Below are 72089 nucleotides of genomic sequence, written 5' to 3'. Positions count from 1 at the left end.
AAGATTTTATTTATCTCATTTGTTTAGTGAAATTTTTTGAGAAAAGTTAATAGAAGAGTTAAACTTCTAATTTTATGTTTTCAAAACATATGCTTTTCCTAAGCTAATTAACTTTATTCCTTAATTAATTTATCTCATGCGTGTGCGACATGGACATTAATTAAGAAATATGTGAAGTAAATAATTGTTAAGATTTGACCTGTTATAATATAAGGTTCTTCAACAGGTCGTTTACCAATTCACGTTAGTAAGCATACAACAACTACTATAATTCAGAATAAAATTTGATTAATAGGGTAAAATTGAATGCCTCGGAATGGTGTTTTATTATAAAATGGTAAAATTATTAAGATTCTAATTGATAAAAATAATGCAATAACACCTCCTAACTTATTAGGGATAGATCGTAGAATTGCATATGCAAGTAGGAAATATCATTTTGGTTGAATGTGAACTGGTGTTACTAATGGGTTGGCAGGTACAAAATTATCTGGATCTCCTAATAGGTAAGGATTAATTAAACATAGTATAATTAATAATGATGTTATTATTACAAATGTAATAGAATCCTTAAAGGTAAAGTATGGATGGAATGGAATTTTTTCAATATCTCCATTTAGTCCAAGAGGATTATTAGATCCTGTTTGGTGAAGAAAAAATAAATGAATTGCTGCTATAGCAGCAATAATAAATGGTAATACAAAATGGAATGTGAAGAATCGATTTAATGTTGCATTATCAACAGCGAATCCTCCTCATACTCATTGGACTAAATCTGTTCCTAAGTATGGGATTGCTGATAATAAATTAGTAATTACTGTTGCACCTCAAAAAGATATTTGGCCTCAGGGTAAGACATATCCTATAAATGCAGTTGCTATAACTAAAAATAAAATCACTGTACCAATTATTCAGGTATGTATATATATATAAGATCCATAGTAAATTCCCCGTCCTACATGTAAGTAAATACAAATAAAAAATATAGATGCTCCATTTGCGTGTAAGGTTCGGATAATTCAACCATTATTTACGTCTCGGCAGATGTGTACTACACTACTGAATGCTATTTCAATATTTGATGTATAATGTATAGCTAAAAATAGTCCAGTTACGATTTGAGTCACCAAACATAACCCTAATAGGGATCCAAAATTTCATCAAAATGAAATATTTGTTGGGGCAGGTAAGTCAATTAAAGAGTTATTAATAATTTTAATTAAAGGATGTCTTAATCGTAAGGGTTTATTCATTAGTAATTATCTTATTTTACGAATAGGTCCCTGATTAATATTGGTGATTTTAACAACTGCTAGTAGTGCTAAAAATAAATAAATTATTATTATTATTGTAATAATGAATGTTGGTCTATTATATAATTTTTCTAAAGATATTGTTATTTCTTGATAATTGATTGAATTATCAATATTTATAGTTTCGGTGTTTTTGAAAAAGTCTATAAATATAGATATATCTAGAATAATTAATATTAATATGATAAATACTCACATTATTAATGTAATAATTATAGTGATTGATTTAGGCTGAAATATTTCGTTTGATGCAATTCTTGTAATGTAAATAAATAATACTAGTATACCACCAAGAAATGTTAAAAATAAAATATATGATAATCAATATCTTTCTATTATTGTTCCTGTTATTAATCCAACTAGGAAGGTTTGAAGGATAATAAAAAGCATAATTGATATTGGGTGTCTTAATTTAATAAAATTAATATTTATTACATTTGATAATGATATAATTATTATTTTGATCATTTCAGGGGTTAGTTTATTTAAAATACCGGTTTTGGGGACCGATGATGGAAGCTTTTCCACCTCTGAAGATTTAAAAGTGGGGGCTGGACTTATTTCCGGTTTACAAGACCGGCGTTTTTTTTAAACTATTAAAACTAATGTTTATATTCTCTATTTTTACTTCTTTATTGATTTATTTTGCTGGTGTTTATGTTTTTTCTTCTAAACGTAAACATTTATTAATGGTTCTTTTGAGATTAGAATATATTGTTCTTTCTTTATTTATGTTAGTTATTGTCTTTCTTATTGAGTTTGATTATGATTATTTTTTTCCTGTTATTTTTTTAGTTTTTTCTGTTTGTGAGGGTGCTTTAGGTCTTTCTATTTTAGTTTCAATAATTCGTTCTCATGGTAATGATTTTTTTAATTCTTTTGGTTTATCTTTATGTTAAAGTATTTATTTATAACTATTTTTTTGATCCCTCTTTGTTTATTAAATAATTGTTGATGGTTGGTTCATTCTTTAATGTTTCTGTCGGGTTTTGTTTTTATAATTTGTGTTTATTCATATGCTGATTTGAATATAAGTAGATATTATTTTGGTATTGATTATTTTTCTTTTAGTTTAATTTTACTTAGTTTTTGGATTTGTTCTTTAATAATCACTGCTAGAGGTTCAGTTTATTTAAGTTCATATCATTCTAATTTTTTTGTTTTTATGGTTTTGATTTTAATAATTATGCTTTATTGTTCATTTGGTAGATTAAGTCTTCTTTCTTTTTATATTTTTTTTGAGGCTAGATTAGTTCCTACTTTACTTTTAATTTTGGGTTGGGGTTATCAACCTGAGCGTTTGCAGGCTGGTGTTTATTTAATTTTTTATACTTTGGTTGCTAGATTACCTTTATTATTAGTTTTATTTAAGGTTTATGATTTTTCTAATACTTTATATTTTCCTTTATTGGTTGATTTTGGTTCTTATTATTTTATGTTTTATGTATTTATAATTTTGGCTTTTTTAGTTAAGATACCTATGTTTTTGGTTCATTTATGACTTCCTAAGGCTCATGTAGAGGCCCCTATTTCAGGTAGAATAATTCTTGCTGGTGTTTTATTAAAGTTAGGTGGTTATGGTATTTTTCGTGTTATAAAGGTTATTTCTTATTTGGGTTTAAAGTTTAATTATTTTTGATTGTCTTTAGGTTTATCTGGGGGTGTTATTGTAAGATTTATTTGTTTTCGTCAGGTTGATTTAAAGTCTTTAATTGCATATTCTTCTGTTGCTCATATAAGAATGGTTATTGGTGGATTGATGACTATGAATTGATGAGGTTGTGTAGGTTCTCTTTCTCTAATGGTTGGTCATGGTTTATGTTCTTCTGGTTTATTTTGTTTATCTAATATTATTTATGAACGTTTAGGTAGACGAAGATTATTAATTAACAAGGGTATAATTAATTTGATGCCAAGAATGGCTTTATGATGATTTCTTTTAAGATCATCAAATATGGCTGCTCCTCCTTCTTTAAATTTGGTAGGTGAAATTAGATTATTAAATAGAATTATATCTTGATCTTCTTTTAGATTCTTTGCTTTGATTTTTTTATCTTTTTTTAGAGCTGTTTATACTTTGTATATATATTCTTATTCTCAGCATGGGAATTATTATTCTGGTGTTTATACTTGTTCTCTTGGTTATTTTTGTGAATATCATCTTTTACTTTTACATTGATTGCCTTTAAATATTCTCTGTTTAAAGGGTGAATATTTCTTTGTTTAGTTTGCTTAAGTATTTTAATTAAAAATATTGTTTTGTGGAATCAATGATATGAAGTTTTTCATCTTAGGCCGTGAATTTATTTTCTATTTGTTCTTTGAGTTTTTTTTCTTTGTTTATTTCGAGAACTATAATTTTTATTTTAGGTATTTATTATTTAATAATTGATTATAGAGTTTTTGTTGAGTGAGAGCTTTTCAATTTAAATGGTTCTATAGTTGTTATAACTTTAATTTTGGATTGAATATCTCTTATTTTTATATCTTTTGTTATATATATTTCTTCTTTGGTTATTTATTATAGAGAGGATTATATATCTGGTGAAAAGAATATAAATCGTTTTATTATTATTGTTTTAATATTTATTCTTTCTATAGGTTTTTTAATTATTAGTCCTAATTTAATTAGAATTTTATTAGGTTGAGATGGTTTAGGTTTAGTTTCTTATTGTTTAGTTATTTATTATCAAAATGTAAAATCTTATAGTGCTGGTATATTAACTGCACTTTCTAATCGTATTGGTGATGTTGGTATTTTAATTTCTATTGCATGAATGTGAAATTTTGGTGGTTGAAATTATATTTATTATTATGATTTTATTTCTAATTCTTTTGAAATAAAGCTCATTACTATATTAATTGTTTTAGCAGCTACAATAAGAGAGCTCAGATTCCTTTCTCTTCATGACTTCCTGCTGCTATAGCAGCTCCTACTCCTGTTTCTGCTTTAGTTCATTCTTCTACTCTTGTTACTGCTGGTGTTTATTTATTAATTCGTTTTAGACCAATATTGGATACTTATAATTGTGGTTGATTTTTACTTTTAATTGGTTGTATAACTATATTTATGGCTGGATTGGGCGCTAATTTTGAGTTTGATTTAAAGAAGATTATTGCTCTTTCTACTTTAAGACAACTTGGTTTAATAATAAGAATTTTGGCTATAGGTTATCCAAAGCTTGCATTTTTTCATTTATTGGCTCATGCTTTATTTAAGGCATTATTATTTATATGTGCAGGTTCAATAATTCATAATTTGAAGGATTCTCAGGATATTCGTTTTATAGGATCAATTGTTAATTTCATACCTTTAACTTCAGTTTGTTTTAATGTTTCTAGTTTATCTTTGTGTGGAATACCTTTTTTAGCGGGATTTTATTCAAAGGATTTAATTCTTGAGATGGTTTGTTTAAGATGAATTAATTGTTTAATTTTTTTTCTTTATTTTTTTCTACTGGTTTAACTGCTTCTTATTCTTTTCGTTTGTTTTATTATTCAATATCTGGTGATAATAATTTTTATTCTAGATTTTCTTTTGATGATAAGGGTTATTATATTTCATTTGGAATAATTGGTCTATTGTTTGTTGCTGTTTTTGGTGGTAGTCTTTTATCTTGATTAATTTTTCCTATTCCTCATGTGATTGCTTTACCTTATTATTTAAAGTTTTTAACTATTACAGTTGTTATTTTAGGAGCTTATTTAGGTTATCTTATTTCTAATTTTGATTTTTCTCATAATTTATTTTCTTTAAGTATACTTTCTTTTGTTAGATTTGCTGGTTCTATATGATTTATACCTTTTCTTTCAACTAAGTTTATTAGATATATTCCTTTAAAAATAGGTTATTATTCATCTAAGTCATTTGATTATGGTTGAGGTGAATTATTTGGTGGTCAAGGTTTATATAGATTATTTATTTATTTAATTGGTTATATTCAAGGTTGATATGATTCTAATTTCAAGATTTATCTTTTAACTTTTATTTTTTGAATATTTATTTTGGTAATATTGTTTTTCGTTTACTTAAATAGCTTATAATTAGAGCGTGACACTGAAGATGTTAAGGAAGTATTTTTAATTTTAAGTATTTATAAATATAGATATATTATTTTTACAGTGAAAATGTAATGTTTTATTTAAACTATATAAATTTTAGAAATGTTAACGGAGTTTAACCGCTAATATAAAAAGTTAGCAGCTTTCATATTGGCTTTACATTTCCTTAAGTGGAACTATTATAGTTCAATTATATTATTAACAGTAATACGCCTCTTTTTGGCTTCAATTAATAAGAATAAGGGTAGTACATACCAATCTTCCAGGTCGAAACTGACTGCAATATTTCGCTTCTTATTCTATTTAAGGTTGATTGATAATATCAATACTTTTTGAATGCAACCCAAATGTTATATTTAACTACAACCCTTTATTCTGCTCATTGTAATGCTCCTTGGTTTCATTCATGGTATAGTCCTCCTAATAGAACTAGAATAAAAAGTATTGTTGATACTGTTCAGATTATAATGTCTGAAGTTTTAAAAATAATTACAATTGGTAGAATTAGTGCAATTTCTACATCAAAAATTAAAAAGATTACTGCGATTAGGAAGAATCGTATTGAGAATGGTATTCGTGCTGATCTTTTTGGATCAAACCCACATTCAAATGGTGATCTTTTTTCTCGATCATTAATTAATTTTTTTGATAGTGTTGTTGCCAGGATTATAACAATTATTGGAATAATAAATCTAATGAAAACTCTTGTTGATAGAATTAGAATTGTTTTTCTTGATTTATATCAAGCTTTCTGATTGGAAGTCAAATGTACTATTTATACTAGAAAAACAATTATCTACCTCATCAATAAATAGAGATATATAAGAATAATCATACTACATCTACGAAGTGTCAGTATCATGCTGCAGCTTCAAATCCAAAGTGATGTCTTGGTGAAAATTGATTTATTGAGTGTCGAAGTAGACATGTTGATAAAAAGATTGTTCCAATAATTACGTGTAAACCATGGAATCCTGTTGCAACAAAGAATGTTGATCCATAAACTGCATCTGCAATGGTAAAAGGTGCTTCTCAATATTCATATGCTTGAAGTATTGTAAAGTATAGTCCTAATAACACTGTGAAGAATAATCCTTGTAGTGCTTGAGTATGATTAGATTCCAATAAACTATGATGTGCTCATGTTACTGTTACTCCTGATGCTAAAAGAATAGCTGTATTAAGTAATGGAATTTGTATAGGGTTAAAGGGTTGAATTCCTATTGGTTATAAATAATTATATTAATTATAATATTTTATATTTAAATTAATAATTTTATTTATTATATCCAATTATAATAATATTAAATATTAAATTACATATTATTATATATTATATTATAATAACCTATTTTAAGCTAAAAACATAAGTAGCTATAATCCTAGGTAAATAATTGCATTAAAATAATCAATTGATAATGGTAAGATGAACTTATAATACTTTAATTTCAATTAAATGTAATATATTAATATAAATTATTTATTATATATATATAAAAAATAAAATGAGCAGGATAAATTAATCCTAATTAAACAAAATAATACATAAAAGAATTTCAAAAAAAAACTTTCGATTTATATATTAAATAAATGAAGTGCCTGATTAAAGGGTTACCTTGATAGGGTAAATAAAGTAAATAAAATTACCTTCATTAAAATTACATAAGATGGAATTAAACTACCTCCTTTAGTATCAAAAACTAACGTGCATCATACACCTTAATGTAAAAAGGTAAGCTAAACAAGCTAATGGGTTCATACCCCATTTATAGAGGTATCAATCCTCTCCTTTTTAATGACCAACAACTCTACAAAACTTCTCTTCCTATCAACATTAATGATAGGGACGATCCTGTCCATTTCATCAAATTCCTGATTTGGGGTTTGAATAGGACTTGAGATCAACTTACTTTCATTTATTCCGCTCCTAACAAGAAATAAAAATATAATAATAAATGAATCATCAATTAAATATTTTATTGTCCAAGCAATAGCATCGACAATATTATTATTTTCAATTTTGCTGATTCAAATAAAATATCCCATGGGATGGGAAACAGAATTTATCCCATCAATAATAATTAGATCTAGACTATTATTAAAGATTGGAGCTGCACCTTTCCATTTCTGATTTCCAGAAGTTATATGAGCATCAAGATGAAATAATTGTTTAACATTAATAACATGACAAAAAATCGCCCCAATAATGGTCTTATCTTATTGTATTCAATTAAGAACTTTTATTTGAACAATTATTATCTTAAGAATTATTATTGGGGCAATAGGAGGTTTAAATCAAACATCCTTACGACAACTTTTAGCATATTCATCAATCAGACATCTAGGTTGAATAATTAGATCATTAACAGTCAGAGAAAACATCTGAGAACTATACTTCATTATTTACTCACTATTAAGATTAATTATAGTTTTATTATTTAAGCAAATAAATTTATTTTTCATAAATCAAATTTATTCAGCCAGAAATATAAAAACCGAAATTAAATTCATAATATTCTTATCTTTATTATCTTTAGGTGGACTACCACCATTCCTTGGATTCTTACCAAAATGAATTGTAATACAATCATTAATAGAAAACAATATAACAACTATTATAACTATTGTAGTTGTATTAACTACAATTACACTCTACTACTATATACGTATTAGATTCTCAGCTCTAATTATATCATACACAGAAAATTTGTGATCTATAAAGATAAAGTCCCAAAAATCAAGAAACATTCTTCCTATAACAGTAATAATTTCAACAATAGGATTGATTTCAACATCAACCTTAATTTCATTATACTAAGGACTTAAGTTAATCAAACTAATAACCTTCAAAGTTATAATTAAAAGAATAATCTTTTAGGCCTTAGTAAAATTTTACACCTCTAGAATTGCAGTCTAGAATCATAATTGAATATAAGACCTAAATATGATAAGAGAGAAAACATCTCATAAGTAGATTTACAGTCTACCACCTAAAATTCAGCCATCTTACCGCAAAAATGATTATTCTCACAAACCATAAGGACATTGGTACTTTATACTTCATATTTGGAGCATGAGCAGGAATAGTAGGAACATCAATAAGAATACTTATTCGTGCTGAACTTGGCCAACCCGGATCTCTAATTGGGGATGACCAGATTTATAATGTTATTATTACAGCTCACGCATTCGTAATAATTTTCTTTATAGTAATACCTATTATAATTGGTGGATTTGGTAATTGACTTGTTCCACTAATAATTGGTGCACCAGATATAGCATTTCCACGAATAAATAATATAAGTTTTTGATTACTACCACCTTCACTAACCCTTCTTCTTACATCTTCTATAGTAGATAATGGTGCTGGTACAGGATGAACAGTTTACCCTCCTCTAGCAGGAGCTATTGCACATGGGGGTGCATCTGTAGATCTAGCTATTTTTTCACTGCACTTAGCAGGTGTATCATCTATTCTTGGTGCAGTGAATTTCATTACAACAGCAATTAATATACGATCAGAAAGTATAACTTTAGATCAAACACCTTTATTTGTATGATCTGTAGCTATTACAGCATTACTTCTCCTTCTTTCACTTCCAGTTTTAGCAGGAGCTATTACTATATTATTAACAGATCGAAATTTAAATACATCATTCTTTGACCCTGCAGGAGGGGGTGACCCAATTCTATATCAACATCTATTTTGATTCTTTGGACACCCAGAAGTTTATATTTTAATTCTACTGGGGTTCGGAATTATTTCACATATTGTATGTCAAGAAAGAGGAAAAATTGAATCATTTGGAACATTAGGTATAATTTATGCTATACTATCAATTGGACTAATAGGATTTATTGTATGAGCACATCATATATTTACAGTAGGAATGGATGTTGACACACGAGCATATTTTACATCAGCAACAATAATTATTGCTGTACCTACAGGAATTAAGGTATTTAGATGATTAGCTACATTATATGGAACTAAATTCAAGTTCAATCCACCATTATTATGAGCTCTAGGATTTATTTTCCTATTTACAATTGGTGGATTAACAGGATTAGTATTAGCAAATTCATCACTTGATATTGTATTACATGATACATATTATGTAGTAGCCCACTTTCATTATGTATTATCTATAGGAGCAGTATTTGCAATTATAGGAGGTGTCATTCAATGATATCCACTATTTACAGGATTAACTATAAATAATACATGATTAAAAATCCAATTTACAATTATATTTATTGGAGTAAATTTAACATTCTTTCCTCAACACTTCCTAGGATTAGCAGGAATACCTCGACGATACTCTGACTACCCAGACGCATATACATCATGAAACGTAGTATCAAGAATTGGGTCTACAATTTCTATTGTAGGAATCATTATATTCATTGTAATTATATGAGAAAGAATGATTACAAACCGAGCAATTATATTTAGAGCTAACATAAGAAGATCAACAGAATGACTACAAAATAACCCTCCTGCAGAACATAGTTACTCAGAATAACCATTAATCTCTAGATTCTAATATGGCAGATTAGTGCAGTAGATTTAAGCTCTACAAATAAAGGTTTGACCTTTTATTAGAAAATATTTATTAATGGCAACATGATCAAATTTATCTCTTCAAGATGGAGCTTCACCATTAATGGAGCAATTATCATTCTTTCATGATCATACTATGGTTGTATTATTATTAATTACAGTAATTGTAGGTTATGCCCTAAGTTATATATTATTTATTGCCTATACTAACCGTAATATACTTCATGGACATTTAATTGAAACAATCTGAACAGCTTTACCAGCAATTACATTAATTTTTATTGCCCTTCCATCATTACGACTATTATATTTACTTGATGATTCAGTAGATGCAATAATTACAATTAAAACCATTGGACGACAATGATATTGAAGATATGAATATTCAGACTTCATAGACGTAGAATTTGACACTTATATAACACCAGAACAAGACCTAGAAAATGATGGATTCCGACTACTAGATGTAGATAACCGAACAATCCTACCAATAAATACAGAAGTACGAGTATTAACAAGAGCATCAGATGTTCTACACTCATGAGCAGTTCCTGCATTAGGGGTTAAAATTGATGCAACGCCAGGTCGGTTAAATCAAGGAACATTCACAATAAATCGACCTGGATTATTCTTTGGACAATGCTCAGAAATCTGTGGAGCAAACCACAGATTTATACCAATTGTAATTGAAAGAACTTCAGTAAATTTATTTATTAAGTGATTATCTAAGATAATAAGGAGTTAGTTAAAATAAATAACATTAGAGGGTCAATCTAAAGTAACTAAAAAAAATTAGTACACCTTGAAATTCATCAGATGACTGAAAGTAAGTAATGGTCTCTTAAACCAAATAATAGTAAATTAACGACTACTTCTGATGGGGAAATTATATCCAAATCCCTCAAATATCCCCTCTTATATGATTCTCACTATTCATTATATTTTCAGCTACATTAATCTTGTTTAATCAAATAAACTTCTTCTCATTTAAACCTAACCTTATTAAAAGAGCAGAAAAAGGAACAATTGAAATAAAAAACTTAAATTGAAAATGATAACAAATCTATTCTCAACATTTGACCCATCAACTAACATCTTTAATTTATCATTAAATTGAACTAGAACATTTCTAGGACTATTATTAATCCCATCACTATTTTGACTTACACCATCACGAATTAACATTATCTGAAATAAACTAAATTTAACCTTACATAATGAATTTAAAACACTTCTTGGACCAAAATCATTTAATGGAACAACATTCATTTTCATCTCAGTTTTTATTATAATATTATTTAACAATTTCATAGGATTATTCCCTTATAATTTTACTAGAACAAGACATTTAGCATTAACATTTGCAATTGCCCTACCTATATGGCTAAGATTTATATTATTTGGATGAATTAACCATACTAATCATATATTTACACACCTTGTACCACAAGGTACACCGCCTGCATTAATATCATTTATAGTACTAATTGAAACAATTAGTAATGTTATTCGACCAGGTACATTAGCAGTACGGTTGGCAGCAAATATAATTGCAGGACACTTATTATTAACCTTATTAGGAAACACAGGACCATCTATAGCAATAAACTTAATCTCATTACTAATTATTGGACAAATACTTCTATTAATTCTAGAATCAGCAGTAGCAATAATTCAAGCCTATGTTTTCTCAATTCTAAGAACTCTATATTCTAGAGAAGTATATTAAACCTATGTTAACAACTCACTCAAACCACCCATTCCACTTAGTAGACTATAGACCTTGACCATTAACAGGAGCAATTGGAGCAATAGTCCTAGTATCAGGACTAGCAAAATGATTCCACCTATTTAATATTAACTTATTCATAATTGGATTTGGAATTACCCTACTAACTATAATTCAATGATGACGAGATGTAGTACGAGAAGGAACATATCAAGGATTACATACAGGATTTGTATCAATTGGATTACGATGAGGAATAATTTTATTTATTGCATCAGAGGTATTATTTTTCGTTTCTTTTTTTTGAGCATTCTTTAAAAGAAGATTAGCACCAACAATTGAACTAGGAATACTATGACCTCCAATAGGAATTCAACCCTTTAACCCTATACAAATTCCATTACTTAATACAGCTATTCTTTTAGCATCAGGAGTAACAGTAACATGAGCACATCATAGTTTAATGGAATCTAATCATACTCAAGCACTACAAAGATTATTCTTCACAGTGTTATTAGGACTATACTTTACAATACTTCAAGCATATGAATATTGAGAAGCACCTTTTACCATTGCAGATGCAGTTTATGGATCAACATTCTTTGTTGCAACAGGATTCCATGGTTTACACGTAATTATTGGAACAATCTTTTTATCAACATGTCTACTTCGACACTCAATAAATCAATTTTCACCAAGACATCACTTTGGATTTGAAGCAGCAGCATGATACTGACACTTCGTAGACGTAGTATGATTATTCTTATATATCTCTATTTATTGATGAGGTAGATAATTGTTTTTCTAGTATAAATAGTACATTTGACTTCCAATCAGAAAGCTTGATATAAATCAAGAAAAACAATTCTAATTCTATCAACAAGAGTTTTCATTAGATTTATTATTCCAATAATTGTTATAATCCTGGCAACAACACTATCAAAAAAATTAATTAATGATCGAGAAAAAAGATCACCATTTGAATGTGGGTTTGATCCAAAAAGATCAGCACGAATACCATTCTCAATACGATTCTTCCTAATTGCAGTAATCTTTTTAATTTTTGATGTAGAAATTGCACTAATTCTACCAATTGTAATTATTTTTAAAACTTCAGACATTATAATCTGAACAGTATCAACAATATTTTTTATTCTAGTTCTATTAGGAGGACTATACCATGAATGAAACCAAGGAGCATTACAATGAGCAGAATAAAGGGTTGTAGTTAAATATAACATTTGGGTTGCATTCAAAAAGTATTGATATTATCAATCAACCTTAAATAGAATAAGAAGCGAAATATTGCAGTCAGTTTCGACCTGGAAGATTGGTATGTACTACCCTTATTCTTATTAATTGAAGCCAAAAAGAGGCGTATTACTGTTAATAATATAATTGAACTATAATAGTTCCAATTAAGGAAATGTAAAGCCAATATGAAAGCTGCTAACTTTTTATATTAGCGGTTAAACTCCGTTAACATTTCTAAAATTTGTATAGTTTAAATAAAACGTTACATTTTCACTGTAAAAATAAGATATATCTATATTTATAAATACTTAAAAGTAAAAATACTTCCTTAACATCTTCAGTGTCACGCTCTAATTATAAGCTATTTAAGTAAACGAAAAACAATATTACCAAAATAAATATTCAAAAAATAAAAGTTAAAAGATAAATCTTGAAATTAGAATCATATCAACCTTGAATATAACCAATTAAATAAATAAATAATCTATATAAACCTTGACCACCAAGTAATTCACCTCAACCATAATCAAATGACTTAGATGAATAATAACCTATTTTTAAAGGAATATATCTAATAAACTTAGTTGAAAGAAAAGGTATAAATCATATAGAACCAGCAAATCTAACAAAAGAAAGTATACTTAAAGAAAATAAATTATGAGAAAAATCAAAATTAGAAATAAGATAACATAAATAAGCACCTAAAATAACAACTGTAATAGTTAAAAACTTTAAATAATAAGGTAAAGCAATCACATGAGGAATAGGAAAAATTAATCAAGATAAAAGACTACCACCAAAAACAGCAACAAACAATAGACCAATTATTCCAAATGAAATATAATAACCCTTATCATCAAAAGAAAATCTAGAATAAAAATTATTATCACCAGATATTGAATAATAAAACAAACGAAAAGAATAAGAAGCAGTTAAACCAGTAGAAAAAAAATAAAGAAAAAAAATTTAACAATTAATTCATCTTAAACAAACCATCTCAAGAATTAAATCCTTTGAATAAAATCCCGCTAAAAAAGGTATTCCACACAAAGATAAACTAGAAACATTAAAACAAACTGAAGTTAAAGGTATGAAATTAACAATTGATCCTATAAAACGAATATCCTGAGAATCCTTCGAATTATGAATTATTGAACCTGCACATATAAATAATAATGCCTTAAATAAAGCATGAGCCAATAAATGAAAAAATGCAAGCTTTGGATAACCTATAGCCAAAATTCTTATTATTAAACCAAGTTGTCTTAAAGTAGAAAGAGCAATAATCTTCTTTAAATCAAACTCAAAATTAGCGCCCAATCCAGCCATAAATATAGTTATACAACCAATGAAAAGTAAAAATCAACCACAATTATAAGTATCCAATATTGGTCTAAAACGAATTAATAAATAAACACCAGCAGTAACAAGAGTAGAAGAATGAACTAAAGCAGAAACAGGAGTAGGAGCTGCTATAGCAGCAGGAAGTCATGAAGAGAAAGGAATCTGAGCTCTCTTATTGTAGCTGCTAAAACAATTAATATAGTAATGAGCTTTATTTCAAAAGAATTAGAAATAAAATCATAATAATAAATATAATTTCAACCACCAAAATTTAACATTCATGCAATAGAAATTAAAATAGCAACATCACCAATACGATTAGAAAGTGCAGTTAATATACCAGCACTATAAGATTTTACATTTTGATAATAAATAACTAAACAATAAGAAACTAAACCTAAACCATCTGTACCTAATAAAATTCTTATTAAATTAGGACTAATAATTAAAAAACCTATAGAAAGAATAAATATTAAAACAATAATAATAAAACGATTTATATTCTTTTCACCAGATATATAATCCTCTCTATAATAAATAACCAAAGAAGAAATATATATAACAAAAGATATAAAAATAAGAGATATTCAATCCAAAATTAAAGTTATAACAACTATAGAACCATTTAAATTGAAAAGCTCTCACTCAACAAAAACTCTATAATCAATTATTAAATAATAAATACCTAAAATAAAAATTATAGTTCTCGGAATAAACTAAGAAAAAAAACTCAAAGAACAAATAGAAAATAAATTCACGGCCTAAGATGAAAAACTTCATATCATTGATTCCACAAAACAATATTTTTAATTAAAATACTTAAGCAAACTAAACAAAGAAATATTCACCCTTTAAACAGAGAATATTTAAAGGCAATCAATGTAAAAGTAAAAGATGATATTCACGAAAATAACCAAGAGAACAAGTATAAACACCAGAATAATAATTCCCATGCTGAGAATAAGAATATATATACAAAGTATAAACAGCTCTAAAAAAAAGATAAAAAAATCAAAGCAAAGAATCTAAAAGAAGATCAAGATATAATTCTATTTAATAATCTAATTTCACCTACCAAATTTAAAGAAGGAGGAGCAGCCATATTTGATGATCTTAAAAGAAATCATCATAAAGCCATTCTTGGCATCATATTAATTATACCCTTGTTAATTAATAATCTTCGTCTACCTAAACGTTCATAAATAATATTAGATAAACAAAATAAACCAGAAGAACATAAACCATGACCAACCATTAGAGAAAGAGAACCTACACAACCTCATCAATTCATAGTCATCAATCCACCAATAACCATTCTTATATGAGCAACAGAAGAATATGCAATTAAAGACTTTAAATCAACCTGACGAAAACAAATAAATCTTACAATAACACCCCCAGATAAACCTAAAGACAATCAAAAATAATTAAACTTTAAACCCAAATAAGAAATAACCTTTATAACACGAAAAATACCATAACCACCTAACTTTAATAAAACACCAGCAAGAATTATTCTACCTGAAATAGGGGCCTCTACATGAGCCTTAGGAAGTCATAAATGAACCAAAAACATAGGTATCTTAACTAAAAAAGCCAAAATTATAAATACATAAAACATAAAATAATAAGAACCAAAATCAACCAATAAAGGAAAATATAAAGTATTAGAAAAATCATAAACCTTAAATAAAACTAATAATAAAGGTAATCTAGCAACCAAAGTATAAAAAATTAAATAAACACCAGCCTGCAAACGCTCAGGTTGATAACCCCAACCCAAAATTAAAAGTAAAGTAGGAACTAATCTAGCCTCAAAAAAAATATAAAAAGAAAGAAGACTTAATCTAGCAAATGAACAATAAAGCATAATTATTAAAATCAAAACCATAAAAACAAAAAAATTAGAATGATATGAACTTAAATAAACTGAACCTCTAGCAGTGATTATTAAAGAACAAATCCAAAAACTAAGTAAAATTAAACTAAAAGAAAAATAATCAATACCAAAATAATATCTAATTATATTCAAATCAGCATATGAATAAACACAAATTATAAAAACAAAACCCGACAGAAACATTAAAGAATGAACCAACCATCAACAATTATTTAATAAACAAAGAGGGATCAAAAAAATAGTTATAAATAAATACTTTAACATAAAGATAAACCAAAAGAATTAAAAAAATCATTACCATGAGAACGAATTATTGAAACTAAAATAGAAAGACCTAAAGCACCCTCACAAACAGAAAAAACTAAAAAAATAACAGGAAAAAAATAATCATAATCAAACTCAATAAGAAAAACAATAACTAACATAAATAAAGAAAGAACAATATATTCTAATCTCAAAAGAACCATTAATAAATGTTTACGTTTAGAAGAAAAAACATAAACACCAGCAAAATAAATCAATAAAGAAGTAAAAATAGAGAATATAAACATTAGTTTTAATAGTTTAAAAAAAACGCCGGTCTTGTAAATCGGAAATAAGTCCAGCCCCCACTTTTAAAACTTCAGAGGTGGAAAAGCTTCCATCATCGGTCCCCAAAACCGGTTTTTTAAATAAACTAACCCCTGAAATGATCAAAATAATAATTATATCATTATCAAATGTAATAAATATTAATTTTATTAAATTAAGACACCCAATATCAATAATGCTTTTTATTATCCTTCAAACCTTCCTAGTTGGATTAATAACAGGAACAATAATAGAAAGATATTGATTATCATATATTTTATTTTTAACATTTCTTGGTGGTATACTAGTATTATTTATTTACATTACAAGAATTGCATCAAACGAAATATTTCAGCCTAAATCAATCACTATAATTATTACATTAATAATGTGAGTATTTATCATATTAATATTAATTATTCTAGATATATCTATATTTGTAGACTTGTTCAAAAACACCGAAACTATAAATATTGATAATTCAATCAATTATCAAGAAATAACAATATCTTTAGAAAAATTATATAATAGACCAACATTCATTATTACAATAATAATAATAATTTATTTATTTTTAGCACTACTAGCAGTTGTTAAAATCACCAATATTAATCAGGGACCTATTCGTAAAATAAGATAATTACTAATGAATAAACCCTTACGATTAAGACATCCTTTAATTAAAATTATTAATAACTCTTTAATTGACTTACCTGCCCCAACAAATATTTCATTTTGATGAAATTTTGGATCCCTATTAGGGTTATGTTTGGTGATTCAAATCGTAACTGGACTATTTTTAGCTATACATTATACATCAAATATTGAAATAGCATTCAGTAGTGTAGTACACATCTGCCGAGACGTAAATAATGGTTGAATTATCCGAACCTTACACGCAAATGGAGCATCTATATTTTTTATTTGTATTTACTTACATGTAGGACGGGGAATTTACTATGGATTTTATATATATATACATACCTGAATAATTGGTACAGTGATTTTATTTTTAGTTATAGCAACTGCATTTATAGGATATGTCTTACCCTGAGGCCAAATATCTTTTTGAGGTGCAACAGTAATTACTAATTTATTATCAGCAATCCCATACTTAGGAACAGATTTAGTCCAATGAGTATGAGGAGGATTCGCTGTTGATAATGCAACATTAAATCGATTCTTCACATTCCATTTTGTATTACCATTTATTATTGCTGCTATAGCAGCAATTCATTTATTTTTTCTTCACCAAACAGGATCTAATAATCCTCTTGGACTAAATGGAGATATTGAAAAAATTCCATTCCATCCATACTTTACCTTTAAGGATTCTATTACATTTGTAATAATAACATCATTATTAATTATACTATGTTTAATTAATCCTTACCTATTAGGAGATCCAGATAACTTTGTACCTGCCAACCCATTAGTAACACCAGTTCACATTCAACCAGAATGATATTTCCTATTTGCATATGCAATTCTACGATCTATCCCTAATAAGTTAGGAGGTGTTATTGCATTATTTTTATCAATTAGAATCTTAATAATTTTACCATTTTATAATAAAACACCATTCCGAGGCATTCAATTTTACCCTATTAATCAAATTTTATTCTGAATTATAGTAGTTGTTGTATGCTTACTAACGTGAATTGGTAAACGACCTGTTGAAGAACCTTATATTATAACAGGTCAAATATTAACAATTATTTACTTCACATATTTCTTAATTAATGTCCATGTCGCAAACGCATAAGATAAATTAATTAAGGAATAAAGTTAATTAGCTTAGGAAAAGCATATGTTTTGAAAACATAAAGTTAGAAGTTTAACTCTTCTATTAACTTTTCTCAAAAAATTTCACTAAACAAATGAGATAAATAAAATCTTTAAAACAACAAAGAAAATAAAAAAATTCAAAGATAAAGGTAAAAAACTTTTTCAAGCTAAGTACATTAATTTAGCATAACGGAACCGTGGTAATGTTCCACGAACCCAAATAAAACTAAAAGATATAATAGCAAGCTTAATAAAAAATATAAAAGAATAAAAATCACCGCCCAAAAAAATTAAAGCCAATAACATTCTTATGAAGACAATTCTAGTATATTCAGCTAAAAAAATTAAAGTAAAACCACCCGCACCATACTCAATATTAAATCCTGAAACTAACTCAGATTCCCCTTCAGCAAAATCAAAAGGAGTACGATTAGTTTCAGCTAAGCAAGAAGCAAAACAAGCTAAAGCTAAAGGAAAAGAAATAATAATAAATCAACAATAAAGCTGATAGTTTATAAAATCAAACATATTAGAACTACCAATTAAAATAATTAAAGACAATAAAATTAAAGCTAAACTAACTTCATAAGAAATTGTTTGAGCAACAGAACGAAGAGAACCTAATAATGAATAATTTGAATTAGAAGATCAACCAGCAATTATAACAGTATAAACACCTAATCTAGTACAACATAAAAAAAATAAAAATCCATAAGAAAAAGAACACATATAAGTTAAATAAGGAAAAATTACTCAAACGGCTAAAGAAATCATTAAATTAAAAACAGGGGAAAAATAATAAAGTAGGTAATTAGATATAATAGGAATTGGCTGCTCCTTACAAATTAACTTAATAGCATCTCTAAATGGCTGAGGAATTCCAACAAAACCTACCTTATTTAACACGCGATCTAGTGTAATATAACCTAAAACCTTACGCTCTAATAAAGTTAAAAAGGCAACACTAATTAAAACACAAATAACCAATAAAAGAAAATTCAAAATAAATATAAATAAATCATAAAGTATCAATACTATTTGTAGAAAAAGTCTACATAAATGAATTCTAAATTCAACACATTAATCTGTCAAAATAGTAAATAAATTAATATTAATCAATATAACAAAAAATATTTTAACCATATGGTCCTTTCGTACTAATATGGATTAACAATCTTAGGATAGAAACCGACCTGGCTCACGCCGGTCTGAACTCAGATCATGTAAGAATTTAAAGGTCAAACAGACCTAATCATTGGGCTCCTGCACCAAAAATTTTTCTTAATCCAACATCGAGGTCGCAATCTGCTTTGTCGATATGAGCTCTCAAAAACAATTACGCTGTTATCCCTAAGGTAACTTAATCTTATGATCATAAATTATGGATCAAAATAACAAACATAAATAAATGATATAATAATGAAGAGTTTATCTATTCTTCATGTCACCCCAACAAAACATCATCATTAAATATAGAAAGACAAACAAAAAACTATATAAAAGTAAAATGTCAAGCTCTATAGGGTCTTCTCGTCCTAAAGAAGAATTTAAGCCTTTTGACTAAAAAGTTAAATTCAAAAATTTATTAAGAGACAGTTGATTTCTCGTCAAGCCATTCATTCCAGCCACTAATTAAGAGACTAATGATTATGCTACCTTTGCACGGTCAAAATACCGCGGCTCTTTAAAAATACGCTCAGTGAGCAGGCCAGACCTCAAAATATAAACAAGAGGACATGTTTTTGATAAACAGGCGGAAATCAATTTTGCCTAGTTCCTTATAATAAGTTCACAAGGTAAAAATTTCATACAAATAAATATACTAATTCTATCATTATTACAAAAATTTTAAAATTAAATTAATAATCTTAATAAAAAACCTAAAATATTTATAAAATCAAAATAAAAAATAATGAACTAAAACGTAATCTTAAAGATAGCTGGTTTAAAGCTTACTATTATATTTCTATAAAATAAATTATAGGTTATTAACTTCAAAGCTTATCCCTTAAAGAATAAATAAGTTAATATTTTTACTTAAAAAATTAAATAAAAACAAATAACTTTAAAAAATTAAATTTTTTCTTAAGAAACTAGATATCTTGGGAAACGATTAACATCTCATTTCTATAAATAATTTAATAATAATTATGATACATTAACTATAAATTATTTATAAATCAACCCAAATCGAGACAAGTAAAATAAATACTAAAATTTTGATAAACCCTGATACAAAAGGTACAATAAATAAAATCTACTTAAAAAAATTTAAAATAATATTTCATAAAACACTTACATTACCAATAAACTATAATTTAAAAAATCAATTCTATAAAATATACTAAGACAAAAATACAATAAAATTATTTAAATTAAATAATTAAATAAACAAAAAATAAATATAATAAAATAAATAATCAAGATATCCTGATTTGCACAGAAAAATTTTCAGTGTAAATGAAACACTTTACTAATAACATTTCACCTTACAAATTTATATTTCAACCCTAATAATATAAACAACTGTTTTAACCAATAATATTCACTTGTATCAATCGTATTACCGCAGCTGCTGGCACGAATTATGCCGATTCTAAATCAATTGCTAAATCCAAAATCACTTGATAATTAAATCAAATTACTGCAAAAAGAACATTTAGTCTAACAAAACTTACATATAATACAAAGAAAAAGTGAATAAACAAGCAAGAATAAAACTTTTAAAAGTAAAAAATAAGAAAATTTTAAATCTATTAATTCAGGAAAAAATAAAAGATTCAAATATTTAAAGAAAAAAAAGAAAAAAACCACAAACATTAACAAAAAAAAAAAGAAACGCCCCTATGTATGACCACAACAACTTCTCTATTATATATAATTAAAGATTAATATGGAACATGTATAGCAATAAATATATTATATTCTTTCTTATTTAATCTTTCTTTTCACTAATAAATAAAGAAAGATTAAATAATATAATAAATATATTTTATACAATTATGTAATTTAATATAATATGTTATTAATATGAATTCTTTTTTTATATTAAGTTAATTTTCATATATATTAGTTAAATAATCTAATTATAGATAATTTACATAATTATATTATTATAATTAATATAATTATTTATATTAATTATAATATTTTATATTTAAATTAATAATTTTATTTATTATTTCCAATTATAATAATATTAAATATTAAATTACATATTATTATATATATTATATTATAATAACCTATTTTAAGCTAAAAACATAAGTAGCTATAATCCTAGGTAAATAATTGCATTAAAATAAACAATTGATAATGGTAAGATGAACTTATAATACTTTAATTTCAATTAAATGTATTATATTAATATAAATTATTTATTATATATATATATATATATAAAATAAAATGAGCAGGATAAATTAATCCTAATTAAACAAAATAATACATAAAAGAATTTCAAAAAAAAACTTTCGATTTATATATTAAATAAATGAAGTGCCTGATTAAAGGGTTACCTTGATAGGGTAAATAAAGTAAATAAAATTACCTTCATTAAAATTACATAAGATAGAATTAAACTACCTCCTTTAGTATCAAAAACTAACGTGCATCATACACCTTAATGTAAAAAGGTAAGCTAAACAAGCTAATGTGTTCATACCCCATTTATAGACGTATCAATCCTCTCCTTTTTAATGACCAACAACTCTACAAAACTTCTCTTCCTATCAACATTAATGATAGGAACGATCCTGTCCATTTCATCAAATTCCTGATTTGGGGTTTGAATAGGACTTGAGATCAACTTACTTTCATTTATTCCGCTCCTAACAAGAAATAAAAATATAATAATAAATGAATCATCAATTAAATATTTTATTGTCCAAGCAATAGCATCGACAATATTATTATTTTCAATTTTGCTTATTCAAATAAAATATCCCATGGGATGGGAAACAGAATTTATCCCATCAATAATAATGAGATGTAGACTATTATTAAAGATTGGAGCTGCACCTTCCCATTTCTGATTTCCAGAAGTTATAGGAGCATCAAGATGAAATAATTGTTTAACATTAATAACATGACAAAAAATCGCCCCAATAATGGTCTTATCTTATTGTATTCAATTAAGAACTTTTATTTGAACAATTATTATCTTAAGAATTATTATTGGGGCAATAGGAGGTTTAAATCAAACATCCTTACGACAACTTTTAGCATATTCATCAATCAGACATCTAGGTTGAATAATTAGATCATTAACAGTCAGAGAAAACATCTGAGAACTATACTTCATTATTTACTCACTATTAAGATTAATTATAGTTTTATTATTTAAGCAAATAAATTTATTTTCATAAATCAAATTTATTCAGCCAGAAATATAAAAACCGAAATTAAATTCATAATATTCTTATCTTTATTATCTTTAGGTGGACTACCACCATTCCTTGGATTCTTACCAAAATGAATTGTAATACAATCATTAATAGAAAACAATATAACAACTATTATAACTATTGTAGTTGTATTAACTACAATTACACTCTACTACTATATACGTATTAGATTCTCAGCTCTAATTATATCATACACAGAAAATTCGTGATCTATAAAGATAAAGTCCCAAAAATCAAGAAACATTCTTCCTATAACAGTAATAATTTCAACAATAGGATTGATTTCAACATCAACCTTAATTTCATTATACTAAGGACTTAAGTTAATCAAACTAATAACCTTCAAAGTTATAATTAAAAGAATAATCTTTTAGGCCTTAGTAAAATTTTACACCTCTAGAATTGCAGTCTAGAATCATAATTGAATATAAGACCTAAATATGATAAGAGAGAAAACATCTCATAAGTAGATTTACAGTCTACCACCTAAAATTCAGCCATCTTACCGCAAAAATGATTATTTTCAACAAACCATAAGGACATTGGTACTTTATACTTCATATTTGGAGCATGAGCAGGAATAGTAGGAACATCAATAAGAATACTTATTCGTGCTGAACTTGGCCAACCCGGATCTCTAATTGGGGATGACCAGATTTATAATGTTATTATTACAGCCCACGCATTCGTAATAATTTTCTTTATAGTAATACCTATTATAATTGGTGGATTTGGTAATTGACTTGTTCCACTAATAATTGGTGCACCAGATATAGCATTTCCACGAATAAATAATATAAGTTTTTGATTACTACCACCTTCACTAACCCTTCTTCTTACATCTTCTATAGTAGATAATGGTGCTGGTACAGGATGAACAGTTTACCCTCCTCTAGCAGGAGCTATTGCACACGGGGGTGCATCTGTAGATCTAGCTATTTTTTCACTGCACTTAGCAGGTGTATCATCTATTCTTGGTGCAGTGAATTTCATTACAACAGCAATTAATATACGATCAGAAAGTATAACTTTAGATCAAACACCTTTATTTGTATGATCTGTAGCTATTACAGCATTACTTCTCCTTCTTTCACTTCCAGTTTTAGCAGGAGCTATTACTATATTATTAACAGATCGAAATTTAAATACATCATTCTTTGACCCTGCAGGAGGGGGTGACCCTATTCTATATCAACATCTATTTTGATTCTTTGGACACCCAGAAGTTTATATTTTAATTCTACCGGGGTTCGGAATTATTTCACATATTGTATGTCAAGAAAGAGGAAAAATTGAATCATTTGGAACATTAGGTATAATTTATGCTATACTATCAATTGGACTAATAGGATTTATTGTATGAGCACATCATATATTTACAGTAGGAATGGATGTTGACACACGAGCATATTTTACATCAGCAACAATAATTATTGCTGTACCTACAGGAATTAAGGTATTTAGATGATTAGCTACATTATATGGAACTAAATTCAAGTTCAATCCACCATTATTATGAGCTCTAGGATTTATTTTCCTATTTACAATTGGTGGATTAACAGGATTAGTATTAGCAAATTCATCACTTGATATTGTATTACATGATACATATTATGTAGTAGCCCACTTTCATTATGTATTATCTATAGGAGCAGTATTTGCAATTATAGGAGGTGTCATTCAATGATATCCACTATTTACAGGATTAACTATAAATAATACATGATTAAAAATCCAATTTACAATTATATTCATTGGAGTAAATTTAACATTCTTTCCTCAACACTTCCTAGGATTAGCAGGAATACCTCGACGATACTCTGACTACCCAGACGCATATACATCATGAAACGTAGTATCAAGAATTGGGTCTACAATTTCTATTGTAGGAATCATTATATTCATTGTAATTATATGAGAAAGAATGATTACAAACCGAGCAATTATATTTAGAGCTAACATAAGAAGATCAACAGAATGACTACAAAATAACCCTCCTGCAGAACATAGTTACTCAGAATAACCATTAATCTCTAGATTCTAATATGGCAGATTAGTGCAGTAGATTTAAGCTCTACAAATAAAGGTTTGACCTTTTATTAGAAAATATTTATTAATGGCAACATGATCAAATTTATCTCTTCAAGATGGAGCTTCACCATTAATGGAGCAATTATCATTCTTTCATGATCATACTATGGTCGTATTATTATTAATTACAGTAATTGTAGGTTATGCCCTAAGTTATATATTATTTATTGCCTATACTAACCGTAATATACTTCATGGACATTTAATTGAAACAATCTGAACAGCTTTACCAGCAATTACATTAATTTTTATTGCCCTTCCATCATTACGACTATTATATTTACTTGATGATTCAGTAGATGCAATAATTACAATTAAAACCATTGAACGACAATGATATTGAAGATATGAATATTCAGACTTCATAGACGTAGAATTTGACACTTATATAACACCAGAACAAGACCTAGAAAATGATGGATTCCGACTACTAGATGTAGATAACCGAACAATCCTACCAATAAATACAGAAGTACGAGTATTAACAAGAGCATCAGATGTTCTACACTCATGAGCAGTTCCTGCATTAGGGGTTAAAACTGATGCAACGCCAGGTCGGTTAAATCAAGGAACATTCACAATAAATCGACCTGGATTATTCTTTGGACAATGCTCAGAAATCTGTGGAGCAAACCACAGATTTATACCAATTGTAATTGAAAGAACTTCAGTAAATTTATTTATTAAGTGATTATCTAAGATAATTTAAGGAGTTAGTTAAAATAAATAACATTAGAGTGTCAATCTAAAGTAACTAAAAAAAATTAGTACACCTTGAAATTCATCAGATGACTGAAAGTAAGTAATGGTCTCTTAAACCAAATAATAGTAAATTGACGACTACTTCTGATGGGGAAATTATATCCAAATCCCTCAAATATCCCCTCTTATATGATTCTCACTATTCATTATATTTTCAGCTACATTAATCTTGTTTAATCAAATAAACTTCTTCTCATTTAAACCTAACCTTATTAAAAGAGCAGAAAAAGGAACAATTGAAATAAAAAACTTAAATTGAAAATGATAACAAATCTATTCTCAACATTTGACCCATCAACTAACATCTTTAATTTATCATTAAATTGAACTAGAACATTTCTAGGACTATTATTAATCCCATCACTATTTTGACTTACACCATCAAGAATTAACATTATCTGAAATAAACTAAATTTAACCTTACATAATGAATTTAAAACACTTCTTGGACCAAAATCATTTAATGGAACAACATTCATTTTCATCTCAATTTTTATTATAATATTATTTAACAATTTCATAGGATTATTCCCTTATATTTTTACTAGAACAAGACATTTAGCATTAACATTTGCAATTGCCCTACCTATATGGCTAAGATTTATATTATTTGGATGAATTAACCATACTAATCATATATTTACACACCTTGTACCACAAGGTACACCGCCTGCATTAATATCATTTATAGTACTAATTGAAACAATTAGTAATGTTATTCGACCAGGTACATTAGCAGTATGGTTGGCAGCAAATATAATTGCAGGACACTTATTATTAACCTTATTAGGAAACACAGGACCATCTATAGCAATAAACTTAATCTCATTACTAATTATTGGACAAATACTTCTATTAATTCTAGAATCAGCAGTAGCAATAATTCAAGCCTATGTTTTCTCAATTGTAAGAACTCTATATTCTAGAGAAGTATATTAAACCTATGTTAACAACTCACTCAAACCACCCATTCCACTTAGTAGACTATAGACCTTGACCATTAACAGGAGCAATTGGAGCAATAGTCCTAGTATCAGGACTAGCAAAATGATTCCACCTATTTAATATTAACTTATTCATAATTGGATTTGGAATTACCCTACTAACTATAATTCAATGATGACGAGATGTAGTACGAGAAGGAACATATCAAGGATTACATACAGGATTTGTATCAATTGGATTAGGATGAGGAATAATTTTATTTATTGCATCAGAGGTATTATTTTTCGTTTCTTTTTTTTGAGCATTCTTTAAAAGAAGATTAGCACCAACAATTGAACTAGGAATACTATGACCTCCAATAGGAATTCAACCCTTTAACCCTATACAAATTCCATTACTTAATACAGCTATTCTTTTAGCATCAGGAGTAACAGTAACATGAGCACATCATAGTTTAATGGAATCTAATCATACTCAAGCACTACAAGGATTATTCTTCACAGTGTTATTAGGACTATACTTTACAATACTTCAAGCATATGAATATTGAGAAGCACCTTTTACCATTGCAGATGCAGTTTATGGATCAACATTCTTCGTTGCAACAGGATTCCATGGTTTACACGTAATTATTGGAACAATCTTTTTATCAACATGTCTACTTCGACACTCAATAAATCAATTTTCACCAAGACATCACTTTGGATTTGAAGCAGCAGCATGATACTGACACTTCGTAGACGTAGTATGATTATTCTTATATATCTCTATTTATTGATGAGGTAGATAATTGTTTTTCTAGTATAAATAGTACATTTGACTTCCAATCAGAAAGCTTGATATAAATCAAGAAAAACAATTCTAATTCTATCAACAAGAGTTTTCATTAGATTTATTATTACAATAATTGTTATAATCCTGGCAACAACACTATCAAACAAATTAATTAATGATCGAGAAAAAAGATCACCATTCTAATGTGGGTTTGATCCAAAAAGATCAGCACGAATACCATTCTCAATACGATTCTTCCTAATCGCAGTAATCTTTTTAATTTTTGATGTAGAAATTGCACTAATTCTACCAATTGTAATTATTTTTAAAACTTCAGACATTATAATCTGAACAGTATCAACAATATTTTTTATTCTAGTTCTATTAGGAGGACTATACCATGAATGAAACCAAGGAGCATTACAATGAGCAGAATAAAGGGTTGTAGTTAAATATAACATTTGGGTTGCATTCAAAAAGTATTGATATTATCAATCAACCTTAAATAGAATAAGAAGCGAAATATTGCAGTCAGTTTCGACCTGGAAGATTGGTATGTACTACCCTTATTCTTATTAATTGAAGCCAAAAAGAGGCGTATTACTGTTAATAATATAATTGAACTATAATAGTTCCAATTAAGGAAATGTAAAGCCAATATGAAAGCTGCTAACTTTTTATATTAGCGGTTAAACTCCGTTAACATTTCTAAAATTTATATAGTTTAAATAAAACATTACATTTTCACTGTAAAAATAATATATCTATATTTATAAATACTTAAAAGTAAAAATACTTCCTTAACATCTTCAGTGTCACGCTCTAATTATAAGCTATTTAAGTAAACGAAAAACAATATTACCAAAATAAATATTCAAAAAATAAAAGTTAAAAGATAAATCTTGAAATTAGAATCATATCAACCTTGAATATAACCAATTAAATAAATAAATAATCTATATAAACCTTGACCACCAAGTAATTCACCTCAACCATAATCAAATGACTTAGATGAATAATAACCTATTTTTAAAGGAATATATCTAATAAACTTAGTTGAAAGAAAAGGTATAAATCATATAGAACCAGCAAATCTAACAAAAGAAAGTATACTTAAATAAAATAAATTATGAGAAAAATCAAAATTAGAAATAAGATAACCTAAATAAGCACCTAAAATAACAACTGTAATAGTTAAAAACTTTAAATAATTAGGTAAAGCAATCACATGAGGAATAGGAAAAATTAATCAAGATAAAAGACTACCACCAAAAACAGCAACAAACAATAGACCAATTATTCCAAATGAAATATAATAACCCTTATCATCAAAAGAAAATCTAGAATAAAAATTATTATCACCAGATATTGAATAATAAAACAAACGAAAAGAATAAGAAGCAGTTAAACCAGTAGAAAAAAAATAAAGAAAAAAAATTAAACAATTAATTCATCTTAAACAAACCATCTCAAGAATTAAATCCTTTGAATAAAATCCCGCTAAAAAAGGTATTCCACACAAAGATAAACTAGAAACATTAAAACAAACTGAAGTTAAAGGTATGAAATTAACAATTGATCCTATAAAACGAATATCCTGAGAATCCTTCAAATTATGAATTATTGAACCTGCACATATAAATAATAATGCCTTAAATAAAGCATGAGCCAATAAATGAAAAAATGCAAGCTTTGGATAACCTATAGCCAAAATTCTTATTATTAAACCAAGTTGTCTTAAAGTAGAAAGAGCAATAATCTTCTTTAAATCAAACTCAAAATTAGCGCCCAATCCAGCCATAAATATAGTTATACAACCAATTAAAAGTAAAAATCAACCACAATTATAAGTATCCAATATTGGTCTAAAACGAATTAATAAATAAACACCAGCAGTAACAAGAGTAGAAGAATGAACTAAAGCAGAAACAGGAGTAGGAGCTGCTATAGCAGCAGGAAGTCATGAAGAGAAAGGAATCTGAGCTCTCTTATTGTAGCTGCTAAAACAATTAATATAGTAATGAGCTTTATTTCAAAAGAATTAGAAATAAAATCATAATAATAAATATAATTTCAACCACCAAAATTTAACATTCATGCAATAGAAATTAAAATAGCAACATCACCAATACGATTAGAAAGTGCAGTTAATATACCAGCACTATAAGATTTTACATTTTGATAATAAATAACTAAACAATAAGAAACTAAACCTAAACCATCTGTACCTAATAAAATTCTAATTAAATTAGGACTAATAATTAAAAAACCTATAGAAAGAATAAATATTAAAACAATAATAATAAAACGATTTATATTCTTTTCACCAGATATATAATCCTCTCTATAATAAATAACCAAAGAAGAAATATATATAACAAAAGATATAAAAATAAGAGATATTCAATCCAAAATGAAAGTTATAACAACTATAGAACCATTTAAATTGAAAAGCTCTCACTCAACAAAAACTCTATAATCAATTATTAAATAATAAATACCTAAAATAAAAATTATAGTTCTCGACATAAACAAAGAAAAAAAACTCAAAGAACAAATAGAAAATAAATTCACGGCCTAAGATGAAAAACTTCATATCATTGATTCCACAAAACAATATTTTTAATTAAAATACTTAAGCAAACTAAACAAAGAAATATTCACCCTTTAAACAGAGAATATTTAAAGGCAATCAATGTAAAAGTAAAAGATGATATTCACGAAAATAACCAAGAGAACAAGTATAAACACCAGAATAATAATTCCCATGCTGAGAATAAGAATATATATACAAAGTATAAACAGCTCTAAAAAAAGATAAAAAAATCAAAGCAAAGAATCTAAAAGAAGATCAAGATATAATTCTATTTAATAATCTAATTTCACCTACCAAATTTAAAGAAGGAGGAGCAGCCATATTTGATGATCTTAAAAGAAATCATCATAAAGCCATTCTTGGCATCATATTAATTATACCCTTGTTAATTAATAATCTTCGTCTACCTAAACGTTCATAAATAATATTAGATAAACAAAATAAACCAGAAGAACATAAACCATGACCAACCATTAGAGAAAGAGAACCTACACAACCTCATCAATTCATAGTCATCAATCCACCAATAACCATTCTTATATGAGCAACAGAAGAATATGCAATTAAAGACTTTAAATCAACCTGACGAAAACAAATAAATCTTACAATAACACCCCCAGATAAACCTAAAGACAATCAAAAATAATTAAACTTTAAACCCAAATAAGAAATAACCTTTATAACACGAAAAATACCATAACCACCTAACTTTAATAAAACACCAGCAAGAATTATTCTACCTGAAATAGGGGCCTCTACATGAGCCTTAGGAAGTCATAAATGAACCAAAAACATAGGTATCTTAACTAAAAAAGCCAAAATTATAAATACATAAAACATAAAATAATAAGAACCAAAATCAACCAATAAAGGAAAATATAAAGTATTAGAAAAATCATAAACCTTAAATAAAACTAATGATAAAGGTAATCTAGCAACCAAAGTATAAAAAATTAAATAAACACCAGCCTGCAAACGCTCAGGTTGATAACCCCAACCCAAAATTAAAAGTAAAGTAGGAACTAATCTAGCCTCAAAAAAAATATAAAAAGAAAGAAGACTTAATCTAGCAAATGAACAATAAAGCATAATTATTAAAATCAAAACCATAAAAACAAAAAAATTAGAATGATATGAACTTAAATAAACTGAACCTCTAGCAGTGATTATTAAAGAACAAATCCAAAAACTAAGTAAAATTAAACTAAAAGAAAAATAATCAATACCAAAATAATATCTAATTATATTCAAATCAGCATATGAATAAACACAAATTATAAAAACAAAACCCGACAGAAACATTAAAGAATGAACCAACCATCAACAATTATTTAATAAACAAAGAGGGATCAAAAAAATAGTTATAAATAAATACTTTAACATAAAGATAAACCAAAAGAATTAAAAAAATCATTACCATGAGAACGAATTATTGAAACTAAAATAGAAAGACCTAAAGCACCCTCACAAACAGAAAAAACTAAAAAAAAAAAACAGGAAAAAAATAATCATAATCAAACTCAATAAGAAAAACAATAACTAACATAAATAAAGAAAGAACAATATATTCTAATCTCAAAAGAACCATTAATAAATGTTTACGTTTAGAAGAAAAAACATAAACACCAGCAAAATAAATCAATAAAGAAGTAAAAATAGAGAATATAAACATTAGTTTTAATAGTTTAAAAAAAACGCCGGTCTTGTAAACCGGAAATAAGTCCAGCCCCCACTTTTAAAACTTCAGAGGTGGAAAAGCTTCCATCATCGGTCCCCAAAACCGGTATTTTAAATAAACTAACCCCTGAAATGATCAAAATAATAATTATATCATTATCAAATGTAATAAATATTAATTTTATTAAATTAAGACACCCAATATCAATAATGCTTTTTATTATCCTTCAAACCTTCCTAGTTGGATTAATAACAGGAACAATAATAGAAAGATATTGATTATCATATATTTTATTTTTAACATTTCTTGGTGGTATACTAGTATTATTTATTTACATTACAAGAATTGCATCAAACGAAATATTTCAGCCTAAATCAATCACTATAATTATTACATTAATAATGTGAGTATTTATCATATTAATATTATTTATTCTAGGTATATCTATATTTATAGACTTTTTCAAAAACACCGAAACTATAAATATTGATGAAATTTTGGATCCCTATTAGGGTTATGTTTGGTAATTCAAATCGTAACTGGACTATTTTTAGCTATACATTATACATCAAATATTGAAATAGCATTCAGTAGTGTAGTACACATCTGCCGAGACGTAAATAATGGTTGAATTATCCGAACCTTACACGCAAATGGAGCATCTATATTTTTTATTTGTATTTACTTACATGTAGGACGGGAATTTACTATGGATCTTATATATATATATATACCTGAATAATTGGTACAGTGATTTTATTTTTAGTTATAGCAACTGCATTTATAGGATATGTCTTACCCTGAGGCCAAATATCTTTTTGAGGTACAACAGTAATTACTAATTTATTATCAGCAATCCCATACTTAGGAACAGATTTAGTCCAATGAGTATGAGGAGGATTCGCTGTTGATAATGCAACATTAAATCGATTCTTCACATTCCATTTTGTATTACCATTTATTATTGCTGCTATAGCAGCAATTCATTTATTTTTTCTTCACCAAACAGGATCTAATAATCCTCTTGGACTAAATGGAGATATTGAAAAAATTCCATTCCATCCATACTTTACCTTTAAGGATTCTATTACATTTGTAATAATAACATCATTATTAATTATACTATGTTTAATTAATCCTTACCTATTAGGGGATCCAGATAACTTTGTACCTGCCAACCCATTAGTAACACCAGTTCACATTCAACCAGAATGATATTTCCTATTTGCATATGCAATTCTACGATCTATCCCTAATAAGTTAGGAGGTGTTATTGCATTATTTTTATCAATTAGAATCTTAATAATTTTACCATTTTATAATAAAACACCATTCCAAGGCATTCAATTTTACCCTATTAATCAAATTTTATTCTGAATTATAGTAGTTGTTGTATGCTTACTAACGTGAATTGGTAAACGACCTGTTGAAGAACCTTATATTATAACAGGTCAAATCTTAACAATTATTTACTTCACATATTTCTTAATTAATGTCCATGTCGCAAACGCATGAGATAAATTAATTAAGGAATAAAGTTAATTAGCTTAGGAAAAGCATATGTTTTGAAAACATAAAATTAGAAGTTTAACTCTTCTATTAACTTTTCTCAAAAAATTTCACTAAACAAATGAGATAAATAAAATCTTTAAACCAACAAAGAAAATTGTTTGAGCAACAGAACTAAGAGAACCTAATAATGAATAATTTGAATTAGAAGATCAACCAGCAATTATAACAGTATAAACACCTAATCTAGTACAACATAAAAAAAATAAAAATCCATAAGAAAAAGAACACATATAAGTTAAATAAGGAAAAATTACTCAAACGGCTAAAGAAATCATTAAATTAAAAACAGGGGAAAAATAATAAAGTAGGTAATTAGATATAATAGGAATTGGCTGCTCCTTACAAATTAACTTAATAGCATCTCTAAATGGCTGAGGAATTCCAACAAAACCTACCTTATTTGGACCCTTTCGAATCTGAATATAACCTAAAACCTTACGCTCTAATAAAGTTAAAAAGGCAACACTAATTAAAACACAAATAACCAATAAAAGAAAATTCAAAATAAATATAAATAAATCATAAAGTATCAATTCTATTTGTAGAAAAAATCTACATAAATGAATTCTAAATTCAACACATTAATCTGTCAAAATAGTAAATAAATTAATATTAATCAATATAACAAAAAATATTTTAACCATATGGTCCTTTCGTACTAATATGGATTAACAATCTTAGGATAGAAACCGACCTGGCTCACGCCGGTCTGAACTCAGATCATGTAAGAATTTAAAGGTCGAACAGACCTAATCATTGGGCTCCTGCACCCAAAATTTTTCTTAATCCAACATCGAGGTCGCAATCTGCTTTGTCGATATGAGCTCTCAAAAACAATTACGCTGTTATCCCTAAGGTAACCTAATCTTATGATCATAAATTATGGATCAAAATAACAAACATAAATAAATGATATAATAATGAAGAGTTTATCTATTCTTCATGTCACCCCAACAAAACATCATCATTAAATATAGAAAGACAAACAAAAAACTATATAAAAGTAAAATGTCAAGCTCTATAGGGTCTTCTCGTCCTAAAGAAGAATTTAAGCCTTTTGACTCAAAAGTTAAATTCAAAAATTTATTAAGAGACAGTTGATTTCTCGTCAAGCCATTCATTCCAGCCACTAATTAAGAGACTAAAGATTATGCTACCTTTGCACGGTCAAAATACCGCGGCTCTTTAAAAATACGCTCAGTGAGCAGGCCAGACCTCAAAATATAAACAAGAGGACATGTTTTTGATAAACAGGCGGAAATCAATTTTGCCTAGTTCCTTATAATAAGTTCACAAGGTAAAAATTTCATACAAATAAATATACTAATTCTATCATTATTACAAAAATTTTAAAATTAAATTAATAATCTTAATAAAAAACCTAAAATATTTATAAAATCAAAATAAAAAATAATGAACTAAAACGTAATCTTAAAGATAGCTGGTTTAAAGCTTACTATTATATTTCTATAAAATAAATTATAGGTTATTAACTTCAAAGCTTATCCCTTAAAGAATAAATAAGTTAATATTTTTACTTAAAAAATTAAATAAAAACAAATAACTTTAAAAAATTAAATTTTTTCTTAAGAAACTAGATATCTTGGGAAACGATTAACATCTCATTTCTATAAATAATTTAATAATAATTATGATACATTAACTATAAATTATTTATAAATCAACCCAAATCGAGACAAGTAAAATAAATACTAAAATTTTGATAAACCCTGATACAAAAGGTACAATAAATAAAATCTACTTAAAAAAATTTAAAATAATATTTCATAAAACACTTACATTACCAATAAACTATAATTTAAAAAATCAATTCTATAAAATATACTAAGACAAAAATACAATAAAATTATTTATATTAAATAATTAAATAAACAAAAAATAAATATAATAAAATAAATAATCAAGATATCCTGATTTGCACAGAAAAATTTTCAGTGTAAATGAAACACTTTACTAATAAGTTATATCTTGAAACTCTTCCTAGATACACTTTCCAGTACATCTACTATGTTACGACTTATCTCATCTAAATTGAAGCTACTTTAAAATAAAATAGAATAATCAATAATGAGAGCGACGGGCGATGTGTACACATCTCAGAGCCAATATCAGTTAAATTAAATAAATTAAATTACTATCAAATCCACCTTCATTAACAGTATTTCACTATCAAATCCGTTATAAACAAAAATCTATTGTAACCCACCTCCTCTTAACTATAAGCTGCACCTTGACCTGAAATATTTTATAATTATAAATCTTGAGAATTATAACTCTAAAAAGATTCTCTGATAACGGAGATATACAAACAAATAAATTAAGTAGAGTAAATCGTGTATTATCTATCATGGGGTAGGTTCCTCTGAATGGAATGAGATACCGCCAAATCCTTTGGGTTTAAAGACCTTAACTAATAGTACCCTGGTAAATATAATTAACATTTAAAATAATAGGGTATCTAATCCTAGTTTATTATTTAAATTTCACAGATTCATAAAAAGGGCCACAAATAAATTTTAACATTTCACCTTACAAATTTAAATTTCAACCCTAATAATATAAACAACTGTTTTAACCAATAATATTCACTTGTATCAATCGTATAACCGCGGCTGCTGGCACGAATTATGCCGATACTAAATCAATTGCTAAATCCAAAATCACTTGATAATTAAATCAAATTACTGCAAAAAGAACATTTAGTCTAACAAAACTTACATATAATACAAAGAAAAAGTGAATAAACAAGCAAGAATAAAACTTTTAAAAATAAAATATAAGAAAATTTTAAATCTATTAATTCAGGAAAAAATAAAAGATTCAAATATTTAAAGAAAAAAAAAGAAAAAAACCACAAACATTAACAAAAAAAAAAGAAACGCCCCTATGTATGACCACAACAACTTCTCTATTATATATAATTAAAGATTAATATGGAACATGTATAGCAATAAATGTATTATATTCTTTCTTATTTAATCTTTCTTTTCACTAATAAATAAAGAAAGATTAAATAATATAATAAATATATTTTATACAATTATGTAATTTAATATAATATGTTATTAATATGAATTCTTTTTTTTATATTAAGTTAACTTTCATATATATTAGTTAAATAATCTAATTATAGATAATTTACATAATTATATTATTATAATTAATATAATTATTTATATTAATTATAATATTTTATATTTAAATTAATAATTTTATTTATTATATCCAATTATAATAATATTAAATATTAAATTACATATTATTATATATATTATATTATAATAACCTATTTTAAGCTAAAAACATAAGTAGCTATAATCCTAGGTAAATAATTGCATTAAAATAATCAATTGATAATGGTAAGATGAACTTATAATACTTTAATTTCAATTAAATGTAATATATTAATATAAATTTTTTATTATATATATATATATATATAAAATAAAATGAGCAGGATAAATTAATCCTAATTAAACAAAATAATACATAAAAGAATTTCAAAAAAAAACTTTCGATTTATATATTAAATAAATGAAGTGCCTGATTAAAGGGTTACCTTGATAGGGTAAATAAAGTAAATAAAATTACCTTCATTAAAATTACATAAGATAGAATTAAACTACCTCCTTTAGTATCAAAAACTAACGTGCATCATACACCTTAATGTAAAAAGGTAAGCTAAACAAGCTAATGGGTTCATACCCCATTTATAGAGGTATCAATCCTCTCCTTTTTAATGACCAACAACTCTACAAAACTTCTCTTCCTATCAACATTAATGATAGGAACGATCCTGTCCATTTCATCAAATTCCTGATTTGGGGTTTGAATAGGACTTGAGATCAACTTACTTTCATTTATTCCGCTCCTAACAAGAAATAAAAATATAATAATAAATGAATCATCAATTAAATATTTTATTGTCCAAGCAATAGCATCGACAATATTATTATTTTGAATTTTGCTGATTCAAATAAAATATCCCATGGGATGGGAAACAGAATTTATCCCATCATTAATAATTAGATCTAGACTATTATTAAAGATTGGAGCTGCACCTTTCCATTTCTGATTTCCAGAAGTTATAGGAGCATCAAGATGAAATAATTGTTTAACATTAATAACATGACAAAAAATCGCCCCAATAATGGTCTTATCTTATTGTATTCAATCAAGAACTTTTATTTGAACAATTATTATCTTAAGAATTATTATTGGGGCAATAGGAGGTTTAAATCAAACATCCTTACGACAACTTTTAGCATATTCATCAATCAGACATCTAGGTTGAATAATTAGATCATTAACAGTCAGAGAAAACATCTGAGAACTATACTTCATTATTTACTCACTATTAAGATTAATTATAGTTTTATTATTTAATCAAATTTATTCAGCCAGAAATATAAAAACCGAAATTAAATTCATAATATTCTTATCTTTATTATCTTTAGGTGGACTACCACCATTCCTTGGATTCTTACCAAAATGAATTGTAATACAATCATTAATAGAAAACAATATAACAACTATTATAACTATTATAGTTGTATTAACTACAATTACACTCTACTACTATATACGTATTAGATTCTCAGCTCTAATTATATCATACACAGAAAATTCGTGATCTATAAAGATAAAGTCCCAAAAATCAAGAATCATTCTTCCTATAACAGTAATAATTTCAACAATAGGATTGATTTCAACATCAACCTTAATTTCATTATACTAAGGACTTAAGTTAATCAAACTAATAACCTTCAAAGTTATAATTAAAAGAATAATCTTTTAGGCCTTAGTAAAATTTTACACCTCTAGAATTGCAGTCTAGAATCATAATTGAATATAAGACCTAAATATGATAAGAGAGAAAACATCTCATAAGTAGATTTACAGTCTACCACCTAAAATTCAGCCATCTTACCGCAAAAATGATTATTCTCAACAAACCATAAGGACATTGGTACTTTATACTTCATATTTGGAGCATGAGCAGGAATAGTAGGAACATCAATAAGAATACTTATTCGTGCTGAACTTGGCCAACCCGGATCTCTAATTGGGGATGACCAGATTTATAATGTTATTATTACAGCTCACGCATTCGTAATAATTTTCTTTATAGTAATACCTATTATAATTGGTGGATTTGGTAATTGACTTGTTCCACTAATAATTGGTGCACCAGATATAGCATTTCCACGAATAAATAATATAAGTTTTTGATTACTACCACCTTCACTAACCCTTCTTCTTACATCTTCTATAGTAGATAATGGTGCTGGTACAGGATGAACAGTTTACCCTCCTCTAGCAGGAGCTATTGCACACGGGGGTGCATCTGTAGATCTAGCTATTTTTTCACTGCACTTAGCAGGTGTATCATCTATTCTTGGTGCAGTGAATTTCATTACAACAGCAATTAATATACGATCAGAAAGTATAACTTTAGATCAAACACCTTTATTTTTATGATCTGTAGCTATTACAGCATTACTTCTCCTTCTTTCACTTCCAGTTTTAGCAGGAGCTATTACTATATTATTAACAGATCGAAATTTAAATACATCATTCTTTGACCCTGCAGGAGGGGGTGACCCAATTCTATATCAACATCTATTTTGATTCTTTGGACACCCAGAAGTTTATATTTTAATTCTACCGGGGTTCGGAATTATTTCACATATTGTATGTCAAGAAAGAGGAAAAATTGAATCATTTGGAACATTAGGTATAATTTATGCTATACTATCAATTGGACTAATAGGATTTATTGTATGAGCACATCATATATTTACAGTAGGAATGGATGTTGACACACGAGCATATTTTACATCAGCAACAATAATTATTGCTGTACCTACAGGAATTAAGGTATTTAGATGATTAGCTACATTATATGGAACTAAATTCAAGTTCAATCCACCATTATTATGAGCTCTAGGATTTATTTTCCTATTTACAATTGGTGGATTAACAGGATTAGTATTAGCAAATTCATCACTTGATATTGTATTACATGATACATATTATGTAGTAGCCCACTTTCATTATGTATTATCTATAGGAGCAGTATTTGCAATTATAGGAGGTGTCATTCAATGATATCCACTATTTACAGGATTAACTATAAATAATACATGATTAAAAATCCAATTTACAATTATATTCATTGGAGTAAATTTAACATTCTTTCCTCAACACTTCCTAGGATTAGCAGGAATACCTCGACGATACTCTGACTACCCAGACGCATATACATCATGAAACGTAGTATCAAGAATTGGGTCTACAATTTCTATTGTAGGAATCATTATATTCATTGTAATTATATGAGAAAGAATGATTACAAACCGAGCAATTATATTTAGAGCTAACATAAGAAGATCAACAGAATGACTACAAAATAACCCTCCTGCAGAACATAGTTACTCAGAATTACCATTAATCTCTAGATTCTAATATGGCAGATTAGTGCAGTAGATTTAAGCTCTACAAATAAAGGTTTGACCTTTTATTAGAAAATATTTATTAATGGCAACATGATCAAATTTATCTCTTCAAGATGGAGCTTCACCATTAATGGAGCAATTATCATTCTTTCATGATCATACTATGGTCGTATTATTATTAATTACAGTAATTGTAGGTTATGCCCTAAGTTATATATTATTTATTGCCTATACTAACCGTAATATACTTCATGGACATTTAATTGAAACAATCTGAACAGCTTTACCAGCAATTACATTAATTTTTATTGCCCTTCCATCATTACGACTATTATATTTACTTGATGATTCAGTAGATGCAATAATTACAATTAAAACCATTGGACGACAATGATATTGAAGATATGAATATTCAGACTTCATAGACGTAGAATTTGACACTTATATAACACCAGAACAAGACCTAGAAAATGATGGATTCCGACTACTAGATGTAGATAACCGAACAATCCTACCAATAAATACAGAAGTACGAGTATTAACAAGAGCATCAGATGTTCTACACTCATGAGTAGTTCCTGCATTAGGGGTTAAAATTGATGCAACGCCAGGTCGGTTAAATCAAGGAACATTCACAATAAATCGACCTGGATTATTCTTTGGACAATGCTCAGAAATCTGTGGAGCAAACCACAGATTTATACCAACTGTAATTGAAAGAACTTCAGTAAATTTATTTATTAAGTGATTATCTAAGATAATTTAAGGAGTTAGTTAAAATAAATAACATTAGAGTGTCAATCTAAAGTAACTAAAAAAAATTAGTACACCTTGAAATTCATCAGATGACTGAAAGTAAGTAATGGTCTCTTAAACCAAATAATAGTAAATTAACGACTACTTCTGATGGGGAAATTATATCCAAATCCCTCAAATATCCCCTCTTATATGATTCTCACTATTCATTATATTTTCAGCTACATTAATCTTGTTTAATCAAATAAACTTCTTCTCATTTAAACCTAACCTTATTAAAAGAGCAGAAAAAGGAACAATTGAAATAAAAAACTTAAATTGAAAATGATAACAAATCTATTCTCAACATTTGACCCATCAACTAACATCTTTAATTTATCATTAAATTGAACTAGAACATTTCTAGGACTATTATTAATCCCATCACTATTTTGACTTACACCATCACGAATTAACATTATCTGAAATAAACTAAATTTAACCTTACATAATGAATTTAAAACAGTTCTTGGACCAAAATCATTTAATGGAACAACATTCATTTTCATCTCAATTTTTATTATAATATTATTTAACAATTTCATAGGATTATTCCCTTATATTTTTACTAGAACAAGACATTTAGCATTAACATTTGCAATTGCCCTACCTATATGGCTAAGATTTATATTATTTGGATGAATTAACCATACTAATCATATATTTACACACCTTGTACCACAAGGTACACCGCCTGCATTAATATCATTTATAGTACTAATTGAAACAATTAGTAATGTTATTCGACCAGGTACATTAGCAGTATGGTTGGCAGCAAATATAATTGCAGGACACTTATTATTAACCTTATTAGGAAACACAGGACCATCTATAGCAATAAACTTAATCTCATTACTAATTATTGGACAAATACTTCTATTAATTCTAGAATCAGCAGTAGCAATAATTCAAGCCTATGTTTTCTCAATTCTAAGAACTCTATATTCTAGAGAAGTATATTAAACCTATGTTAACAACTCACTCAAACCACCCATTCCACTTAGTAGACTATAGACCTTGACCATTAACAGGAGCAATTGGAGCAATAGTCCTAGTATCAGGACTAGCAAAATGATTCCACCTATTTAATATTAACTTATTCATAATTGGATTTGGAATTACCCTACTAACTATAATTCAATGATGACGAGATATAGTACGAGAAGGAACATATCAAGGATTACATACAGGATTTGTATCAATTGGATTACGATGAGGAATAATTTTATTTATTGCATCAGAGGTATTATTTTTCGTTTCTTTTTTTTGAGCATTCTTTAGAAGAAGATTAGCACCAACAATTGAACTAGGAATACTATGACCTCCAATAGGAATTCAACCCTTTAACCCTATACAAATTCCATTACTTAATACAGCTATTCTTTTAGCATCAGGAGTAACAGTAACATGAGCACATCATAGTTTAATGGAATCTAATCATACTCAAGCACTACAAGGATTATTCTTCACAGTGTTATTAGGACTATACTTTACAATACTTCAAGCATATGAATATTGAGAAGCACCTTTTACCATTGCAGATGCAGTTTATGGATCAACATTCTTCGTTGCAACAGGATTCCATGGTTTACACGTAATTATTGGAACAATCTTTTTATCAACATGTCTACTTCGACACTCAATAAATCAATTTTCACCAAGACATCACTTTGGATTTGAAGCAGCAGCATGATACTGACACTTCGTAGACGTAGTATGATTATTCTTATATATCTCTATTTATTGATGAGGTAGATAATTGTTTTTCTAGTATAAATAGTACATTTGACTTCCAATCAGAAAGCTTGATATAAATCAAGAAAAACAATTATAATTCTATCAACAAGAGTTTTCATTAGATTTATTATTCCAATAATTGTTATAATCCTGGCAACAACACTATCAAAAAAATTAATTAATGATCGAGAAAAAAGATCACCATTTGAATGTGGGTTTGATCCAAAAAGATCAGCACGAATACCATTCTCAATACGATTCTTCCTAATCGCAGTAATCTTTTTAATTTTTGATGTAGAAATTGCACTAATTCTACCAATTGTAATTATTTTTAAAACTTCAGACATTATAATCTGAACAGTATCAACAATATTTTTTATTCTAGTTCTATTAGGAGGACTATACCATGAATGAAACCAAGGAGCATTACAATGAGCAGAATAAAGGGTTGTAGTTAAATATAACATTTGGGTTGCATTCAAAAAGTATTGATATTATCAATCAACCTTAAATAGAATAAGAAGCGAAATATTGCAGTCAGTTTCGACCTGGAAGATTGGTATGTACTACCCTTATTCTTATTAATTGAAGCCAAAAAGAGGCGTATTACTGTTAATAATATAATTGAACTATAATAGTTCCACTTAAGGAAATGTAAAGCCAATATGAAAGCTGCTAACTTTTTATATTAGCGGTTAAACTCCGTTAACATTTCTAAAATTTATATAGTTTAAATAAAACATTACATTTTCACTGTAAAAATAATATATCTATATTTATAAATACTTAAAAGTAAAAATACTTCCTTAACATCTTCAGTGTCACGCTCTAATTATAAGCTATTTAAGTAAACGAAAAACAATATTACCAAAATAAATATTCAAAAAATAAAAGTTAAAAGATAAATCTTGAAATTAGAATCATATCAACCTTGAATATAACCAATTAAATAAATAAATAATCTATATAAACCTTGACCACCAAGTAATTCACCTCAACCATAATCAAATTACTTAGATGAATAATAACCTATTTTTAAAGGAATAAATCTAATAAACTTAGTTGAAAGAAAAGGTATAAATCATATAGAACCAGCAAATCTAACAAAAGAAAGTATACTTAAAGAAAATAAATTATGAGAAAAATCAAAATTAGAAATAAGATAACCTAAATAAGCACCTAAAATAACAACTGTAATAGTTAAAAACTTTAAATAATAAGGTAAAGCAATCACATGAGGAATAGGAAAAATTAATCAAGATAAAAGACTACCACCAAAAACAGCAACAAACAATAGACCAATTATTCCAAATGAAATATAATAACCCTTATCATCAAAAGAAAATCTAGAATAAAAATTATTATCACCAGATATTGAATAATAAAACAAACGAAAAGAATAAGAAGCAGTTAAACCAGTAGAAAAAAAATAAAGAAAAAAAATTAAACAATTAATTCATCTTATACAAACCATCTCAAGAATTAAATCCTTTGAATAAAATCCCGCTAAAAAAGGTATTCCACACAAAGATAAACTAGAAACATTAAAACAAACTGAAGTTAAAGGTATGAAATTAACAATTGATCCTATAAAACGAATATCCTGAGAATCCTTCAAATTATGAATTATTGAACCTGCACATATAAATAATAATGCCTTAAATAAAGGATGACCCAATAAATGAAAAAATGCAAGCTTTGGATAACCTATAGCCAAAATTCTTATTATTAAACCAAGTTGTCTTAAAGTAGAAAGAGCAATAATCTTCTTTAAATCAAACTCAAAATTAGCGCCCAATCCAGCCATAAATATAGTTATACAACCAATGAAAAGTAAAAATCAACCACAATTATAAGTATCCAATATTGGTCTAAAACGAATTAATAGATAAACACCAGCAGTAACAAGAGTAGAAGAATGAACTAAAGCAGAAACAGGAGTAGGAACTGCTATAGCAGCAGGAAGTCATGAAGAGAAAGGAATCTGAGCTCTCTTAGTTATAGCTGCTAAAACAATTAATATAGTAATGAGCTTTATTTCAAAAGAATTAGAAATAAATCATAATAATAAATATAATTTCAACCACCAAAATTTAACATTCATGCAATAGAAATTAAAATAGCAACATTACCAATACGATTAGAAAGTGCAGTTAATATACCAGCACTATAAGATTTTACATTTTGATAATAAATAACTAAACAATAAGAAACTAAACCTAAACCATCTCAACCTAATAAAATTCTAATTAAATTAGGACTAATAATTAAAAAAACCTATAGAAAGAATAAATATTAAAACAATAATAATAAAACGATTTATATTCTTTTCACCAGATATATAATCCTCTCTATAATAAATAACCAAAGAAGAAATATATATAACAAAAGATATAAAAATAAGAGATATTCAATCCTAAATGAAAGTTATAACAACTATAGAACCATTTAAATTGAAAAGCTCTCACTCAACAAAAACTCTATAATCAATTATTAAATAATAAATACCTAAAATAAAAATTATAGTTCTCGAAATAAACAAAGAAAAAAAACTCAAAGAACAAATAGAAAATAAATTCACGGCCTAAGATGAAAAACTTCATATCATTGATTCCACAAAACAATATTTTTAATTAAAATACTTAAGCAAACTAAACAAAGAAATATTCACCCTTTAAACAGAGAATATTTAAAGGCAATCAATGTAAAAGTAAAAGATGATATTCACGAAAATAACCAAGAGAACAAGTATAAACACCAGAATAATAATTCCCATGCTGAGAATAAGAATATATATACAAAGTATAAACAGCTCTAAAAAAAGATAAAAAAATCAAAGCAAAGAATCTAAAAGAAGATCAAGATATAATTCTATTTAATAATCTAATTTCACCTACCAAATTTAAAGAAGGAGGAGCAGCCATATTTGATGATCTTAAAAGAAATCATCATAAAGCCATTCTTGGCATCATATTAATTATACCCTTGTTAATTAATAATCTTCGTCTACCTAAACGTTCATAAATAATATTAGATAAACAAAATAAACCAGAAGAACATAAACCATGACCAACCATTAGAGAAAGAGAACCTACACAACCTCATCAATTCATAGTCATCAATCCACCAATAACCATTCTTATATGAGCAACAGAAGAATATGCAATTAAAGACTTTAAATCAACCTGACGAAAACAAATAAATCTTACAATAACACCCCCAGATAAACCTAAAGACAATCAAAAATAATTAAACTTTAAACCCAAATAAGAAATAACCTTTATAACACGAAAAATACCATAACCACCTAACTTTAATAAAACACCAGCAAGAATTATTCTACCTGAAATAGGGGCCTCTACATGAGCCTTAGGAAGTCATAAATGAACCAAAAACATAGGTATCTTAACTAAAAAAGCCAAAATTATAAATACATAAAACATAAAATAATAAGAACCAAAATCAACCAATAAAGGAAAATATAAAGTATTAGAAAAATCATAAACCTTAAATAAAACTAATGATAAAGGTAATCTAGCAACCAAAGTATAAAAAATTAAATAAACACCAGCCTGCAAACGCTCAGGTTGATAACCCCAACCCAAAATTAAAAGTAAAGTAGGAACTAATCTAGCCTCAAAAAAAATATAAAAAGAAAGAAGACTTAATCTAGCAAATGAACAATAAAGCATAATTATTAAAATCAAAACCATAAAAACAAAAAAATTAGAATGATATGAACTTAAATAAACTGAACCTCTAGCAGTGATTATTAAAGAACAAATCCAAAAACTAAGTAAAATTAAACTAAAAGAAAAATAATCAATACCAAAATAATATCTAATTATATTCAAATCAGCATATGAATAAACACAAATTATAAAAACAAAACCCGACAGAAACATTAAAGAATGAACCAACCATCAACAATTATTTAATAAACAAAGAGGGATCAAAAAAATAGTTATAAATAAATACTTTAACATAAAGATAAACCAAAAGAATTAAAAAAATCATTACCATGAGAACGAATTATTGAAACTAAAATAGAAAGACCTAAAGCACCCTCACAAACAGAAAAAACTAAAAAAATAACAGGAAAAAAATAATCATAATCAAACTCAATAAGAAAAACAATAACTAACATAAATAAAGAAAGAACAATATATTCTAATCTCAAAAGAACCATTAATAAATGTTTACGTTTAGAAGAAAAAACATAAACACCAGCAAAATAAATCAATAAAGAAGTAAAAATAGAGAATATAAACATTAGTTTTAATAGTTTAAAAAAAACGCCGGTCTTGTAAACCGGAAATAAGTCCAGCCCCCACTTTTAAAACTTCAGAGGTGGAAAAGCTTCCATCATCGGTCCCCAAAACCGGTATTTTAAATAAACTAACCCCTGAAATGATCAAAATAATAATTATATCATTATCAAATGTAATAAATATTAATTTTATTAAATTAAGACACCCAATATCAATAATGCTTTTTATTATCCTTCAAACCTTCCTAGTTGGATTAATAACAGGAACAATAATAGAAAGATATTGATTATCATATATTTTATTTTTAACATTTCTTGGTGGTATACTAGTATTATTTATTTACATTACAAGAATTGCATCAAACGAAATATTTCAGCCTAAATCAATCACTATAATTATTACATTAATAATGTGAGTATTTATCATATTAATATTAATTATTCTAGATATATCTATATTTATAGACTTTTTCAAAAACACCGAAACTATAAATATTGATAATTCAATCAATTATCAAGAAATAACAATATCTTTAGAAAAATTATATAATAGACCAACATTCATTATTACAATAATAATAATAATTTATTTATTTTTAGCACTACTAGCAGTTGTTAAAATCACCAATATTAATCAGGGACCTATTCGTAAAATAAGATAATTACTAATGAATAAACCCTTACGATTAAGACATCCTTTAATTAAAATTATGAATAACTCTTTAATTGACTTACCTGCCCCAACAAATATTTCATTTTGATGAAATTTTGGATCCCTATTAGGGTTATGTTTGGTAATTCAAATCGTAACTGGACTATTTTTAGCTATACATTATACATCAAATATTGAAATAGCATTCAGTAGTGTAGTACACATCTGCCGAGACGTAAATAATGGTTGAATTATCCGAACCTTACACGCAAATGGAGCATCTATATTTTTTATTTGTATTTACTTACATGTAGGACGGGAATTTACTATGGATCTTATATATATATACATACCTGAATAATTGGTACAGTGATTTTATTTTTAGTTATAGCAACTGCATTTATAGGATATGTCTTACCCTGAGGCCAAATATCTTTTTGAGGTACAACAGTAATTACTAATTTATTATCAGCAATCCCATACTTAGGAACAGATTTAGTCCAATGAGTATGAGGAGGATTCGCTGTTGATAATGCAACATTAAATCGATTCTTCACATTCCATTTTGTATTACCATTTATTATTGCTGCTATAGCAGCAATTCATTTATTTTTTCTTCACCAAACAGGATCTAATAATCCTCTTGGACTAAATGGAGATATTGAAAAAATTCCATTCCATCCATACTTTACCTTTAAGGATTCTATTACATTTGTAATAATAACATCATTATTAATTATACTATGTTTAATTAATCCTTACCTATTAGGGGATCCAGATAACTTTGTACCTGCCAACCCATTAGTAACACCAGTTCACATTCAACCAGAATGATATTTCCTATTTGCATATGCAATTCTACGATCTATCCCTAATAAGTTAGGAGGTGTTATTGCATTATTTTTATCAATTAGAATCTTAATAATTTTACCATTTTATAATAAAACACCATTCCAAGGCATTCAATTTTACCCTATTAATCAAATTTTATTCTGAATTATAGTAGTTGTTGTATGCTTACTAACGTGAATTGGTAAACGACCTGTTGAAGAACCTTATATTATAACAGGTCAAATCTTAACAATTATTTACTTCACATATTTCTTAATTAATGTCCATGTCGCAAACGCATGAGATAAATTAATTAAGGAATAAAGTTAATTAGCTTAGGAAAAGCATATGTTTTGAAAACATAAAATTAGAAGTTTAACTCTTCTATTAACTTTTCTCAAAAAATTTCACTAAACAAATGAGATAAATAAAATCTTTAAACCAACAAAGAAAATAAAAAAATTCAAAGATAAAGGTAAAATACTTTTTCAAGCTAAGTACATTAATTTATCATAACGGAACCGTGGTAATGTTCCACGAACCCAAATAAAACCAAAAGATATAATAGCAAGCTTAATAAAAAATATAAAAGAATAAAAATCACCGCCCAAAAAAATTAAAGCCAATAACATTCTTATGAAGACAATTCTAGTATATTCAGCTAAAAAAATTAAAGTAAACCACCCGCACCATACTCAATATTAAATCCTGAAACTAACTCAGATTCCCCTTCAGCAAAATCAAAAGGAGTACGATTAGTTTCAGCTAAGCAAGAAGCAAAACAAGCTAAAGCTAAAGGAAAAGAAATAATAATAAATCAACAATAAAGCTGATAGTTTATAAAATCAAACATATTAAAACTACCAATTAAAATAATTAAAGACAATAAAATTAAAGCTAAACTAACTTCATAAGAAATTGTTTGAGCAACAGAACTAAGAGAACCTAATAATGAATAATTTGAATTAGAAGATCAACCAGCAATTATAACAGTATAAACACCTAATCTAGTACAACATAAAAAAAATAAAAATCCATAAGAAAAAGAACACATATAAGTTAAATAAGGAAAAATTACTCAAACGGCTAAAGAAATCATTAAATTAAAAACAGGGGAAAAATAATAAAGTAGGTAATTAGATATAATAGGAATTGGCTGCTCCTTACAAATTAACTTAATAGCATCTCTAAATGGCTGAGGAATTCCAACAAAACCTACCTTATTTGGACCCTTTCGAATCTGAATATAACCTAAAACCTTACGCTCTAATAAAGTTAAAAAGGCAACACTAATTAAAACACAAATAACCAATAAAAGAAAATTCAAAATAAATATAAATAAATCATAAAGTATCAATTCTATTTGTAGAAAAAATCTACATAAATGAATTCTAAATTCAACACATTAATCTGTCAAAATAGTAAATAAATTAATATTAATCAATATAACAAAAAATATTTTAACCATATGGTCCTTTCGTACTAATATGGATTAACAATCTTAGGATAGAAACCGACCTGGCTCACGCCGGTCTGAACTCAGATCATGTAAGAATTTAAAGGTCGAACAGACCTAATCATTGGGCTCCTGCACCCAAAATTTTTCTTAATCCAACATCGAGGTCGCAATCTGCTTTGTCGATATGAGCTCTCAAAAACAATTACGCTGTTATCCCTAAGGTAACCTAATCTTATGATCATAAATTATGGATCAAAATAACAAACATAAATAAATGATATAATAATGAAGAGTTTATCTATTCTTCATGTCACCCCAACAAAACATCATCATTAAATATAGAAAGACAAACAAAAAACTATATAAAAGTAAAATGTCAAGCTCTATAGGGTCTTCTCGTCCTAAAGAAGAATTTAAGCCTTTTGACTCAAAAGTTAAATTCAAAAATTTATTAAGAGACAGTTGATTTCTCGTCAAGCCATTCATTCCAGCCACTAATTAAGAGACTAAAGATTATGCTACCTTTGCACGGTCAAAATACCGCGGCTCTTTAAAAATACGCTCAGTGAGCAGGCCAGACCTCAAAATATAAACAAGAGGACATGTTTTTGATAAACAGGCGGAAATCAATTTTGCCTAGTTCCTTATAATAAGTTCACAAGGTAAAAATTTCATACAAATAAATATACTAATTCTATCATTATTACAAAAATTTTAAAATTAAATTAATAATCTTAATAAAAAACCTAAAATATTTATAAAATCAAAATAAAAAATAATGAACTAAAACGTAATCTTAAAGATAGGTGGTTTAAAGCTTACTATTATATTTCTATAAAATAAATTATAGGTTATTAACTTCAAAGCTTATCCCTTAAAGAATAAATAAGTTAATATTTTTACTTAAAAAATTAAATAAAAACAAATAACTTTAAAAAATTAAATTTTTTCTTAAGAAACTAGATATCTTGGGAAACGATTAACATCTCATTTCTATAAATAATTTAATAATAATTATGATACATTAACTATAAATTATTTATAAATCAACCCAAATCGAGACAAGTAAAATAAATACTAAAATTTTGATAAACCCTGATACAAAAGGTACAATAAATAAAATCTACTTAAAAAAATTTAAAATAATATTTCATAAAACACTTACATTACCAATAAACTATAATTTAAAAAATCAATTCTATAAAATATACTAAGACAAAAATACAATAAAATTATTTATATTAAATAATTAAATAAACAAAAAATAAATATAATAAAATAAATAATCAAGATATCCTGATTTGCACAGAAAAATTTTCAGTGTAAATGAAACACTTTACTAATAAGTTATATCTTGAAACTCTTCCTAGATACACTTTCCAGTACATCTACTATGTTACGACTTATCTCATCTAAATTGAAGCTACTTTAAAATAAAATAGAATAATCAATAATGAGAGCGACGGGCGATGTGTACACATCTCAGAGCCAATATCAGTTAAATTAAATAAATTAAATTACTATCAAATCCACCTTCATTAACAGTATTTCACTATCAAATCCGTTATAAACAAAAATCTATTGTAACCCACCTCCTCTTAACTATAAGCTGCACCTTGACCTGAAATATTTTATAATTATAAATCTTGAGAATTATAACTCTAAAAAGATTCTCTGATAACGGAGATATACAAACAAATAAATTAAGTAGAGTAAATCGAGTATTATCAATCATGGGGTAGGTTCCTCTGAATGGAATGAGATACCGCCAAATTCTTTGGGTTTAAAGACCTTAACTAATAGTACCCTGGTAAATATAATTAACATTTAAAATAATAGGGTATCTAATCCTAGTTTATTATTTTAATTTCACAGATTCATAAAAAGGGCCACAAATAAATTTTAACATTTCACCTTACAAATTTATATTTCAACCCTAATAATATAAACAACTGTTTTAACCAATAATATTCACTTGTATCAATCGTATAACCGCGGCTGCTGGCACGAATTATGCCGATACTAAATCAATTGCTAAATCCAAAATCACTTGATAATTAAATCAAATTACTGCAAAAAGAACATTTAGTCTAACAAAACTTACATATAATACAAAGAAAAAGTGAATAAACAAGCAAGAATAAAACTTATAACAATAAAAAATAAGAAAATTTTAAATCTATTAATTCAGGAAAAAATAAAAGATTCAAATATTTAAAGAAAAAAAAAGAAAAAAACCACAAACATTAGCAAAAAAAAAAAGAAACGCCTCTATGTATGACCACAACAACTTCTCTATTATATATAATTAAAGATTAATATGGAACATGTATAGCAATAAATGTATTATATTCTTTCTTATTTAATCTTTCTTTTCACTAATAAATAAAGAAAGATTAAATAATATAATAAATATATTTTATACAATTATGTAATTTAATATAATATGTTATTAATATGAATTCTTTTTTTATATTAAGTTAACTTTCATATATATTAGTTAAATAGTCTAATTATAGATAATGTACATAATTATATTATTATAATTAATATAATTATTTATATTAATTATAATATTTTATATTTAAATTAATAATTTTATTTATTATATCCAATTATAATAATATTAAATATTAAATTACATATTATTATATATATTATATTATAATAACCTATTTTAAGCTAAAAACATAAGTAGCTATAATCCTAGGTAAATAATTGCATTAAAATAATCAATTGATAATGGTAAGATGAACTTATAATACTTTAATTTCAATTAAATGTAATATATTAATATAAATTATTTATTATATATATATATATATAAAAAAATGAGCAGGATAAATTAATCCTAATTAAACAAAATAATACATAAAAGAATTTCAAAAAAAAACTTTCGATTTATATATTAAATAAATGAAGTGCCTGATTAAAGGGTTACCTTGATAGGGTAAATAAAGTAAATAAAATTACCTTCATTAAAATTACATAAGATAGAATTAAACTACCTCCTTTAGTATCAAAAACTAACGTGCATCATAAACCTTAATGTAAAAAGGTAAGCTAAACAAGCTAATGGGTTCATACCCCATTTATAGAGGTATCAATCCTCTCCTTTTTAATGACCAACAACTCTACAAAACTTCTCTTCCTATCAACATTAATGATAGGAACGATCCTGTCCATTTCATCAAATTCCTGATTTGGGGTTTGAATAGGACTTGAGATCAACTTACTTTCATTTATTCCGCTCCTAACAAGAAATAAAAATATAATAATAAATGAATCATCAATTAAATATTTTATTGTCCAAGCAATAGCATCGACAATATTATTATTTTCAATTTTGCTGATTCATATAAAATATCCCATGGGATGGGAAACAGAATTTATCCCATCAATAATAATTAGATCTAGACTATTATTAAAGATTGGAGCTGCACCTTTCCATTTCTGATTTCCAGAAGTTATAGGAGCATCAAGATGAAATAATTGTTTAACATTAATAACATGACAAAAAATCGCCCCAATAATGGTCTTATCTTATTGTATTCAATTAAGAACTTTTATTTGAACAATTATTATCTTAAGAATTATTATTGGGGCAATAGGAGATTTAAATCAAACATCCTTACGACAACTTTTAGCATATTCATCAATCAGACATCTAGGTTGAATAATTAGATCATTAACAGTCAGAGAAAACATCTGAGAACTATACTTCATTATTTACTCACTATCAAGATTAATTATAGTTTTATTATTTAATCAAATTTATTCAGCCAGAAATATAAAAACCGAAATTAAATTCATAATATTCTTATCTTTATTATCTTTAGGTGGACTACCACCATTCCTTGGATTCTTACCAAAATGAATTGTAATACAATCATTAATAGAAAACAATATAACAACTATTATAACTATTATAGTTGTATTAACTACAATTACACTCTACTACTATATACGTATTAGATTCTCAGCTCTAATTATATCATACACAGAAAATTCGTGATCTATAAAGATAAAGTCCCAAAAATCAAGAATCATTCTTCCTATAACAGTAATAATTTCAACAATAGGATTGATTTCAACATCAACCTTAATTTCATTATACTAAGGACTTAAGTTAATCAAACTAATAACCTTCAAAGTTATAATTAAAAGAATAATCTTTTAGGCCTTAGTAAAATTTTACACCTCTAGAATTGCAGTCTAGAATCATAATTGAATATAAGACCTAAATATGATAAGAGAGAAAACATCTCATAAGTAGATTTACAGTCTACCACCTAAAATTCAGCCATCTTACCGCAAAAATGATTATTCTCAACAAACCATAAGGACATTGGTACTTTATACTTCATATTTGGAGCATGAGCAGGAATAGTAGGAACATCAATAAGAATACTTATTCGTGCTGAACTTGGCCAACCCGGATCTCTAATTGGGGATGACCAGATTTATAATGTTATTATTACAGCTCACGCATTCGTAATAATTTTCTTTATAGTAATACCTATTATAATTGGTGGATTTGGTAATTGACTTGTTCCACTAATAATTGGTGCACCAGATATAGCATTTCCACGAATAAATAATATAAGTTTTTGATTACTACCACCTTCACTAACCCTTCTTCTTACATCTTCTATAGTAGATAATGGTGCTGGTACAGGATGAACAGTTTACCCTCCTCTAGCAGGAGCTATTGCACACGGGGGTGCATCTGTAGATCTAGCTATTTTTTCACTGCACTTAGCAGGTGTATCATCTATTCTTGGTGCAGTGAATTTCATTACAACAGCAATTAATATACGATCAGAAAGTATAACTTTAGATCAAACACCTTTATTTGTATGATCTGTAGCTATTACAGCATTACTTCTCCTTCTTTCACTTCCAGTTTCAGCAGGAGCTATTACTATATTATTAACAGATCGAAATTTAAATACATCATTCTTTGACCCTGCAGGAGGGGGTGACCCAATTCTATATCAACATCTATTTTGATTCTTTGGACACCCAGAAGTTTATATTTTAATTCTACCGGGGTTCGGAATTATTTCACATATTGTATGTCAAGAAAGAGGAAAAATTGAATCATTTGGAACATTAGGTATAATTTATGCTATACTATCAATTGGACTAATAGGATTTATTGTATGAGCACATCATATATTTACAGTAGGAATGGATGTTGACACACGAGCATATTTTACATCAGCAACAATAATTATTGCTGTACCTACAGGAATTAAGGTATTTAGATGATTAGCTACATTATATGGAACTAAATTCAAGTTCAATCCACCATTATTATGAGCTCTAGGATTTATTTTCCTATTTACAATTGGTGGATTAACAGGATTAGTATTAGCAAATTCATCACTTGATATTGTATTACATGATACATATTATGTAGTAGCCCACTTTCATTATGTATTATCTATAGGAGCAGTATTTGCAATTATAGGAGGTGTCATTCAATGATATCCACTATTTACAGGATTAACTATAAATAATACATGATTAAAAATCCAATTTACAATTATATTCATTGGAGTAAATTTAACATTCTTTCCTCAACACTTCCTAGGATTAGCAGGAATACCTCGACGATACTCTGAGTACCCAGACGCATATACATCATGAAACGTAGTATGAAGAATTGGGTCTACAATTTATATTGTAGGAATCATTATATTCATTGTAATTATATGAGAAAGAATGATTACAAACCGAGCAATTATATTTAGAGCTAACATAAGAAGATCAACAGAATGACTACAAAATAACCCTCCTGCAGAACATAGTTACTCAGAATTACCATTAATCTCTAGATTCTAATATGGCAGATTAGTGCAGTAGATTTAAGCTCTACAAATAAAGGTTTGACCTTTTATTAGAAAATATTTATTAATGGCAACATGATCAAATTTATCTCTTTAAGATGGAGCTTCACCATTAATGGAGCAATTATCATTCTTTCATGATCATACTATGGTCGTATTATTATTAATTACAGTAATTGTAGGTTATGCCCTAAGTTATATATTATTTATTGCCTATACTAACCGTAATATACTTCATGGACATTTAATTGAAACAATCTGAACAGCTTTACCAGCAATTACATTAATTTTTATTGCCCTTCCATCATTACGACTATTATATTTACTTGATGATTCAGTAGATGCAATAATTACAATTAAAACCATTGAACGACAATGATATTGAAGATATGAATATTCAGACTTCATAGACGTAGAATTTGACACTTATATAACACCAGAACAAGACCTAGAAAATGATGGATTCCGACTACTAGATGTAGATAACCGAACAATCCTACCAATAAATACATAAGTACGAGTATTAACAAGAGCATCAGATGTTCTACACTCATGAGCAGTTCCTGCATTAGGGGTTAAAATTGATGCAACGCCAGGTCGGTTAAATCAAGGAACATTCACAATAAATCGACCTGGATTATTCTTTGGACAATGCTCAGAAATCTGTGGAGCAAACCACAGATTTATACCAATTGTAATTGAAAGAACTTCAGTAAATTTATTTATTAAGTGATTATCTAAGATAATTTAAGGAGTTAGTTAAAATAAATAACATTAGAGTGTCAATCTAAAGTAACTAAAAAAAATTAGTACACCTTGAAATTCATCAGATGACTGAAAGTACTTAAATTGAAAATGATAACAAATCTATTCTCAACATTTGACCCATCAACTAACATCTTTAATTTATCATTAAATTGAACTAGAACATTTCTAGGACTATTATTAATCCCATCACTATTTTGACTTACACCATCACGAATTAACATTATCTGAAATAAACTAAATTTAACCTTACATAATGAATTTAAAACATTTCTTGGACCAAAATCATTTAATGGAACAACATTCATTTTCATCTCAATTTTTATTATAATTTTATTTAACAATTTCATAGGATTATTCCCTTATATTTTTACTAGAACAAGACATTTAGCATTAACATTTGCAATTGCCCTACCTATATGGCTAAGATTTATATTATTTGGATGAATTAACCATATTAATCATATATTTACACACCTTGTACCACAAGGTACACCGCCTGCATTAGTATCATTTATAGTACTAATTGAAACAATTAGTAATGTTATTCGACCAGGTACATTAGCAGTACGGTTGGCAGCAAATATAATTGCAGGACACTTATTATTAACCTTATTAGGAAACACAGGACCATCTATAGCAATAAACTTAATCTCATTACTAATTATTGGACAAATACTTCTATTAATTCTAGAATCAGCAGTAGCAATAATTCAAGCCTATGTTTTCTCAATTCTAAGAACTCTATATTCTAGAGAAGTATATTAAACCTATGTTAACAACTCACTCAAACCACCCATTCCACTTAGTAGACTATAGACCTTGACCATTAACAGGAGCAATTCGTGCAATAGTCCTAGTATCAGGACTAGCAAAATGATTCCACCTATTTAATATTAACTTATTCATAATTGGATTTGGAATTACCCTACTAACTATAATTCAATGATGACGAGATGTAGTACGAGAAGGAACATATCAAGGATTACATACAGGATTTGTATCAATTGGATTACGATGAGGAATAATTTTATTTATTGCATCAGAGGTATTATTTTTCGTTTCTTTTTTTTGAGCATTCTTTAGAAGACGATTAGCACCAACAATTGAACTAGGAATACTATGACCTCCAATAGGAATTCAACCCTTTAACCCTATACAAATTCCATTACTTAATACAGCTATTCTTTTAGCATCAGGAGTAACAGTAACATGAGCACATCATAGTTTAATGGAATCTAATCATACTCAAGCAGTACAAGGATTATTCTTCACAGTGTTATTAGGACTATACTTTACAATACTTCAAGCATATGAATATTGAGAAGCACCTTTTACCATTGCAGATGCAGTTTATGGATCAACATTCTTCGTTGCAACAGGATTCCATGGTTTACACGTAATTATTGGAACAATCTTTTTATCAACATGTCTACTTCGACACTCAATAAATCAATTTTCACCAAGACATCACTTTGGATTTGAAGCAGCAGCATGATACTGACACTTCGTAGACGTAGTATGATTATTCTTATATATCTCTATTTATTGATGAGGTAGATAATTGTTTTTCTAGTATAAATAGTACATTTGACTTCCAATCAGAAAGCTTGATATAAATCAAGAAAAACAATTCTAATTCTATCAACAAGAGTTTTCATTAGATTTATTATTCCAATAATTGTTATAATCCTGGCAACAACACTATCAAAAAAATTAATTAATGATCGAGGAAAAAGATCACCATTTGAATGTGGGTTTGATCCAAAAAGATCAGCACGAATACCATTCTCAATACGATTCTTCCTAATCGCAGTAATCTTTTTAATTTTTGATGTAGAAATTGCACTGATTCTACCAATTGTAATTATTTTTAAAACTTCAGACATTATAATCTGAACAGTATCAACAATATTTTTTATTCTAGTTCTATTAGGAGGACTATACCATGAATGAAACCAAGGAGCATTACAATGAGCAGAATAAAGGGTTGTAGTTAAATATAACATTTGGGTTGCATTCAAAAAGTATTGATATTATCAATCAACCTTAAATAGAATAAGAAGCGAAATATTGCAGTCAGTTTCGACCTGGAAGATTGGTATGTACTACCCTTATTCTTATTAATTGAAGCCAAAAAGAGGCGTATTACTGTTAATAATATAATTGAACTATAATAGTTCCAATTAAGGAAATGTAAAGCCAATATGAAAGCTGCTAACTTTTTATATTAGCGGTTAAACTCCGTTAACATTTCTAAAATTTATATAGTTTAAATAAAACATTACATTTTCACTGTAAAAATAATATATCTATATTTATAAATACTTAAAAGTAAAAATACTTCCTTAACATCTTCAGTGTCACGCTCTAATTATAAGCTATTTAAGTAAACGAAAAACATTATTACCAAAATAAATATTCAAAAAATAAAAGTTAAAAGATAAATCTTGAAATTAGAATCATATCAACCTTGAATATAACCAATTAAATAATAAATAATCTATATAAACCTTGACCACCAAGTAATTCACCTCAACCATAATCAAATGACTTAGATGAATAATAACCTATTTTTAAAGGAATATATCTAATAAACTTAGTTGAAAGAAAAGGTATAAATCATATAGAACCAGCAAATCTAACAAAAGAAAGTATACTTAAATAAAATAAATTATGAGAAAAATCAAAATTAGAAATAAGATAACCTAAATAAGCACCTAAAATAACAACTGTAATAGTTAAAAACTTTAAATAATTAGGTAAAGCAATCACATGAGGAATAGGAAAAATTAATCAAGATAAAAGACTACCACCAAAAACAGCAACAAACAATAGACCAATTATTCCAAATGAAATATAATAACCCTTATCATCAAAAGAAAATCTAGAATAAAAATTATTATCACCAGATATTGAATAATAAAACAAACGAAAAGAATAAGAAGCAGTTAAACCAGTAGAAAAAAAATAAAGAAAAAAAATTAAAAAATTAATTCATCTTAAACAAACCATCTCAAGAATTAAATCCTTTGAATAAAATCCCGCTAAAAAAGGTATTCCACACAAAGATAAACTAGAAACATTAAAACAAACTGAAGTTAAAGGTATGAAATTAACAATTGATCCTATAAAACGAATATCCTGAGAATCCTTCAAATTATGAATTATTGAACCTGCACATATAAATAATAATGCCTTAAATAAAGCATGAGCCAATAAATGAAAAAATGCAAGCTTTGGATAACCTATAGCCAAAATTCTTATTATTAAACCAAGTTGTCTTAAAGTAGAAAGAGCAATAATCTTCTTTAAATCAAACTCAAAATTAGCGCCCAATCCAGCCATAAATATAGTTATACAACCAATTAAAAGTAAAAATCAACCACAATTATAATTACCCAATATTGGTCTAAAACGAATTAATAAATAAACACCAGCAGTAACAAGAGTAGAAGAATGAACTAAAGCAGAAACAGGAGTAGGAGCTGCTATAGCAGCAGGAAGTCATGAAGAGAAAGGAATCTGAGCTCTCTTAGTTATAGCTGCTAAAACAATTAATATAGTAATGAGCTTTATTTCAAAAGAATTAGAAATAAAATCATAATAATAAATATAATTTCAACCACCAAAATTTAACATTCATGCAATAGAAATTAAAATAGCAACATTACCAATACGATTAGAAAGTGCAGTTAATATACCAGCACTATAAGATTTTACATTTTGATAATAAATAACTAAACAATAAGAAACTAAACCTAAACCATCTCAACCTAATAAAATTCTAATTAAATTAGGACTAATAATTAAAAAACCTATAGAAAGAATAAATATTAAAACAATAATAATAAAACGATTTATATTCTTTTCACCAGATATATAATCCTCTCTATAATAAAAAACCAAAGAAGAAATATATATAACAAAAGATATAAAAATAAGAGATATTCAATCCAAAATTAAAGTTATAACAACTATAGAACCATTTAAATTGAAAAGCTCTCACTCAACAAAAACTCTATAATCAATTATTAAATAATAAATACCTAAAATAAAAATTATAGTTCTCGAAATAAACAAAGAAAAAAAACTCAAAGAACAAATAGAAAATAAATTCACGGCCTAAGATGAAAAACTTCATATCATTGATTCCACAAAACAATATTTTTAATTAAAATACTTAAGCAAACTAAACAAAGAAATATTCACCCTTTAAACAGAGAATATTTAAAGGCAATCAATGTAAAAGTAAAAGATGATATTCACGACAATAACCAAGAGAACAAGTATAAACACCAGAATAATAATTCCCATGCTGAGAATAAGAATAAATATACAAAGTATAAACAGCTCTAAAAAAAGATAAAAAAATCAAAGCAAAGAATCTAAAAGAAGATCAAGATATAATTCTATTTAATAATCTAATTTCACCTACCAAATTTAAAGAAGGAGGTGCAGCCATATTTGATGATCTTAAAAGAAATCATCATAAAGCCATTCTTGGCATCAAATTAATTATACCCTTGTTAATTAATAATCTTCGTCTACCTAAACGTTCATAAATAATATTAGATAAACAAAATAAACCAGAAGAACATAAACCATGACCAACCATTAGAGAAAGAGAACCTACACAACCTCATCAATTCATAGTCATCAATCCACCAATAACCATTCTTATATGAGCAACAGAAGAATATGCAATTAAAGACTTTAAATCAACCTGACGAAAACAAATAAATCTTACAATAACACCCCCAGATAAACCTAAAGACAATCAAAAATAATTAAACTTTAAACCCAAATAAGAAATAACCTTTATAACACGAAAAATACCATAACCACCTAACTTTAATAAAACACCAGCAAGAATTATTCTACCTGAAATAGGGGCCTCTACATGAGCCTTAGGAAGTCATAAATGAACCAAAAACATAGGTATCTTAACTAAAAAAGCCAAAATTATAAATACATAAAACATAAAATAATAAGAACCAAAATCAACCAATAAAGGAAAATATAAAGTATTAGAAAAATCATAAACCTTAAATAAAACTAATAATAAAGGTAATCTAGCAACCAAAGTACAAAAAATTAAATAAACACCAGCCTGCAAACGCTCAGGTTGATAACACCAACCCAAAATTAAAAGTAAAGTAGGAACTAATCTAGCCTCAAAAAAAATATAAAAAGAAAGAAGACTTAATCTAGCAAATGAACAATAAAGCATAATTATTAAAATCAAAACCATAAAAACAAAAAAATTAGAATGATATGAACTTAAATAAACTGAACCTCTAGCAGTGATTATTAAAGAACAAATCCAAAAACTAAGTAAAATTAAACTAAAAGAAAAATAATCAATACCAAAATAATATCTAATTATATTCAAATCAGCATATGAATAAACACAAATTATAAAAACAAAACCCGACAGAAACATTAAAGAATGAACCAACCATCAACAATTATTTAATAAACAAAGAGGGATCAAAAAAATGGTTATAAATAAATACTTTAACATAAAGATAAACCAAAAGAATTAAAAAATCATTACCATGAGAACGAATTATTGAAACTAAAATAGAAAGACCTAAAGCACCCTCACAAACAGAAAAAACTAAAAAAATAACAGGAAAAAAATAATCATAATCAAACTCAATAAGAAAAACAATAACTAACATAAATAAAGAAAGAACAATATATTCTAATCTCAAAAGAACCATTAATAAATGTTTACGTTTAGAAGAAAAAACATAAACACCAGCAAAATAAATCAATAAAGAAGTAAAAATAGAGAATATAAACATTAGTTTTAATAGTTTAAAAAAAACGCCGGTCTTGTAAACCGGAAATAAGTCCAGCCCCCACTTTTAAAACTTCAGAGGTGGAAAAGCTTCCATCATCGGTCCCCAAAACCGGTATTTTAAATAAACTAACCCCTGAAATGATCAAAATAATAATTATATCATTATCAAATGTAATAAATATTAATTTTATTAAATTAAGACACCCAATATCAATAATGCTTTTTATTATCCTTCAAACCTTCCTAGTTGGATTAATAACAGGAACAATAATAGAAAGATATTGATTATCATATATTTTATTTTTAACATTTCTTGGTGGTCTACTAGTATTATTTATTTACATCACAAGAATTGCATCAAACGAAATATTTCAGCCTAAATCAATCACTATAATTATTACATTAATAATGTGAGTATTTATCATATTAATATTAATTATTCTAGATATATCTATATTTATAGACTTTTTCAAAAACACCGAAACTATAAATATTGATAATTCAATCAATTATCAAGAAATAACAATATCTTTAGAAAAATTATATAATAGACCAACATTCATTATTACAATAATAATAATAATTTATTTATTTTTAGCACTACTAGCAGTTGTTAAAATCACCAATATTAATCAGGGACCTATTCGTAAAATAAGATAATTACTAATGAATAAACCCTTACGATTAAGACATCCTTCAATTAAAATTATTAATAACTCTTTAATTGACTTACCTGCCCCAACAAATATTTCATTTTGATGAAATTTTGGATCCCTATTAGGGTTATGTTTGGTAATTCAAATCGTAACTGGACTATTTTTAGCTATACATTATACATCAAATATTGAAATAGCATTCAGTAGTGTAGTACACATCTGCCGAGACGTAAATAATGGTTGAATTATCCGAACCTTACACGCAAATGGAGCATCTATATTTTTTATTTGTATTTACTTACATGTAGGACGGGGAATTTACTATGGATCTTATATATATATACATACCTGAATAATTGGTACAGTGATTTTATTTTTAGTTATAGCAACTGCATTTATAGGATATGTCTTACCCTGAGGCCAAATATCTTTTTGAGGTACAACAGTAATTACTAATTTATTATCAGCAATCCCATACTTAGGAACAGATTTAGTCCAATGAGTATGAGGAGGATTCGCTGTTGATAATGCAACATTAAATCGATTCTTCACATTCCATTTTGTATTACCATTTATTATTGCTGCTATAGCAGCAATTCATTTATTTTTTCTTCACCAAACAGGATCTAATAATCCTCGTGGACTAAATGGAGATATTGAAAAAATTCCATTCCATCCATACTTTACCTTTAAGGATTCTATTACTTTTGTAATAATAACATCATTATTAATTATACTATGTTTAATTAATCCTTACCTATTAGGAGATCCAGATAACTTTGTACCTGCCAACACATTAGTAACACCAGTTCACATTCAACCAGAATGATATTTCCTATTTGCATATGCAATTCTACGATCTATCCCTAATAAGTTAGGAGGTGTTATTGCATTATTTTTATCAATTAGAATCTTAATAATTTTACCATTTTATAATAAAACACCATTCCGAGGCATTCAATTTTACCCTATTAATCAAATTTTATTCTGAATTATAGTAGTTGTTGTATGCTTACTAACGTGAATTGGTAAACGACCTGTTGAAGAACCTTATATTATAACAGGTCAAATCTTAACAATTATTTACTTCACATATTTCTTAATTAATGTCCATGTCGCAAACGCATGAGATAAATTAATTAAGGAATAAAGTTAATTAGCTTAGGAAAAGCATATGTTTTGAAAACATAAAATTAGAAGTTTAACTCTTCTATTAACTTTTCTCAAAAAATTTCACTAAACAAATGAGATAAATAAAATCTTTAAACCAACAAAGAAAATAAAAAAATTCAAAGATAAAGGTAAAAAACTTTTTCAAGCTAAGTACATTAATTTATCATAACGGAACCGTGGTAATGTTCCACGAACCCAAATAAAACCAAAAGATATAATAGCAAGCTTAATAAAAAATATAAAAGAATAAAAATCACCGCCCAAAAAAATTAAAGCCAATAACATTCTTATGAAGACAATTCTAGTATATTCAGCTAAAAAAATTAAAGTAAAACCACCCGCACCATACTCAATATTAAATCCTGAAACTAACTCAGATTCCCCTTCAGCAAAATCAAAAGGAGTACGATTAGTTTCAGCTAAGGAAGAAGCAAAACAAGCTAAAGCTAAAGGAAAAGAAATAATAATAAATCAACAATAAAGCTGATAGTTTATAAAATCAAACATATTAAAACTACCAATTAAAATAATTAAAGACAATAAAATTAAAGCTAAACTAACTTCATAAGAAATTGTTTGAGCAACAGAACGAAGAGAACCTAATAATGAATAATTTGAATTAGAAGATCAACCAGCAATTATAACAGTATAAACACCTAATCTAGTACAACATAAAAAAAATAAAAATCCATAAGAAAAAGAACACATATAAGTTAAATAAGGAAAAATTACTCAAACGGCTAAAGAAATCATTAAATTAAAAACAGGGGAAAAATAATAAAGTAGGTAATTAGATATAATAGGAATTGGCAGCTCCTTACAAATTAACTTAATAGCATCTCTAAATGGCTGAGGAATTCCAACAAAACCTACCTTATTTGGACCCTTTCGAATCTGAATATAACCTAAAACCTTACACTCTAATAAAGTTAAAAAGGCAACACTAATTAAAACACAAATAACCAATAAAAGAAAATTCAAAATAAATATAAATAAATCATAAAGTATCAATACTATTTGTAGAAAAAATCTACATAAATCAATTCTAAATTCAACACATTAATCTGTCAAAATAGTAAATAAATTAATATTAATCAATATAACAAAAAATATTTTAACCATATGGTCCTTTCGTACTAATATGGATTAACAATCTTAGGATAGAAACCGACCTGGCTCACGCCGGTCTGAACTCAGATCATGTAAGAATTTAAAGGTCGAACAGACCTAATCATTGGGCTCCTGCACCCAAAATTTTTCTTAATCCAACATCGAGGTCGCAATCTGCTTTGTCGATATGAGCTCTCAAAAACAATTACGCTGTTATCCCTAAGGTAACTTAATCTTATGATCATAAATTATGGATCAAAATAACAAACATAAATAAATGATATAATAATGAAGAGTTTATCTATTCTTCATGTCACCCCAACAAAACATCATCATTAAATATAGAAAGACAAACAAAAAACTATATAAAAGTAAAATGTCAAGCTCTATAGGGTCTTCTCGTCCTAAAGAAGAATTTAAGCCTTTTGACTCAAAAGTTAAATTCAAAAATTTATTAAGAGACAGTTGATTTCTCGTCAAGCCATTCATTCCAGCCACTAATTAAGAGACTAATGATTATGCTACCTTTGCACGGTCAAAATACCGCGGCTCTTTAAAAATACGCTCAGTGAGCAGGCCAGACCTCAAAATATAAACAAGAGCACATGTTTTTGATAAACAGGCGGAAATCAATTTTGCCTAGTTCCTTATAATAAGTTCACAAGGTAAAAATTTCATACAAATAAATATACTAATTCTATCATTATTACAAAAATTTTAAAATTAAATTAATAATCTTAATAAAAAACCTAAAATATTTATAAAATCAAAATAAAAAATAATGAACTAAAACGTAATCTTAAAGATAGCTGGTTTAAAGCTTACTATTATATTTCTATAAAATAAATTATAGGTTATTAACTTCAAAGCTTATCCCTTAAAGAATAAATAAGTTAATATTTTTACTTAAAAAATTAAATAAAAACAAATAACTTTAAAAAATTAAATTTTTTCTTAAGAAACTAGATATCTTGGGAAACGATTAACATCTCATTTCTATAAATAATTTAATAATAATTATGATACATTAACTATAAATTATTTATAAATCAACCCAAATAGAGACAAGTAAAATAAATACTAAAATTTTGATAAACCCTGATACAAAAGGTACAATAAATAAAATCTACTTAAAAAATTTAAAATAATATTTCATAAAACACTTACATTACCAATAAACTATAATTTAAAAAATCAATTCTATAAAATATACTAAGACAAAAATACAATAAAATTATTTATATTAAATAATTAAATAAACAAAAAATAAAAATAATAAAATAAATAATCAAGATATCCTGATTTGCACAGAAAAATTTTCAGTGTAAATGAAACACTTTACTAATAAGTTATATCTTGAAACTCTTCCTAGATACACTTTCCAGTACATCTACTATGTTACGACTTATCTCATCTAAATTGAAGCTACTTTAAAATAAAATAGAATAATCAATAATGAGAGCGACGGGCGATGTGTACACATCTCAGAGCCAATATCAGTTAAATTAAATAAATTAAATTACTATCAAATCCACCTTCATTAACAGTATTTCACTATCAAATCCGTTATAAACAAAAATCTATTGTAACCCACCTCCTCTTAACTATAAGCTGCACCTTGACCTGAAATATTTTATAATTATAAATCTTGAGAATTATAACTCTAAAGAGATTCTCTGATAACGGAGATATACAAACAAATAAATTAAGTAGAGTAAATCGTGTATTATCAATCATGGGGTAGGTTCCTCTGAATGGAATGAGATACCGCCAAATTCTTTGGGTTTAAAGACCTTAACTAATAGTACCCTGGTAAATATAATTAACATTTAAAATAATAGGGTATCTAATCCTAGTTTATTATTTAAATTTCACAGATTCATAAAAAGGGCCACAAATAAATTTTAACATTTCACCTTACAAATTTATATTTCAACCCTAATAATATAAACAACTGTTTTAACCAATAATATTCACTTGTATCAATCGTATAACCGCGGCTGCTGGCACGAATTATGCCGATACTAAATCAATTGCTAAATCCAAAATCACTTGATAATTAAATCAAATTACTGCAAAAAGAACATTTAGTCTAACAAAACTTAAATATAATACAAAGAAAAAGTGAATAAACAAGCAAGAATAAAACTTTTAACAATAAAAAATAAGAAAATTTTAAATCTATTAATTCAGGAAAAAATAAAAGATTCAAATATTTAAAGAAAAAAAAAGAAAAAAACCACAAACATTAGCAAAAAAAAAAAAAAAGAAACGCCCCTATGTATGACCACAACAACTTCTCTATTATATATAATTAAAGATTAATATGGAACATGTATAGCAATAAATGTATTATATTCTTTCTTATTTAATCTTTCTTTTCACTAATAAATAAAGAAAGATTAAATAATATAATAAATATATTTTATACAATTATGTAATTTAATATAATATGTTATTAATATGAATTCTTTTTTTATATTAAGTTAACTTTCATATATATTAGTTAAATAATCTAATTATAGATAATTTACATAATTATATTATTATAATTAATATAATTATTTATATTAATTATAATATTTTATATTTAAATTAATAATTTTATTTATTATATCCAATTATAATAATATTAAATATTAAATTACATATTATTATATATATTATATTATAATAACCTATTTTAAGCTAAAAACATAAGTAGCTATAATCCTAGGTAAATAATTGCATTAAAATAATCAATTGATAATGGTAAGATGAACTTATAATACTTTAAACTCAATTAAATGTAATATATTAATATAAATTGTTTATTATATGTATATATATAAAAAAATAAAATGAGCAGGATAAATTAATCCTAATTAAATAAAATAATACATAAAAGAATTTCAAAAAAAAACTTTCGATTTATATATTAAATAAATGAAGTGCCTGATTAAAGGGTTACCTTGATAGGGTAAATAAAGTAAATAAAATTACCTTCATTAAAATTACATAAGATAGAATTAAACTACCTCCTTTAGTATCAAAAACTAACGTGCATCATACACCTTAATGTAAAAGGGTAAGCTAAACAAGCTAATGGGTTCATACCCCATTTATAGAGGTATCAATCCTCTCCTTTTTAATGACCAACAACTCTACAAAACTTCTCTTCCTATCAACATTAATGATAGGAACGATCCTGTCCATTTCATCAAATTCCTGATTTGGGGTTTGAATAGGACTTGAGATCAACTTACTTTCATTTATTCCGCTCCTAACAAGAAATAAAAATATAATAATAAATGAATCATCAATTAAATATTTTATTGTCCAAGCAATAGCATCGACAATATTATTATTTTCAATTTTGCTGATTCAAATAACATATCCCATGGGATGGGAAACAGAATTTATCCCATCAATAATAATTAGATCTAGACTATTATTAAAGATTGGAGCTGCACCTTTCCATTTCTGATTTCCAGAAGTTATAGGAGCATCAAGATAAAATAATTGTTTAACATTAATAACATGACAAAAAATCGCCCCAATAATGGTCTTATCTTATTGTATTCAATTAAGAACTTTTATTTGAACAATTATTATCTTAAGAATTATTATTGGGGCAATAGGAGGTTTAAATCAAACATCCTTACGACAACTTTTAGCATATTCATCAATCAGACATCTAGGTTGAATAATTAGATCATTAACAGTCAGAGAAAACATCTGAGAACTATACTTCATTATTTACTCACTATTAAGATTAATTATAGTTTTATTATTTAATCAAATTTATTCAGCCAGAAATATAAAAACCGAAATTAAATTCATAATATTCTTATCTTTATTATCTTTAGGTGGACTACCACCATTCCTTGGATTCTTACCAAAATGAATTGTAATACAATCATTAATAGAAAACAATATAACAACTATTATAACTATTATAGTTGTATTAACTACAATTACACTCTACTACTATATACGTATTAGATTCTCAGCTCTAATTATATCATACACAGAAAATTCGTGATCTATAAAGATAAAGTCCCAAAAATCAAGAATCATTCTTCCTATAACAGTAATAATTTCAACAATAGGATTGATTTCAACATCAACCTTAATTTCATTATACTAAGGACTTAAGTTAATCAAACTAATAACCTTCAAAGTTATAATTAAAAGAATAATCTTTTAGGCCTTAGTAAAATTTTACACCTCTAGAATTGCAGTCTAGAATCATAATTGAATATAAGACCTAAATATGATAAGAGAGAAAACATCTCATAAGTAGATTTACAGTCTACCACCTAAAATTCAGCCATCTTACCGCAAAAATGATTATTCTCAACAAACCATAAGGACATTGGTACTTTATACTTCATATTTGGAGCATGAGCAGCAATAGTAGGAACATCAATAAGAATACTTATTCGTGCTGAACTTGGCCAACCCAGATCTCTAATTGGGGATGACCAGATTTATAATGTTATTATTACAGCTCACGCATTCGTAATAATTTTCTTTATAGTAATACCTATTATAATTGGTGGATTTGGTAATTGACTTGTTCCACTAATAATTGGTGCACCAGATATAGCATTTCCACGAATAAATAATATAAGTTTTTGATTACTACCACCTTCACTAACCCTTCTTCTTACATCTTCTATAGTAGATAATGGTGCTGGTACAGGATGAACAGTTTACCTTCCTCTAGCAGGAGCTATTGCACACGGGGGTGCATCTGTAGATCTAGCTATTTTTTCACTGCACTTAGCAGGTGTATCATCTATTCTTGGTGCAGTGAATTTCATTACAACAGCAATTAATATACGATCAGAAAGTATAACTTTAGATCAAACACCTTTATTTGTATGATCTGTAGCTATTACAGCATTACTTCTCCTTCTTTCACTTCCAGTTTTAGCAGGAGCTATTACTATATTATTAACAGATCGAAATTTAAATACATCATTCTTTGACCCTGCAGTAGATTTAAGCTCTACAAATAAAGGTTTGACCTTTTATTAGAAAATATTTATTAATGGCAACATGATCAAATTTATCTCTTTAAGATGGAGCTTCACCATTAATGGAGCAATTATCATTCTTTCATGATCATACTATGGTCGTATTATTATTAATTACAGTAATTGTAGGTTATGCCCTAAGTTATATATTATTTATTGCCTATACTAACCGTAATATACTTCATGGACATTTAATTGAAACAATCTGAACAGCTTTACCAGCAATTACATTAATTTTTATTGCCCTTCCACCATTATGACTATTATATTTACTTGATGATTCAGTAGATGCAATAATACAATTAAAACCATTGGACGACAATGATATTGAAGATATGAATATTCAGACTTCATAGACGTAGAATTTGACACTTATATAACACCAGAACAAGACCTAGAAAATGATGGATTTCGACTACTAGATGTAGATAACCGAACAATCCTACCAATAAATACAGAAGTACGAGTATTAACAAGAGCATCAGATGTTCTGCACTCATGAGCAGTTCCTGCTGAAACACAGAAATTGCATCGGGAGTGAATACAACTGTCACAATCCGCACTTTCCTCAATGGGAGTAATGTCTGGTACAGTCTACGCTTTGATCGTACCCAAGAAGACCAGTAGTAGTTTCCGATGCACATCTGGAGACAATCTGTATTCTGTGGACTATCAGAGTGTTGATGAAACACAGAAATTGCATAGGGATTCAATACAACAGTCACCATGTGCGCCTTCCTCCATGGGAGTAATGTCTCAAACAGTCTACGCTTTGATCGTTCGCTGGAAGACCAGCAGTAGTTTCCAATGTACATCTTTAGGCATTCTGTTAACTGTGGTCTATCAGAATGTTGTTGAAACACTGAAATTGCATCGGGATTTAATACAACAGTCACCATGCGCACTTTCCTCCATGGGAGTAATGTCTCAAACAGTCTACGCTTTGATCGTTCCCTGGAAGACCAGTAGTAGTTTCGATTCACATCTGGAGGCATTCTGTAATCTGTGGTTCTTCAAAGTGTTGATGAAACACAGAAATTGCATCGGGATTGAATACAATAGTCACCATGGGCACTTTCCTCCATGGGAGTAATGTCTCAAACAGTCTACACTTTTATCGTTCCCTGGAAGACCAGTAGTAGTTTCCATTGCACATCTGGTGGCATTCTGTAATCTGTGGACTATCAGAGAGTTGATGAAACACAGAAATTGCATCGGGATTAAATACAACAGTCACAATCCGCACTTTTCTCCATGGGAATAATGTCTAAAACAGTCTACGCTTTGATCGTTCCCTGGAAGACCAGTAGTAGTTTCCGATGCACATCTGGAGGCATTCTGTAATCTGTGGACCTTCAAAGTGTTGATGAAACACAGAAATTGCATCGGGATTGAATACAATAGTCACCATGGGCACTTTCCTCCATGGGAGTAATGTCTCAAACAGTCTACACTTTTATCGTTCCCTGGAAGACCAGTAGTAGTTTCCATTGCACATCTGGTGGCATTCTGTAATCTGTGGACTATCAGAGAGTTGATGAAACACAGAAATTGCATCGGGATTAAATACAACAGTCACAATCCGCACTTTTCTCCATGGGAATAATGTCTAAAACAGTCTACGCTTTGATCGTTCCCTGGAAGACCAGTAGTAGTTTCCGATGCACATCTGGAGGCATTCTGTAATCTGTGGACCTTCAAAGTGTTGATGAAACACAGAAATTGCATCGGGAGTGAATACAACTGTCACAATCCGCACATTCCTCAATGGGAGTAATGTCTGGTACAGTCTACGCTTTGATCGTACCCAAGAAGACCAGTAGTAGTTTCCGATGCACATCTGGAGACAATCTGTATTCTGTGGACTATCAGAGTGTTGATGAAACACAGAAATTGCATCGGGATTGAATACAACAGTCACCATCCGCACTTTCCTCCATGGGATCAATGTCTCAAACGGTCTACGCGTTGATCGGTCCCAGGAAGACCAGTAGTACATTCCGATGCACATCTGGAGACAATCTGTAATCTGTGGACTATCAGAGTGTTGATGAAACACAGAAATTGCATCGGGATTGAATACAACAGTCACCATGCGCACTTTTCTCAACGGGAGTAATGTC

At 27.1% G+C, this 72089-nt stretch overlaps 3 long non-coding RNA genes across 3 annotated transcripts; 1 reads left to right on the top strand and 2 right to left on the bottom strand.

The window, feature by feature from the left end:
- Positions 1-13292: 13292 nt before the first annotated feature.
- On the bottom strand, positions 13293-44976 carry LOC126313211 (uncharacterized). Its single transcript, XR_007555083.1, has 2 exons — positions 43389-44976; positions 13293-13473 (listed from the first exon to the last, which is right to left on the bottom strand). It is a non-coding gene; the product is annotated as an uncharacterized LOC126313211 (long non-coding RNA).
- LOC126313202 (uncharacterized) lies at positions 19622-35260 on the bottom strand. The gene is made up of 2 exons (XR_007555075.1): positions 34098-35260; positions 19622-19772 (listed from the first exon to the last, which is right to left on the bottom strand). It is a non-coding gene; the product is annotated as an uncharacterized LOC126313202 (long non-coding RNA).
- On the top strand, positions 40688-57757 carry LOC126313209 (uncharacterized). Its single transcript, XR_007555081.1, has 2 exons — positions 40688-41307; positions 56682-57757. It is a non-coding gene; the product is annotated as an uncharacterized LOC126313209 (long non-coding RNA).
- Positions 57758-72089: the final 14332 nt, after the last annotated feature.

The sequence above is a fragment of the Schistocerca gregaria genome, unplaced genomic scaffold, assembly GCF_023897955.1.
Source record: "Schistocerca gregaria isolate iqSchGreg1 unplaced genomic scaffold, iqSchGreg1.2 ptg000470l, whole genome shotgun sequence".
NCBI classification, from domain to species: domain Eukaryota; kingdom Metazoa; phylum Arthropoda; class Insecta; order Orthoptera; family Acrididae; genus Schistocerca; species Schistocerca gregaria.
Note: the sequence above shows the minus strand (reverse complement) of the source record. Positions and strands in the feature narration are given on the sequence as shown.